General features: G+C 40.4%; 3 protein-coding genes across 12 annotated transcripts; 1 reads left to right on the plus strand and 2 right to left on the minus strand.

Annotated features, from left to right (window-relative positions):
- Nucleotides 1-21,492: 21,492 nt before the first annotated feature.
- On the minus strand, nt 21,493-37,609 carry strat (RAB interacting factor STRAT). Of its 10 annotated transcripts, none has more exons than XM_053794179.2 (5): nt 36,061-36,107; nt 32,033-32,109; nt 30,943-31,126; nt 26,937-27,115; nt 21,493-24,246 (listed from the first exon to the last, which is right to left on the minus strand). In XM_053794179.2, exons 3-5 carry the CDS (start codon nt 30,965-30,967, stop codon nt 24,070-24,072), a joined length of 381 nt encoding a protein of 126 aa, XP_053650154.1. In that variant the 5' UTR covers nt 30,968-31,126; nt 32,033-32,109; nt 36,061-36,107; the 3' UTR covers nt 21,493-24,069. The 10 variants fall into 10 exon arrangements, with proteins under 10 accessions (XP_053650154.1, XP_053650146.1, XP_053650148.1 ...); XM_053794171.2 differs by lacking the exon at nt 30,943-31,126 and adding an exon at nt 32,434-32,560 and having other exon boundaries at nt 36,061-36,078; XM_053794173.2 differs by lacking the exons at nt 30,943-31,126; nt 36,061-36,107 and adding an exon at nt 36,255-36,301.
- On the minus strand, nt 28,745-30,937 carry LOC138854356 (U11/U12 small nuclear ribonucleoprotein 35 kDa protein-like; the record flags this gene model as incomplete). Its single annotated transcript, XM_070096975.1, has 1 exon — nt 28,745-30,937. A coding segment is annotated over one exon (732 nt), but the record flags the coding sequence as incomplete, so codon positions are not given.
- Nucleotides 37,610-50,490: 12,881 nt separating the features above from the next.
- Nucleotides 50,491-58,741, plus strand: LOC138854362 (two pore calcium channel protein 1-like). Its single transcript, XM_070096981.1, has 3 exons — nt 50,491-50,675; nt 57,481-57,671; nt 58,539-58,741. Exons 1-3 carry the CDS (start codon nt 50,582-50,584, stop codon nt 58,710-58,712), a joined length of 459 nt encoding a protein of 152 aa, XP_069953082.1. The 5' UTR covers nt 50,491-50,581; the 3' UTR covers nt 58,713-58,741.
- Nucleotides 58,742-65,296: the final 6,555 nt, after the last annotated feature.

The raw sequence follows: 65,296 nt of genomic DNA on the forward strand, positions 1-65,296 counted from the left end.
AAAATCTACAATTCATATTTTTGTTAAAACATTTTAACAAATTATATTTTTGTCAATGCTTCTAAATGCCAATCCAGTCAATAAACTGGTTGACAGGAGAAACATTTAACCCAAGACTAAAGTGACTACATCAGATCTAGGTAGGTACAAATAAGTCTTGTGGGTCGCCTTAGCGAGGCTGCCCGCGTGCATTTTTAATGTTTAACCAATCCTATGAGTGGTCATACCGAGCCTGGGAGGTAATCAGGTCTGATTACGGGATCTGTAAATTTGTATCCAACTTATCAGTATATTTCTTTTAAGGAATGAGGCGGCTGGCATTACACCTGGGGAAAGGGAGGATAAAGCTAGTTCCATGGCAGAACTAAAGAAAAGGAGGATAAAGCCAGGTTCATGGGAGAACTAATGAAAAGGAGGATAAAGCCAGGTTCATGGCAGAGCTAAGGAAAGTTAGGATAAATCCAGGTTCATGGCAGAACTAAGGTAAAGGAGGATAAAGCCAGGTTCATGACAGAACTAATGAAAAGGAGGATAAAGCCAGGTTCATGGCAGAACTAAGGAAAGTTAGGATAAAGCCAGGTTCATGGCTCAAGAGTGCCACTCTGGCATAGAAAAACCTCCTTGGAGGGGTTCACCAGTATAAAAGCACCTGCCAAGGAGATAGCTTTAGCCTGTGCTACGAATTTGGATCTTCCAGCGAGGGAAGCCTTTATGCCGGTGAATTCTCTTAACAAAGGAGTTTGAGCTCTCCATTCCTTGGATGAAACTGATGACCTTCACTCTAAATTATTACACTGGGGAGCGCTAAACTCGTAGGGACGCCCCTTCATGCAATGCCTGGGAGGCAACTAGGTCCTATCCAAGGCAGGATAAGTCCAGTTACTTGGAGGAAGAGCTCGCCAGCATAAAGGGGCCCCCTCCCTAGAGGGGCCTCCAGCCCAAAGGCACGGCCCCTTCGGATGTTGCGCTTCCTCATGAATATGTAAATATTCATATCTTATGAATGCATGTGTGTTGCTCTCAGTAAGCTGGTGGGAACTGGTTATAACCCCACCAAGGACGAAATGCTAATGAGGCGGCGACCATCAGGCAGCCTAAACCGGCCATTGGTAGGGGGATGAGGAGGAAAGGGGAATGAAGACAAAGACTCCATAGAGGAAATTGGAACAACAATTAATAATTAGTCTCAGTTTAAATGTTAGTAAAATAAAAAAAAATAAGGTTTACAAATGTCATGTATCAATTAAAACAAATTTTGCGCACACAGTAACACTAGCCTAGAATGGATGCACAGACACAAAGTTCCCAGTTGTGTACACATCCCTGTGGACATGGTATTTTCTTTGTACAGTCTGGGTTAGCGGCGGGTGTGGCGCCACCATTTCCTCCACTGCTTATTGGTGCGGGTGTTCTGATGGGCAAGTGGCAGGGCCTTTTATCTTGGAGGAGCAGCATATGTCCCCCGCCACTGACATGGGGACGGAGCCAGGCCGACATATGGGCGTCTGACGGGAAATAATCTACTCATTGTTCTTGCTGTCTCGACGGTGTGACCTGCGGAAGAGAACACCCCTAAATTCACGTGATATAAACCAGGAACACTCACAATACACTTTACTGAAGGAGTTTGCACTCTAGTCTGTAAAAGTTAGTTATACAATACAGCCTCACATTAGGTGTGTAGATTTGAGATCTGCCAGGACTTGTCTAAGACACTTCCCAGAAGTGTCACGGCCTGTTTCTTAATGAGCATGTGGTTAACATTTTTTTTTTAAGTGACTAGAACTAGTTTTTCTCAGTGGCGAACTTCGTAAACTGGAAAAATAGTAAAACTACATTTTTCAACCTTTGCATTCTTATATATCCTAGTTCATTATTGGTCGCCTAAAAACACCATTTAATTTTAACGACTCTCAAGAAAAGAATCCTCAGTACCGGCGAGGGCGACCAAAAAATTGGGCTTAATCTGCTTGGATTTAATTAGAGTGCCTTACATTGTCCATTTCCTCCCACACCCCCTTGGATGCTGTAATTTCAACGAGTTTAGCGCGCCACCCTCGAGTAATGTGGCCTCCATGACGCATATAGAAATTAGTAAACCAAACATAAAAGGATGTAGCTTCGTGTCAGTCTTGTTGCACAGACTATAATTCAGTCCGGTCTCGAGCGATGAGCATACATGTTTGAACAGTCAGGTACTGTTCGCCCATATCAGTTTATATATTTTAAAACTGAATAAAGCAATTAGCAATATTCGTAAGATACCATGAAGCTTTCGAACATTTACGTTAAAGAGGGTAGGTAACTCAACAGCAGTAAGGTGAAGTGTAGTGGAGTGCTGAAGGTGGAGGTCAAGCGTAGGCTAGGTCATTCCCTCAACTGATTAACTCCCAGCTTTGAGGGTCCATTTTATAATTACACAGTAACAAACAGTGGGGGAGACCCATCCTCTTTACCCCTTCCATCCTTTCCTATATACATTCTTCCTCCTCCGTCTTCCCCTCCCATAAACCCGATCAAATTAATGGTAACTCGTGAATAAATAAATAAATAAAATTCTTTATTTCTCTGTTAATATTACAATGTGGGCTTTACATGTTATAGGTTATATTTACATATTATAAAATACTTATTACAAAGAAGGCCACTAGTATGTCTAGGTATGCCTAGGTATTTCGGGCAGACTAATATACTAGTTCTTACTCTACATTGTCTTTCTCATCCACCTTTTTTAAATTGAGGACACTACACCTCTGCTATATATTTAAACTGTTCCAACATACGTCGTCAGCAATTTTTCAACTATTTCACCTTCCGTATATAGAATCCGAAGGACATCTTAAGTTTGCCTGTGAAAGATATATATTGATCAGGTCCTGCATCCCTCACTTCATTCATTTAAATCTCTCTCTCTCTCTCTCTCTCTCTCTCTCTCTCTCTCTCTCTCTCTCTCTCTCTCTCTCTCTCTCTCTCTCTCTCTCTCTCTCTCTCTCTCTCTCTCTCTCTCTCTCTCTCTCTCTCTCTCTCTCTCTCTCTCTCTCTCTCTCTCTCTCTCTCTCCATTTGCTCAATATATGAGTTTTCTTGTGTTTTTGTTACTTTTCATAGTCTTTGCGTCACCCACAGACATGTAAATTATATTCCATCAAGCAAGTCATTTTTAAAAAGTCGAAATGTAAATATAAATGACTTGACATAAGAAATAAAAAAACTACGAATGTTTGCTGATGACGTCAACATGTTAAGCAGAATAAGTCTGTTAACTTGTGCTTGCAGGAGCAACTTAATAGCTCCTGGCCCCATAACTACTCTTAAAGTTGTGCATTGTGTTTGCCTTCAGCGCATAGTGTGTGCGCTCCGTACTTCTTAATGACCCATGGCCTGGTTGGCAACGCTCTCGCCTCACACACTGAGTATCCATAGTTCGATCCCCGACACGGGTGGAAATGCTGGGCGTGTTTCGCTACACCTGCTGTCCCCGTTTACTTAGCAGCAGGTAGGTACCTGGGTGTTAGTCGACTGGTGTGGGTCGCATCCTGGGGGACAAGATTGAAGGACCCCAATGGGAATAAGACAGACAGTCCTCGATGACTCACTGACTTTCTTGGGTTATCCAGGGTGGCTAACCCTCTGGGTTAAAAATTCGAACAAATCTTATAATTTACGTCTTTAGCTGTCGTTCAGTGCTCCCTGTCTCCCTTTTACATCTCATGTAGCCTCTCCATGTCTATTCTATTTAATCCCTTAAGTATTTTGTACGTCGTGATCATGTGTCCTCTAGAGTCTAGTCTATTTCTTTTCACACATGTGTATATGTATGCATTGTACAATACAAATAATAGTTTACCCCAATGGAAATAAGCCACTTTGACTTTTTTTTTTAGTTATCCTAGGTCGTAATGACACGATTGCAAACAAACCATACCCCCGGCCGGGATTGAACCCGCGGTCATAGAGTCTCAAAACTCCAGCCCGTCGCTGCATTTGTGGTCACAGAGGTGCCTGTGCTAACCTTCCTATGGTGTAGAAATATACCTAGTTGGATGAATCTTATTGTGGCTAGCTGGTCTAGTGGCTAACGCGACGGGCTGGAGTTTTGAGACTCTATGACCGCGGGTTCAATCCCGGCCGGGGGTATGGTTTATCCTAGGTAATTTACACATGTTACTATGTATGATAATTTGTGTAACTGTGTTTGTGTGTACCTGTACCTAAATATAATTACTTAGTTACCCCTACACTAGGCAAAACATGGTATCCCTCTGTGTAAACAAGGCATGTACGGTATTCCTCCCCCACTCAGGATATTCCAGCTCCCCCTCCACCTCCCCATGTACAAAGCCTGGACTTTCCATGGGGTATAATAGACCTATAGGGGGGATGAGGAGTGCCCGGATACCCAAACTGGATACGAACTGCTCCTCAGTAACCACATTCCTAAATCACCAAGCAGGGAGCCCTCACACGCCAGTGTTAATATAAGACATGGTTTTGTATAGACTACCAAGCAGCAGTGCAAGCAATATTTAACACATTCTGACAGGAAGTTGAGTTCAGGTCGTAGTTCCTGCCTAAGTTCTACGCTCAGTAATACGATTGCTAGCACTGATGTACTGTACTCTATCTACCGTTGATGTGCTATACACCATCGTTAATGTATTATACACCACCGTTGATGTACTATACACCACCGTTGATGTACTATACACCACCGTTGATGTACTATACACCACCGTTGATGTACTATATGTATATACCACCATTGACTCATTAATCCCCTAACGTTGACGTACTACACGTCACCGTTGACGCACTATACGCCTGCGTCATCTGTCTCCCTTGCACAGTGGACCCTGACCACAACTCGTTGTGCAACACGAGCACAATGCAGCTGCTATGCAATCTGCATTAATCTCCATATGACCTCTTTTTTTTGCGCGTACAAATACTAATGTTATTTGTTTGAATGCGTAAGTACGAGGGTCGACGTAGTGCTGAAGGCTACACTGCAGGTGTCGTAGCGTGACTTTGTCAAGGCAGTTATAATACATCAGTGACGTTATCTGTCCCCTTGTGCACACAAGGGCGGTTCCAGAATGTCTATGTTGGAAAGGGTTTAGAGGTAGCAATGCGTGCGGCCAGCAGTAACAGCCTGGTTGATCAGATCCTCAGCCACCGCGAGGCCTGGTCACAGACCGGGCCTCGGGGGCGTTGACCCCCAAAAACTCTCTCCAGTATAGCAAGTTGGATGGAAGGGGAGGCTAGAGGACATGTATTAAAGCTTCTCTGTTATTATCTTTATTTGGGGGGGCTTTGACTGCTAATGTAAATTATGGGGCTTCATCTTCCTTTGGCGCCGTAATAATAATAATAATAATAATAATAATAATAATAATAATAATAATAATAAATTTAGTTCTTTTCTGCAATGTACAGGTAATGTAAGGTTAGGTAAGGTTTGCCAGGAAACAGGACTAGTGTTTCCCGACGCGGATCTTAGTCATATGATGATCCACAGCTGGAGCTTTTGGTCATCTGAAACGTTTCGCCTACACAGTAGGCTTCTTCAGTCAAGTACAGAAAAGTTGATAGAAGCAGAAGATACTTGAAGACGATGTAATCAGTCCATCAGCCTTCCACTGGCTTACCACTCCACTCCTTTAAAAATTAAGGCATATACTACCTTCTGTTTTACAGGTAATGTGATTTACATGTAATAAAATATTGTCAGGAAGAAAGTCATTAGCATACGGTATGTAAGTTTATTCAGGTACAGATACACGTAAATAAAATTACACAAATTATCATACATAAGATGTGTAAATTACCTAGAATAACCCCAAAAAGTCACAGTGCATTTCGGGCCTTTATATACCTAGTAATTAAGATTTCTTTGAACATTCTCTCGGTGTTAAACTTATACCTGGTATACGTTAATTTGTTTTTAATGAATGAAATACCTCGTGCATCATCTTGTTTACCAAGAAGCAGCTGGTCTTGCAACCTTGATGATGTCACAGGCTATGGAAGCAGTGGGAAGTGACGTCACTGTGAACTGTGACGTCAGTGGGTCGTCAGGGCCATTCACTGCTCCCACCATCATTCAGTTATTGTTCCTACCTGGAAACGGATTTTCAAATTAGAGATGTGTTTCGGCCGCTGCACCACCCAAGAAAGATATCGCCGTGTCCCACAAGCCCAGCCTCTCTACCTCAGTATTCCCAGATAATCACATATCCCGTAAGCCCAGCCCCTGCCTCAGTAATCTCAGAAAGATATTCACATATCCCGTTAACCTAGCCCTCTCTATTTCAGTAATCCTGGAAAGATAGTCACACATCCCGTTAGCCTAACCCTCTCTGCATTAGTCATGAGTGTGACCAGCTCTACCTGGAGCTCATTACCTTTGTACTTGGCCACGATTGTGACCAGATCTAGTTCATTACATTTGTAACTTGTTCAGCTATCAAAACTTTGGAGTCCAGTCCCTGGACCAATTATGTACCTCTGTAATCTTTTGACTTCCGCCCACAGGATGGGTATGGGGTGCATAATAAACATGTTAAACTAACTAACTTCAGTAATCTCAGAAAGATAGTCACGTATCCTAACCTAGCCTTCTCTATTTCAGTAATCCCAGAAAGATAGTCACGTATCCTTTTAACATAGCCCTCTCTATTTCAGTAATCCCAGAAAGATAGTCACGTATCCTTTTAACATAGCCCTCTCTATTTCAGTAATCCCAGAAAGATAGTCACGTATCCTGTTAACATAACCCTCTCTATTTCAGTAATCCCAGAAAGATAGTCACGTATCCTGTTAACATAGCCCTCTCTATTTCAGTAATCCCAGAAAGATAGTCACGTATCCTGTTAACCTAGCCCTCTCTATTTCAGTAATCCCAGAAAGATAGTCATGTATCCTGTTAACCTAACACTCTCTACCTCAGTAATCCCAGAAAGATTGTCACGTATCCTGTTAGCCTAGCCCTCTACCTCAGTAATCCCAGAAAGATTGTCACTAGACCTCATCTTCACTAACAATGATGATCTGATACGAAATGTCACCATATCAAAAACTATACTCAAATCACAACATAACTGAGGTTCAGACATGTATGCGCGGAGCCCCAGACCGACATAATGAGACTAGTCACGAGGGAGCATTCACCAAATTCAACTTCAATAACAAAAACATAAAGTGGGACCAAGTAAACCAAGTCCTAACAGATATAAGCTGGGAAGATAGACTAAGCAACACAGACCCCAACTTATGCCTAGAACAGATTAACTCGGTGGCACTCGATGTATGCACAAGGCTTATTCCTCTAAGAAAAAGGAGGATTAGATGTAAAATAGAAAGAGACAGGCGCTCCCTTTACAGGCGACGGAAAAGAATAACAGAGCGCCTAAAAGAGGTCAATATATCTGAAATGCGTAGGGAGACACTGGTCAGAGAAATAGCAAGCATCGAACTTAAGCTAAAGGAATCTTATAGGAGTCAGGAATCGCGGGAAGAACTAAAAGCCATAAATGAAATCGAAAGAAACCCAAAGTATTTCTTCTCCTATGCCAAATCAAAGTCGAGAACAACGTCCAGTATTGGGCCCCTACTTAAACAAGATGGGTCCTACACAGATGACAGCAAGGAAATGAGTGAACTACTCAAGTCCCAATATGACTCAGTTTTTAGCAAGCCGCTAACCAGACTGAGAGTCGAAGATCAAAATGAATTTTTTATGAGAGAACCACAGAATTTGGTTAACACAAGCCTATCTGATGTTGTCCTGACGCCAAATGACTTCGAACAGGCGATGAATGACATGCCCATGCACTCTGCCCCAGGGCCAGACTCATGGAACTCCGTGTTCATCAAGAACTGCAAGAAGCCCCTATTACGAGCTTTTACCATCCTATGGAGAGGGAGCATGGACACGGGGGTCATCCCACAGTTACTAAAAACAACAGACATAGCCCCACTCCACAAAGGGGGCAGTAAAGCAATAACAAAGAACTACAGACCGATAGCACTAACATCCCATATCATAAAAATCTTTGAAAGGGTCCTAAGAAGCAAGATCACCACCCATCTAGAAACCCATCAATTACACAACCCAGGGCAACGTGGGTTTAGAACAGGTCGCTCCTGCCTGTCTCAACTATTGGATCACTACGACAAGGTCCTAGATGCACTAGAAGACAAAAAGAATGCAGATGTAATATATACAGACTTTGCAAAAGCCTTCGACAAGTGTGACCATGGCGTAATAGCGCACAAAATGCGTGCTGAAGGAATAACAAGAAAAGTTGGTCGATGGATCTATAATTTCCTCACTAACAGAACACAGAGAGTAGTAGTCAACAGAGTAAAGTCCGAGGCAGCTACGGTGAAAAACTCTGTTCCACAAGGCACAGTACTTGCTTCCATCTTGTTCCTCATCCTCATATCTGACATAGACAAGGATGTCAGCCACAGCACCGTGTCTTCCTTTGCAGACGACACCCGAATCTGCATGACAGTGTCTTCCATTGCAGACACTGAAAGGCTCCAGGCGGACATCAACCAAATCTTTCAGTGGGCCGCAGAAAACAATATGAAGTTCAACGATGAGAAATTTCAATTACTCAGATATGGTAAACACGAGGAAATTAAATCTTCATCAAAGTACAGAACAAATTCTGGCCACAAAATAGAGCGAAACACCAACGTCAAAGACCTGGGAGTGATCATGTCGGAGGATCTCACCTTCAAGGACCATAACATTGTATCAATCGCATCTGCTAGAAAAATGACAGGATGGATAATGAGAACCTTCAAAACTAGGGATGCCAAGCCCATGATGACACTCTTCAGGTCACTTGTTCTATCTAGGCTGAAATATTGCTGCACACTAACAGCACCTTTCAAGGCAGGTGAAATTGCCGACCTAGAAAATGTACAGAGAACCTTCACGGCGCGCATAACGGAGATAAAACACCTCAATTACTGGGAGCGCTTGAGGTTCCTGAACCTGTATTCCCTGGAACGCAGGCGGGAGAGATACATGATTATATACACCTGGAAAATCCTAGAGGGACTAGTACCGAACTTGCACACGAAAATCACTTACTACGAAAGCAAAAGACTTGGCAGACGAATCAAATTCCCCCAATGAAAAGCAGGGGTGTCACTAGCACGTTAAGAGACCATACAAAAAGTGTCAGGGGCCCGAGACTGTTCAACTGCCTCCCAGCATACATAAGGGGGATTACCAACATACCCCTGGCAGTCTTCAAGCTGGCACTGGACAAGCACCTAAAGTGGGTTCCTGACCAGCCGGGCTGTGGCTCGTACGTTGGTTTGCGTGCAGCCAGCAGTAACAGCCTGGTTGATCAGGCTCTGATCCACCAGGAGGCCTGGTCACAGACCGGGCCGCGGGGGCGTTGACCCCCGGAACTCTCTAGGTAAACTCCAGGTATCCTGTTAGCCTAGCCCTCTACCTCAGTAATCCCAGAAAGATTGTCACGTATCCTGTTAGCCTAGCCCTCTACCTCAGTAATCCCGGAAAGATGATTCAAATTCAAATTCAATTTCAAAGTTTATTCTCTATAAGGATTACAATGCTGAGTTTACAGAAATTTGGTTATTGTGTGGTTTACATGTAGTAAAATTGTGATTACAGAGTGTACCACTAGAACGCTTAGCATGGCTAGGCATTTCGGGCAGACTTAGTTTTATTCTTAATTGTAAAATATTACAAATTATGAGGTAAGTTGGTATTATGGCTAAGTGACTAAATACTAGTTTGTGAGTTTAGCAATGTGAATGCTTTTGTTTTGGCACAGTACATAGTTTCAGTATTGGAGTATCACAGGATTCATTATTTTAAGATTGAGATTAATATTTCTGTTTATGGTCAAATGAGTGAGTGAGTGTAAGTGTGAACCACCAGGTGGTATTCGTGTAGTTAGTTGACGGGGTGTATCAGGGAGATAAGATGTTTTCTAATGGTAGTTTTGAAGGTGATGAATGTGTCTGCAGTTCTAGAGTTCTCAGGTAGGGTATTCCAGATTTTAGGGCCTTTGACATACATTGAATTTTTGCAAAGGTTTAGTCGGACACGGGGAATGTCGTAGAGATGTTTGTGTATGGTGTTATGCCTGTGGGTTCTGTCACAACTATCAAGAAAGCGTTTTAGGTCAAGGTTGATATTAGAGTTTAAGGCCCTGTAGATGTAGATTGCACAGTAGTAAGTGTGGATGTACTGAACTGGGAGTAAGTTTAGGTCTATGAAGAGTGGGGGGGGGTGTTGCCAGGGATGGGATTTAGTGATTATTCTTACTGCAGCTTTTTGTTGGGTTATTATTGGCTTTAGGTGTGTTGCTGCAGTTGATCCCCAAGCACAAATAGCATAGGTGAGGTATGGATAAATAAGTGAGTGGTATAGTGTGAGAAGGACATTTTGCGGCACGTAGTATCGTATCTTGGAGAGGATCCCAACCGTTTTGGATACTTTTTTGGTTATATGCTGGATATGGGTGCTGAAATTCAGGTTGTTGTCAAGGTATAAGCCTAGGAATTTGCCCCCATTATTTCTGGTAATTAGAGTGTTGTCTGGTGGTCTGGTGGCTAAAGCTCCCGCTTCACACACGGAGGGCCCGGGTTCGATTCCCGGCGGGTGGAAATTCCGACACGTTTCCTTACACCTATTGTCCTGTTCACCTAGCAGCAAATAGGTACCTGGGTGTTAGTCGACTGGTGTGGGTCGCATCCTGGGGGACAAGATTAAGGACCCCAATGGAAATAAGTTAGACAGTCCTCGATGACGCACTGACTTTCTTGGGTTATCCTGGGTGGCTAACCCTCCGGGGTTAAAAATCCGAACAAAATCTTATCTTATCTTATCTTAATTTGTGCATCTCCTGCTCTGCTACCAAACATAATATAGTAGGTTTTGTCAGTGTTAAGCGTAAGTTTATTGGCTGTCATCCAAGTCGATATTTTAATCAGCTCCTCATTCACAATGGTGTTGCTGATGCTGTGTCTTTAATGGTGACGTACTGATACCTATTAGTAATGTAAGATTTGAAATAAGCAAGCGCATGGCCTCTTATACCGTAATGATCAAGTTTGTGGAGTAGGATGTCGTGGTCTACTGTGTCAAAAGCTTTTCTTAGGTCAATAAAAATCCCACAGGCTTAGCCTTCATTCTCTACCTCAGTATTCCTAGATGGTGACATATCCCGTAAGCCCAGCCCCTCTACCTCAGTAATCCCAGAAAGATATTTACATAGAGCGCAAGCCTAGCCCTCTCTACTTCAGTGCACGCAAGGAATAATACACAGTGCGGCAAAAGTTTATATTGCAGTTAAATATTAGCGTTGAAGATCTGAAAGCACTCAGAAGAGGAATTCACAAGTCACCTGGAAACTAATATCCCGACGTTATCAAGAAAAATAGCAAATTAGCATCTACGTAGCCCACAGCCTATTCGCACACATTAATATTAGCACATTTATCAATATTCGCACACTTATCAGTATTCACACACAATATTCACAAACTTATCAATATTCTCACACATCAATATTTGCACACATCAGTATTTGCACACTTACCAGTATTTGCACACTTATCAATATTTCAAGATACATCAGTACTTTAATAAGTTTGAAACTATATGTGGTTGCATTTTAAAATTAGTGGAGTTGAAAGTTTGAAGCCAGTTAGATGAGATATTCACAAATTATCGCTCCTACACAACCCTTTCTCCATGCAATATTCAAGTTCGATTTAGGTTTGAATCAGATTAAAAAAAAAAATATTCTCCAGTTATTGCGCAGAAATCAATTTGTTTAATAAAACTAGAAAATTAAAGGGTACGACAATTTCCCTGTTTTCTAATAATGTGTTATTTTTCCCCTATAATCTACCTTGTCCATAATTACTATCTCATGTTGCACAGGTCTGAGCTTTGCTCAGAGATCTGTTAAGTTATACCATGAACTAAAGAAAGATCCTAGACTTCACCTTACGAAAGCAGACAAAGCAAATGACAGTAATTATGGACAAGGTTGATTACAATGGAAAAATAAACGTGATATTAGGAGACAGGGAAACTTACGCGTCTCTTAAATCTTACACAGCGCAACATTAATATGAAGCCGACAAGAAGAATTAAACTAACTAGAATATACATTCTCCAGGATTCAAGAATTCTGGCTATATTAACTATGCCAGTAAATGGACCAGGATAAAGTGCAGAACTGGTCAGACAAGTGGTTACTGGAATTCTACCCAGGTAAATGCAAGGCTACGGAAGTTTGGGGAAGCGCGAGGTATAAACCGAGTCAGCATGATGGACAGAAGCTGCAAACCTCACTTAAGGAGGAAGACCTGGGGGTGAGTATAGTGCCGAGCATATCGACATTATTGTAATTATTATAATCATGGGGAGCGCTAAACCCATAGGGTTATACAGCGCATGTGGGGGGCAGGAAGATATTCCGGCTCAATTCAGGAAACCGGAGCACAGATCCAATTCCCTAGATCAAGAACCCCTCACCAGCGTCAAGGAACCTCCCTTGAGGGGAGCATATCGACGGATATACACTTCAACCGAATAACCTCCACAGCAAATGCTTGTTTGGCGAAGCTAAGATTAACTTTCAGGAATCTCAAAGAAGATTGAATCACGACATGTCAGGCCCATCTTGATTAAGCAGCATCAACCTGGGACCCAAACATAGTGTATCAAGAAACTGGAGACAGTGCATAGGTTTGCAACGGGACTATGCCAGAGCTCGGGGAATTGAACTATGAAGAGAGACTAAAGAAAATGAACCTGATAATATTAGAGGATAAAAGACCCAGGGGAGACATGATAACGAGATATAAATTATTCAGAAAACTTGAAAGAATAAGTAGGAATAAACTGTTCGAAAGGGGGGAAACAGATACAATAGGGCACAGCTGGAAGTTATAGACACAAGGAAATATTACTGTGTAGCCCTTGTGGCTTAGCGCTTCTTTTTGATTATAATAATAATAACAAGGAAATATTTCTTCAGCGTCAGCGTGATCAAAAAGTGAAAGACGAAGTAGTGGAGGAAGGTTTCGTACATAGACTAATTTAAGAGAAGATATGACTGGGTCCACGAGGTCAGGAAACAGCAAATCTGAGAAGCAGCAAGAGGTAGGGCCAGGAACTAAGTCTCGACCCCTCCAACCACGAATGAGTACACAAACACAGACAAGGAACCACACACACTCACAATGAACCATACGCATAAACATATAACACGTGTATAAGGAACCATTATCATTACAATAATGTATACAATGCCGACAGGATGATGAACTAAGACATTTCACGAAACAGGCGCCGCCAGAATTTTTGTGCTGGGGGCTTGGGAAAGGGGTGGCAATGTGATTGAAAGGGGGAACTAAGAGACTTGTTTTGAAGCAGTGTTATTATTATTGATGCTATCGTTGTTGCAAAGTGTCTAATTCATAACCAGGAACCATACACACACACAAAGAATCATACAAATATATAAGGAACCACAAAGAATCATGCATTCAAGGAACCATATGCACACAAAAAATCATATCCAAGCATAGAAGAAATAAACACAAACATAAGACAAATAAACAAAAATACGACAGAAATACATACAGGGAACCAAATAAACGTGAAAGAAACCTTCAAGACAACAGACATAGCAGACATATACATGGCGTGATCCTTGCACAACTGGCTGGGAGGACCATTGCATGTCTTGAATAACCCATATGGGTTTAGCACTTTTTATGAATATAGAAATTGTTAATTACATGTCAACTTTCCCTTGAGGGGAATGATGCTCTTCATCTAGTGCTTGTGGGGTGGGGGCAGGGGCTCTAGAAATGAAGAATTAGAGCTAACCCCACTTTCCTTCGTCAAACATAATCCTTTCCTATACCTCATGCTCTGTACGGCTCTTGCGAGCTTAGCGCTTCCCTGTGGATATACAGTACTAATATGAGAGGGAGTTTTAAGTGTAACAGTATTGCGACAGCTTAATAAACAGATATATTTGCAAGCTATGATTATTTATTTAAGCTACATTTCTTGAGTTTTATCAAACTTTTAAAGTAGCTCTGATAAAACTCCCGTTGAGAGAAGCGTAGCCTAATAAATATACAAACGTTTTAAATGCCCATGTTCCAAAAAAAAATTGAGAAAGCACATAGCCACAACACTGATGTTTTACTCCACTATTTCCTCTAGTCCACAACGCTGGTAGCCACCAGACTCTGGGGAATGCGTTACTTAACATCTCTCCTTAACAACAAAGCTGGTGACCCAGAGGCAAGAGTTCCATGACCTCCTTCCTGGAGTGATGGTTGTGCTCTGTATGCCTTATTATAATCATAACCAAGCGCTAAACCCGTAAGGGTCATACAGCGCTGCTCTGTATGCCTCAACACTTCTGCACCCACACCAAGATGCGTTTTGGAGTCTTTCGAAGATTATATCTTGATCCAAAGAACTAAAGTTACCCTCCTATTTCCTTGGATTCAATCATAATGCTTCTCATTCTCCAGATGTAATAATGATACCCCCTAGAATGGTTTGGGACAAGGCCATAATAAAACCATTACTGTAATCTCTTACTGTCTGTACATTCACTCTTCTTACACAGGATTCTACAAGGTTAGGTTAAGGTTCTTAACTTTAGTTACAAGCTAAGAGCTGTTACCTACATCAATTCATTTGAAAGCCTCGTTATTATTAAGTGATATATAGATAGGGAACAGGATGAAGTTGGAGCCATCTGTGGTCCAGCGATTTCATTTGGTCAACTGATTTTATTTCATTGATGTTATTATTCTCTTTTTTTTTACAAGCTGAGGTTAAAGTTCTTAACTTCATTTACAAGCTAAGAGCTGTTACCTACATCAGCCCATTCGAAAAAAATTTATATTATGAGACATACAAATATGAAACAAAATGAAGTTGGAGCCATCTGTGTGCCAGCAATTTCATTGGATCAACTGACTGTTTCATTGTATTATGTTGTACGAACATGTTCCAGCCTTGAATCATCCTGGGAATAATTGATCTCATATGAAGTGATGTTCTAGAGAAGAGTACAGTCAGAGGGAAGTTGCTGCTTGCTGTCTGTCTTGTGTAGAAACTCGCTTCTCACTGTCCTCGGAGCGGAGCCATGTGTGGTACTTTGACAATATTGGCCTTGTACATAACAGTAAGTCCACTCACATTCCTCCAGTGTTGAAGACTATTAAAATGACTGATCTATCCAGGCTGGGTCCTGGTGAGGGATGAGGCATCTTGCTCTGTTCTTTACTGTCAAGAAGTCACAGAGAAGGGGATGCAGGCAGTTCAAGAAAATGGAGCATATTCAAGGTGTGAGTATACATGTGGCTCGTACAGAATCTTACAACCTCTACTGTCGAGCAGATGCGAGATACGTCAAAGTGCTGCATGCTTCCTGGCTGCCTTGTTTGCAAGATCTACAACGTGGCTCTTCATGGTCAGCTTGGAGTCAGATTTCACCCCAGGGATATCACCTTTTCTCTCTCTCTCTCTCTCTCTCTCATCTGACAACAAATGAGTTGAATGGTAAGAAGTAAGACATAACTTAAGCACTTGCAGCAGTAGTTCAAAACAACACCTCCAGTGTTTGTGTGACACCATTGTTAGGTACTGCCATGACCTAGTGATGCTGTAGTACATCCCATTCCCACCTCATGTACGATTATACATAAACACGCTAAGATAACAGGGATATCTTGCTACTCCTACTTACACTTTGGTCACACTTCACAGACACGCACATGCATATATATATATACATACATCTAGGTTTTTCTCCTTTTTCTAAATAGCTCTTGTTCTTTTTTATTTCTTCTATTGTCCATGGGGAAGTGGAAAAGAATCTTTCCTCCGTAAGCCATGCGTGTCGTATGAGGCGACTAAAATGCCGGGAGCAATGGGCTAGTAACCCCTTCTCCTGTATACAATTACTAAAAAAGAGAAGAAGAAAAACTTTATAAAACTGGGTTGCTTAAATGTGCGTGGATGTAGTGCGGATGACAAGAAACAGATGATTGCTGATGTTATGAATGAAAAGAAGTTGGATGTCCTGGCCCTAAGCGAAACAAAGCTGAAGGGGGTAGGAGAGTTTCAGTGGGGGGAAATAAATGGGATTAAATCTGGAGTATCTGAGAGAGTTAGAGCAAAGGAAGGGGTAGCAGTAATGTTAAATGATCAGTTATGGAAGGAGAAAAGAGAATATGAATGTGTAAATTCAAGAATTATGTGGATTAAAGTAAAGGTTGGATGCGAGAAGTGGGTCATAAGCGTGTATGCACCTGGAGAAGAGAGGAATGCAGAGGAGAGAGAGAGATTTTGGGAGATGTTAAGTGAATGTATAGGAGCCTTTGAACCAAGTGAGAGAGTAATTGTGGTAGGGGACTTGAATGCTAAAGTAGGAGAAACTTTTAGAGAGGGTGTGGTAGGTAAGTTTGGGGTGCCAGGTGTAAATGATAATGGGAGCCCTTTGATTGAACTTTGTATAGAAAGGGGTTTAGTTATAGGTAATACATATTTTAAGAAAAAGAGGATAAATAAGTATACACGATATGATGTAGGGCGAAATGACAGTAGTTTGTTGGATTATGTATTGGTAGATAAAAGACTGTTGAGTAGACTTCAGGATGTACATGTTTATAGAGGGGCCACAGATATATCAGATCACTTTCTAGTTGTAGCTACACTGAGAGTAAAAGGTAGATGGGATACAAGGAGAATAGAAGCATCAGGGAAGAGAGAGGTGAAGGTTTATAAACTAAAAGAGGAGGCAGTTAGGGTAAGATATAAACAGCTATTGGAGGATAGATGGGCTAATGAGAGCATAGGCAATGGGGTCGAAGAGGTATGGGGTAGGTTTAAAAATGTAGTGTTAGAGTGTTCAGCAGAAGTTTGTGGTTACAGGAAAGTGGGTGCAGGAGGGAAGAGGAGCGATTGGTGGAATGATGATGTAAAGAGAGTAGTAAGGGAGAAAAAGTTAGCATATGAGAAGTTTTTACAAAGTAGAAGTGATGCAAGGAGGGAAGAGTATATGGAGAAAAAGAGAGAAGTTAAGAGAGTGGTGAAGCAATGTAAAAAGAGAGCAAATGAGAGAGTGGGTGAGATGTTATCAACAAATTTTGTTGAAAATAAGAAAAAGTTTTGGAGTGAGATTAACAAGTTAAGAAAGCCTAGAGAACAAATGGATTTGTCAGTTAAAAATAGGAGAGGAGAGTTATTAAATGGAGAGGTAGAGGTATTGGGAAGATGGAAGGAATATTTTGAGGAATTGTTAAATGTTGATGAAGATAGGGAAGCTGTGATTTCGTGTATAGGGCAAGGAGGAATAACATCTTGTAGGAGTGAGGAAGAGCCAGTTGTGAGTGTGGGGGAAGTTCGTGAGGCAGTAGGTAAAATGAAAGGGGGTAAGGCAGCCGGGATTGATGGGATAAAGATAGAAATGTTAAAAGCAGGTGGGGATATAGTTTTGGAGTGGTTGGTGCAATTATTTAATAAATGTATGGAAGAGGGTAAGGTACCTAGGGATTGGCAGAGAGCATGCATAGTTCCTTTGTATAAAGGCAAAGGGGATAAAAGAGAGTGCAAAAATTATAGGGGGATAAGTCTGTTGAGTGTACCTGGTAAAGTGTATGGTAGAGTTATAATTGAAAGAATTAAGAGTAAGACGGAGAATAGGATAGCAGATGAACAAGGAGGCTTTAGGAAAGGTAGGGGGTGTGTGGACCAGGTGTTTACAGTGAAACATATAAGTGAACAGTATTTAGATAAGGCTAAAGAGGTCTTTGTGGCATTTATGGATTTGGAAAAGGCGTATGACAGGGTGGATAGGGGGGCAATGTGGCAGATGTTGCAAGTGTATGGTGTAGGAGGTAGGTTACTGAAAGCAGTGAAGAGTTTTTACGAGGATAGTGAGGCTCAAGTTAGAGTATGTAGGAAAGAGGGAAATTTTTTCCCAGTAAAAGTAGGCCTTAGACAAGGATGTGTGATGTCACCGTGGTTGTTTAATATATTTATAGATGGGGTTGTAAGAGAAGTAAATGCGAGGGTCTTGGCAAGAGGCGTGGAGTTAAAAGATAAAGAATCACACACAAAGTGGGAGTTGTCACAGCTGCTCTTTGCCGATGACACTGTGCTCTTGGGAGATTCTGAAGAGAAGTTGCAGAGATTGGTGGATGAATTTGGTAGGGTGTGCAAAAGAAGAAAATTAAAGGTGAATACAGGAAAGAGTAAGGTTATGAGGATAACAAAAAGATTAGGTGATGAAAGATTGAATATCAGATTGGAGGGAGAGAGTATGGAGGAGGTGAACGTATTCAGATATTTGGGAGTGGACGTGTCAGCGGATGGGTCTATGAAAGATGAGGTGAATCATAGAATTGATGAGGGAAAAAGAGTGAGTGGTGCACTTAGGAGTCTGTGGAGACAAAGAACTTTGTCCTTGGAGGCAAAGAGGGGAATGTATGAGAGTATAGTTTTACCAACGCTCTTATATGGGTGTGAAGCGTGGGTGATGAATGTTGCAGCGAGGAGAAGGCTGGAGGCAGTGGAGATGTCATGTCTGAGGGCAATGTGTGGTGTGAATATAATGCAGAGAATTCGTAGTTTGGAAGTTAGGAGGAGGTGCGGGATTACCAAAACTGTTGTCCAGAGGGCTGAGGAAGGGTTGTTGAGGTGGTTCGGACATGTAGAGAGAATGGAGCGAAACAGAATGACTTCAAGAGTGTATCAGTCTGTAGTGGAAGGAAGGCGGGGTAGGGGTCGGCCTAGGAAGGGTTGGAGGGAGGGGGTAAAGGAGGTTTTGTGTGCGAGGGGCTTGGACTTCCAGCAGGCATGCGTGAGCGTGTTTGATAGGAGTGAATGGAGACAAATGGTTTTTAATACTTGACGTGCTGTTGGAGTGTGAGCAAAGTAACATTTATGAAGGGATTCAGGGAAACCGGCAGGCCGGACTTGAGTCCTGGAGATGGGAAGTACAGTGCCTGCACTCTGAAGGAGGGGTGTTAATGTTGCAGTTTAAAAACTGTAGTGTAAAGCACCCTTCTGGCAAGACAGTGATGGAGTGAATGATGGTGAAAGTTTTTCTTTTTCGGGCCACCCTGCCTTGGTGGGAATCGGCCGGTGTGATAATAAAAAAAAAATAATATACAGTATACTTTTTTGTAAATTTAAAAATGTGAGAATAAAGTCTTGTAGGGAAGGAGAAATGGGTAGAATAAGAGAATCGGTAAGTGTAGATGTACAAAGAGGAAAATGGGATTAAGAGAAAGATGGAGGGGAAAGTAGAAAAAAACAAGAAAATTAAAGGAAGGGAAAAAAGGAAGATAAAATGAAGGGAGGAGGAAAAGTAAAGTCAAATTCAAAGCAAATCATACTTCTACAAAGTGCAGGGTATCTCTTTGTACACTCTTTAGAAAATCGCCTCGTGCACAGCATATATGGCATTGAAGATAAAGGCCAAAAAAAAAAAAAAAAAAAAAAAAAGAGGAAGAGGTCATTGAGGTCCATGACAGCATTGTGTAACATATTATCGTTGTGTGTGTATGTACTCAGACTGTTGTGTGTGTGTGTGTGTGTGCTCATCTATTTGTAGTTGCAGGTATCAATTATCAGATCTTTGCCCTGCTTTTAAGTGTGGGGGGAACAGGATTCCAATTTATTGGATGAAGAGCTCTCACCAACATCAAGGAGCCTCCTTTGAAGGGTTTATTTGAAAATTTTACCAGACGAAGCATTCTTAAGTTATAAACGAAAACCTTGGAGAAAGAAGTTTTCTCAATCCTTTGAAGGTACTCCTTCAGGGATGTTTCCTTCATTGGATCAAACCTGATTACCTCCCATTTTCCAGGTGCTGTGTGGCATTTGGGTTTAGTGCATTCTTGAGAAGATATGACCATTGAAAAACCATAACCTGCTGAAAAGGCTTCAGTCTTTACTGAATGGTGCAGCTAGAACAATATTTGCACTCCCACCTGGGGTTTCCATCAGTCCCTGTCTGTATTAGTTGCATTAGTTTTATTATCAAGGAAGGAATTGAATTTGCAGTTTATTAACATGTAAAGCTGGAAGTTTTAAGACACAGATGAGCCACAGGGATGTCAGGGAGTATTTTACTGGTATCAGATTATTATTATTATTATTATGGGAAAGCTAAACCCGTAGGGATTATACAGTGCCTGTGGGGGATAGGATGGAAGGCATTCAGACTTAATTCATGGAATTGGGACACAGATCCAATTCCTTAGATTGACAGCCCCTCACCAGCATCAAGGAACCTCCCTTGAGAGGTTCAATATCAGAGTGATTGAGAAGTGGAATGATATTAGTGAGGAACTGTTGGAGGCAGGCTCCATACATAGTTTTAAGAGCAGATACAATAGGGCCCATGAGGCTAAGAGGGAGTGAATCTGAATGGTGGCAAGCCAATCAAATGTGATTGCCAGGTTTAACGCTTCTTGGTGTTAGTGTCTTGTAACCAGGGAAAGGTTCATGCTACTATTGGCATGGTCAAGTGCCCGCTGTTCATTGTTATTTAAGTAGGTAAGTTTATTTAGGCACAGGTACACATAAGTACAACAATTATCATAGTGCGCTTGCTCTCCCTCAGTGGGCACCTAGCTCTCTTGCAGTGCTCCCCTTCCTTTGTATTTGACTGGCTCGTCCTTATTTCCCACTTCTACCACTACCACTACTACTACCTCTTCTACTACTACTACCACTACAACTACTGATGAAATTAAAGACACATGTGCGACGTCTGGCTGTCTTTGTTGTGGACGTTTCGCCATCCAGTGGCTGGCTGGATGGCGAAATGTCTGCAATAGGGATGCCCGGGTGTTGCGCGTGTCTTAATTTCATCTTGTCGGTATTATATACCATTCTTGTACTACTACTACCACCACCTCTTCCTGCCTATATATAGCCGTCCTGCTCCACTTCTGGTTAGTGTGACTTTGTCAATGGTCCAAGTCAGACCGAAACGTCGTCGTAAGCTTCTCTCTTTTATGTGCGAGTTATTTGTGTATCGTTCCAGTCACGGTATTGTGCCTTTTTTAGTTATTTGTGAAATAACCTGGTATAACCACTTAGAAGATGGATGGAATTGTTCTTGGATTAGGTAATTACCAATTTGACAATTTTAGTTCTAATATTGTGCATTTTTTGTGCCAAAAATCTTGAGTGTTCTTCCGAATGATGTCACTCTTTAATAGCCTCTGCGTCTTACGTATAGGATGATACCCTATGTCTTTTAAACTAACATGACCCTGTGACCTCATTCCTCCCTGTCTGTCAGTGCCCTTTCCCTAACACCTCCACTTCTCAACCATCTCTTTTCACTTTTGCTGTGTAGCACTGAATGGCTCTTGTGAGTTTAGCATTTTTCATAAATATAATAAATAATGTTAGGAAAATAATAGCTTTTCATACTGGGTATTCTTTATTAAAGATGCATCACACTAAAAATTCTTGTACAATCTCTGGTATTTTTTAAGCCACTGAAACCAAGCCACCATAGATGGATATACAGAACCAGTGAAAACTTTTAACTCATTTCTAGTGTCTTTGACTGTATATAAGTATGCTTACATAATTATTTCCAAACAGAAGGCCCCTGATTTAGGAATGCCTGAGATACAATGAACCACTAATAAACAAGATCCAAAAATATAATGCTGAGAAAATAATTTTTTATGAATTATGATTTTTTGTTACAAATGTGTATGAGACATAACCATACTTTTGTCATTTGCTACAGGACAATCAATTCAGGGTTACAACCACATCATTAGTAAGTTGAAACTCAGGAACACAGCTCATCTGTAAGCTGGGAACCTCCTGTAATGAAATATTACCTCTAATTTTATATACATACTCTAGCACTGTTAATCCTAACCTTTATTTCTACTGACAGAATAGTAAAAAAAAAAAAAAAGCAGTAAAAAATTAGTTTAAACCTACAACACAACCTTTGGATACATGCAGTGTTCATCATAGGGAATATTACAGCTTATTTGCTGCTCTATTTTGACTTCACAGTGAGCTTATTTAAATAGCAGTTAATCTTTTTCAAATGTTAAAATGCTATTACATGATATTCAATTACATTTTCGAAAGCTTAAACATTTCTAAAAATAAAAGTCGGTAAAATTTTAAAAAATCATGACTGCTGCTGCACATTCTTGTGGATATATGGCCACTGCTGTATATTTTGAAATGCAATTGATTCAGAAATTTCAAGCAATTTATATAGTTATTACCCAGTAAGAATATATTTTTAAAGTATACAAACATTTCATTCCTTCACTCAGGTTACCAATATCAGTATATGTTTAATATACCAAATGATTGTTGGCATAATGACATCCACACTATGACATCAAGATGTGTACAGCAGATTACTTGAATGAAACTCCCTGACTGCCATGAATTTAAGTACAAAGAGCTCCCTAAGAACAACAACTGCAAGATAACAGTTGATACCAGCAATTAAATTATGATTTAATGCTGTATATCATAATTTTATTATTACTGTATAATCATAGTTTGGAAACCACAATGAAGCTATAAATTTATTGCTAATAATGTCTTGGGATACTTAACACAGTTAGAAGGCACAAAAAAGATCATATACTGTATATAATAAATATTGTACAGTACATGAGATGTACTGCATATAAACTAAGCATATGAACAGGGTCTTTTAAAGTTAAACATTTTAAGGTAACATTTCCATTAATAATCATTTATTTGAATAAATAGATAAAGCTGCAAAGGGTATTGAGATTTTTAGTGACTAATTATTTGAGTAGCTATTCGTATTTGAGCAATTATTAAAGATATTCCCCATCATGTGACTGGGTGAGTTATAGTCAAGGAATCTCCAGAGCAAATGGAGAAATGTTAGAGGAAAAAAAGCCAGCGCTAAGTAAAAACTTAGTATGTGGAAAATTTAGAGTGGCTATATTTTAATATTTCAGGCACTTGTGCATACCCAGCGAGTGTGTTGATACAACTGCATGTTAACTCATCCAGCCCTTCAAGGGGAGGCGCAGGGTCTTGATAATGAAGGGCTCTTGATCTAAGGATTTTGAAGTACATCTTTATCTTCCTTGGATGAAATCTGATTGCCTTCCATTCCCCAGGCACTCTATGACCCCTATAGTTTTAGCACCTCCCTACAAATATATTAACCTATCTAGCCAAGGATTACTAGTTTAGCTAGTTTTTATTTCTAGACCAACTACTGTATTTGTAAAAAAAAAAAATTCTTGAATAATTCCTTGATAATGTGTTTTAAATGCAGTGGAAACCTCATGGTTTATCAACCTGTGACTTTCATGTAGCCATAGGTGAGAGAGACGTCATGAAATGTTTTATGCATGTACATTTCATGCAACAGAAATATTACCATTCCAAACTGGCTTTCTTATTGCAAAAAAGTATTACAAAATGTTTTGTGACTGACCACAATCATCATTCCTGTAAAGTGACATCACAACCAAAATACTGAAACATCTTTATATCATACTCAGTATTTTCCCAACAGATAATCAGTGTGTGGAATGTGTGTAAATTTACATATAAAATTTCCTTTTACTAGTTTTGCTAAAAAACTTAGTAAGCAAACCTAAGCACATGAGCATTTGTGCAACCTAAAGCAATAATGTGAGCACTGCAACATCACGTGTAAAAATCATCGACTTTTCATCCAAAACACAGGAAAATGCAGACTGCCAGGTATCAACACAACTTTCAAGCAATACAGTACATATACCCAATATACCCAAGCTGCATGACAATCTGACAACTAAATGGTATCTGTTACTAATGACCAATGTAAAAATAGTAATATAAATAATAATAAAATCAAGATCTTCCTACTTTATCTTATGAACAGCTGTACTACTATTACAGACATTTTTCATATTTGTTGTTACTAACTTTTATGAATCAATATTTTTAACAAAAATATACAATTTCAAGAAAGCATTCAAACTATGCATGCTTCACTCTTGTCAATGCTACATAGCTTTTCCTAGTATTGTTGTCATGCCAACCCACAGGTCCTCGTTCACAGTCTGCACATACCAGGTATTTTGTGCTGCCAACCGAGTGTGAGAATCCAATGTTGTCAAATGTGAACATGTCGTCTACTACCCACCACTCGCTGAGCTATGGGGAAAGAATCAAATGAATATTTCTGAACAGCTTTCCTTGAAATATACTATTTTTCCCAATAATGAAAGTTAAATCTCTTAATAAAAGTTGTGATTAATATCAGATGGAATTAAAGAGCATATGACAGAGGAATTACAAGCAAATACAGCCTCTCCTCACTTAGTGACTTATTTGTTTACCGACGACTCGGGCTTGTGACAGACTCTCTGACCAGCATGCATACCAAAATAATGTATATCAGAGCTGATTTATTCTATTCTGTTTATTACAATATACAGTGCTACCTTGACTTACGAGTTTAATTCATTCTGTGACCGAGCTCGTAACTCAGTTTGCTCGTACAGTACATCGGATCAATTTTCCTCATTGAAATTAATTGAAATGCCATTAATCCGTTCCAGCCTCCAAAAAACCACCCCAATTTTTTTGGTTACGAATTTTTAAATAAGTAAAATGTATTTACGAATAATTATTTATAAATAAAGAAATACTATTGTATAAAAACATAATAAAAGAGAATGTAAAGAAATAAACTGGTTTTATAAAGTGTATTTACCTAGGAGATCAGATGACTTGGACTAACAGAAGATGCTGGCAGAGGTAGAAGGTCAGACTATGAGTCGACTACACTCACACCTCACTCGTGTTTTTCTATGATTTCATGCTTTAATTCAATGGACATCATCCTCTTCTTCTTCTCAGCACTGTCCTTTGCACTTACTTTCTTAGGATCCATAGTTAGAAAAAAGAAATTTGGCAAAATAACTTGAGTGGTGTTAGTGGGGACTGCCCCGGACTTACTATGACTGGGTGCCAGCCGCATATATACAAAACTTGGAAGGCCTCCATAAACACATCTACCTGCAGCATAGGCGCCATGCTTCATGTTAACTTAAAAATGAATACGTGTCAATGCATGGAATAATTAGAGGCATATGGTGTGGGAAGCAATGTGGCATTGAGAGTAACGAGGTTGGGACTAGTCAGTGCCTCTTCCCCCATGCCATGGCAGAAGGGAAAGAGGCAGGGTGTGTAGGTGAAGATGATGGGAACATACTGGTGTTAAGGAGTCAAATACCCTCATCTTTCATTATGTGCATGGGAAACAAATAAATATTGTTTATTGTAAGCAAGACAGTGTGAACAACAGTGCGCAATCCGTGTGTAGGGAAGTGCCCTCACCCCTCTCCATGGGCTTGCCCCGTGTGTAGTGTTACCTTCCCGGTAATATTATTGATAAAGTAACAGAAGGACCCCACTGGAAAAAAGTAATTCTGTCTGACTTATTTGGGTTATCCTAGGCTCTCTATACATACACTGCTGTGTATGATAATCTATGTAACTGTATTTGAGTATGCCTGAATAAACTTACTTCAGTTCTGTTGACTGAGTACAATAAACTGCCCATTCACCTATTTCTACCCAATAAACTGGTTAAAAATTGGCAATTTGGCCAATTTCACAAAAATTTCAAAAGATACCAGTTTCAAAATAGGGTTCAGAATAAACAATGCAGACATTCCTGGCACTAAAATAACATATTCCCTGTTCATTAGTCATGTCTCCAGGCCCATCTTATATTACTCTTACTTTCCATTTTTAATTTTTATTCACAAAAAAATTGAAAATTTACTGTTATACAGACTGCTGCATTACTGTAATAATTGTATAAATAATGTCAACCCATTCGTGACTGTGTATTAGATTGGCCAGTTGGACACGTATTGGATGGTGACGTCATTTGTTTACTCTTGAACACGGCAAACATCGAACATGTCTGCTAATTTGAGCTCAATTTCAAGGTCCTTTTTGTTGTGAAACCACTCAAAATCATATCTATTTCTGTAATATATCTCAGCCATTAGCTACTAAGGGGCGGCTAATGGCTGAGAAGTGAACTCCGTTATTTATCATCCGATTTCTTTCATTTTTGGTGTATGTTGAGAAGCATCTTTCCATCATACATTTCCCAAGTTTCAATAAGATAGGTCAAAAACAACTGAGAAAAAAAATATTTACCAAAAATAATATATGGTAAGCCCAAGCCATGTACTGGAAATAAGTCACTTTGACTTTTTTGGGTTATCCTAGGTTCTCTACATATATGCTGCTATGTATGATAATCTGTGTAACTGTATTTGTGTATACCTGAATAATCTTACTTATGATGCTGGGCTGATATTGTGGCATTCGCTGCGCCAACTAGTGGCGGTGTATCTGAAGCCTGTTCATAACTTGGATTTTGGCTCACAACTCAAAGCAAAAAATCGATCGAGTGACGGTTTGTAACTTGGAAAACTCATACGTTGGCACTCGTAAGTCAAGATGCCACTGTACAGTGCACTACTGCATAAACATTTAAAAAATATAACAGAAATGTTATAAATGGTACAAGGTGACATTAAAACAATATCAAAGATGGTTGACACAAACCCACTAACATTATAGTATGCCCTTCACTTAGTGACGAATTCCTTTACTGAGGAGGCCTTAGGAACGGAACTCTGTCGTTATGTGAGGAGTGGCTGTATTTGTTACAGAGTGCCACTTTTCCCTTTCCTTGGATTAAACCCAGGGGCAGTATGACACATTCAAGCTCAGTGCTTCCCTTTAAATATAATACAATGCAGTTAATAAGTATCTAGTAAAAATATGCATACAAATCTTTTAGAAATAGTGCTCACATCCTCTGTAAGTGTAGAAAGCTGATTTTTTGGTTGTGTTGGCATTGGCAGCGGATAAGATTTTTTGAGGAGGGTAGCAGACTGTGGGGAGAGGACTCGAGACTCACAATGTGTACACACCACAATATGGCTGTTCTGCCCTTCACTCACTAAACTACTCACATCTGCCATACTGCAAACTGAAAAAAAAAAAATTACAGCTTGTCACATATTTCAATAATTCTTTTTGCTGTTAGGTAAGACACATATGCAACAGTTAGTTATCTTTATTTCGAAACATTTCGCCTACACAGTAGGCTTCTTCAGTCGAGTACAGAAAAGTTGGTAGCAGTACTGCATGTGCTTTATTAAACAATTTCTTATCCTCTGATCTATAATTGTAGAAATACTGTACTAAAATACAACAAAGTATGTATCATCAAAGTAGGGCATCTAAAAAAGTGGAGGCATATATCAATAACTTCAAAAGGAGAGAAACAATGAAACAAACTCATGGATGATAGAAGATACTCTTGTATATCATTATAGTTTCTCTTAAAGATGTGTGTGTGAGTGTGTTTTCCAGTACATTGACTTTATAGTGAGAATTTTTTTTTTTAATAAATCAGCTGTATCCCACTGAGGTAGGGTGACCTAATAAGAAAAAGAAAAGATTTTTTTTTTTCAACAAACTGGCCCTATCCTACCGAGGCAGGGTGACCTAATAAAAAAAATGAAAGTTTTTCTTTTTAAATTTAGTACTAATTTATACAGGAGAAGGGGTTACAAGCCCCTTTGTTCCTGGCATTTTAGTCGCTTCTTATGACATGCATAGCTTATGGAGGAAGAATGGCGCTTCTTATTAAGCAAAATTAAATAAGAAGGCATCTAAAAAAGTGGAGGCATATATCAGTAACTTCAAAAGGAGGGAAACAATGAAACAAACTCATGGATGATAGTAGATACTCTTGCAACATCATCATCAGGAGCAAAATTTTTAACATTTTAGGCACATCCGAAAGTTAAACCTTACCTGTATTTTGTAATACTGTATTATGTTATAGACATGCAGGTACAGTAACTATGATACTGGCAAAATAATTAAAACATAAAATGAAGCCAAAAAATTCAAGAGGACTGTCATACTAGATTATTAAACATTCTGGGATAAAATGGGAAAAAGAGGTAAATATAGAAGCGTGCTTGCTGAGCTATGTAGTATATCAGACATTATTAAAACAATAAATAAAGAGCACTGAAGTGTATAATTTTGGATTTGTTGTTAAATGTGCCAATGAAGCCTTTCTCTAAGGACAACACAAGCTAAAATAATCCACTGATATACTCTGGAGAAATGGTATACACAGGCATTAATTAAAGTACAAATTTTACAACATGCATTTGTTATAGCCGCAAGAAAACAAATAGTTGTTTACATAATCAGACACTGTACTTCAAAATAAGTTCCATGGTTCCATGATCTTCACATGCTGTTTAGTCAATGAATACAGCTGAAGTAAAAACAAAATAACGTATCGTCCTCTAATAATGCCCATATATTATTATTAAAAGTATTAACATTAATGTACCAACATTATTAATTTGATCTAACTACTGATGGTAATGATAAAAGAAAAAAAAGTCACAAATAAATAGTAGAGTCTATTGCATTAAGAAAGTGTCCTTATAGTTTAAAAAGATATTTTCAGCCACCCAATGAACCTCACCTTTTTAGGCTAGGCCTGTATATATCTTGAGCATCAAATATTGGCTTCAAAATTTGTAATTATGAATCTTCCTGTATTCTCTGTAGGAGAGAGGCTATATACATACATTTATGACATTTCTTTTCATGATGATTCAACTTCCATTTTAATATGTATATAAATTATCAACATAACTTTAAATTTTTCTCATTTTCTAGTAATGTAGGTTAATTATACTGGTATAAACAGAAGGGAAACTCTGAATGTGGAATACCAGTAATTTCAAAATAACAAGAAATTGGAATCAATCTTTGAACATTATATCTGTAAAATGTTTGCCATAACAATTTTGTTGACATGAATTTGAATAATTTTCTAAATACTAACTACTTCATTATTAATTATTATTATTGTTACATTTATCAAGGAGCAATAAACTTGTAGGGAACCATATAGTGCCTGGGGAAATGGGAGGCATTCATGTTCAATTCTGGGAAGGGAAGGGCAGGTCCAATTTCTGGCATTAAGAACCCTCTCACTGGCATTAAGAAACCTTCCTGGAGGGGAGAACTACTGCATATTCATTGAGAATCATGCAGATCCTGACTCCCCTGTCACTTGTCATATACATTTTAGTTTTACTGTCCAGTCTTCTCATCCCATTACTTTGTCAGTAATCCTCAACTTGGTAGCCTACAAACACTGTCATATTGCTATGATGAGCAATCTCAAATGGTAGCAAATGAAGCTCAACTGCTCTGCATTATTATTACATATTAGGGAGAAACTCTTAATGCATAGGAGTCATATAGTGCCTAGGGAATGAGAGGCAATCATTTTTTATCCAAGGGAAGAAGATAAATTCCTTGGATCAAGAGCCCCCTCACTGTACTGTACAAACATTCTTCACACATAAGGTAATTTACCTTCAAGAAGTCTGGCATTATACTGCATCTTACTTTCTCATATTAATTATCTAATGTTCCAAATAGTAGCTCATCTGTTATCCAACCTCTTCAGTAGGAAGGGTGCACTGATAACCACATCATTTACTTATGGTCCCTTTATTTTGCACATTTCTTTTTTGCATTATCTCTCTATGTGCAAGATCAAACACCACCACCACCTGATAACTTTGCACGAAGGATAACCAATTGCTGGATAACTGATGATCTCTGCTGTATAATCAGTGTTTCTACTTGAATTTGCATTTATTCTGCTTTAGGAATTTGTCTACATTTTCAATCAATGTTTTCCTTAATTTATATGCAGACTATGAAGAGAGATATACAGAAGTAATACAGTAATAATATAATTATCATCATCATCAATTTCACTAAGCTGAAGGGGGACTGGAATATAAATCAAACTAAGCATAAGCTGCATTTTAGCTAAGTGAATTGCTGACAGTGATGTTTTGCTCCTGAAGTGGAAAGTACTAGTTAAGAATTCCTACGTGGAGCATAACTAAAATATAATATTTGCTTGGCTATGTCAATATTCTAATACAGTATAGGGTAAATCTATACAAAGAAATTATTTAAAAAAAAATTGCTTTATGATTGCAAAACTTTCTTAAACTTGTCATTCTTTTGAAGAGTGTTTTCCTTTGTGGCCATCTCTCTGTCGAGAGACATTATCCCTTCTGTCTCTGCTTCTGTCTCTTCTATGATCATAACATCTCTCTCTCTCCTGTATCCCTTCATCTTGATGTCGTTGTTGTTTACTACCTTGACCTCTGTCAACCGGTGTATCACTATACCTATGTCTTCGGCTGTCAATGAACCTGCTATTATCTCTATACCTTCCTCTAGATGCTGTGTTTCCTGAAGAATGCTTAGAATGTATGACAATAGGTTTCCTCCACAAGCGATCACGACACCCAAATCTAAGCTGCCCGGCCTCTTTCCGACCGCCCCACCCTCCCCCCAGTCTCCTTGGAATCCAGCCCTTCATTCTATGCCCAGCTTCCCAATTAACTATTATTGGATGCCCTTCAATCTCCAGACCATTACATTCTCTGAAAGCATGCAGTGCATCGCGCTCATGCCGAAATTCCACAAAACCGTAGCCTCGACTATGGCCAGTGACAATGTCTCTTATTAAATGAACACTCTGAAGTGCACCAAATCTAGAGAATTTCTCAGACAATTGATCTTCCCTAAAGTTACGAGGCAAACGCCCAACAAATAATGTGTATTCTGGTTTAGACCGAATATCAGGGGGTACATAATGAGCATTCATTGCCCTCCATACTGCTCGGTCATGGGGTTCTGTGTCCGTACCATCTATACTACCAGCAGCAAGAGGGTCATACTCACGAGCAATAGGAGACCAATCACTCATTATGTCACTTCACCTGTTTTATCAATTCATATAAACAAACAAATGATTTTTCTTTGCTTAGTGATAAATATTCTTCAATCTCCTTTGTTCTGATAATGTAACAAGTTGAAGTCTTTGTTTGTTATGGAAGTAGTCTTCATTCCTTTCCTGCATCAACCCCTGTAACAGTGAACATGAAATTTAGGGAATAGCTACAACATTACCAAAAATAATAAAAATAATTAGTCACTCAATCAGTATGCAGCTTCTTACTGCAGCAAGGCAACTTGGACTGAATACTCTCATCATGATTTATTTTTTAATGTGAAACCCCTCTCTGTATGCATTATCCACACTTTTACACTTATTACAGCTTAGCTAGTCAACTCCACATTATTTTCCAGTCACTATCTTTTTACGTGTTCATATCACTAAGATTTTCATTGTTACTCTATATGGTCATCAACTGTAGAACAGCATTCCAGTCAGTATAATTCTGCTAAGAAACAAAATAATACATTAGGGAGCAAAGTAACCAAGCATTTAACTCTTTCCTGTTAAGCAGCAAATGTCATAGTAGTCCTCCCTAGTCTACTATGCTCTCAGGATGAACAAAACATGCACAAAAGCTTGCTCAATATCTTTTTAACTGCATGGCAGAGTTGAAAAAGATATTAGGGGATGGAGAGGGGAAAGAAGTGTTGAGTGAAGGGCATCAACTGAAAGGATGCGAGTCACAGGTTATGGAGCATATCACTGTCAATTAAGAAATCAGATTGTCTGCAGCAGAGGTGGGACCATCAGAGAGAAGGTTGGAAAACTAAACAGAGCAGGGCATTAGAGAAGGCATATGAAATAGAAACTGGCATACCCTGATAAATGGAACAATTGATCAAGAGATGGTGTCCTGTCAGGACATATTAAAGTAACCCAGACAAGAAAATGAATTGACAAGAATTAAAATTTCACAATCAAGAGAGTAGGGATCATTGGTGAGGGCACACAGATAAAGAGAAACAAGAATACTTCTTTTAACAGACATTGTGTTGTAGAACATCAACAGTAAGGATAGGGGTCACAACTTACGTAGCAAATCACTGTCACTTAAGAAATCAAAGTGTCTGCAGCATAGGTGTGACCATTGGTAGTGGATGTACATGCCACTGTAGACAGATGGGAAAAAAGAAATGTCAGTCAAAAGGTGGTGGATGTTAAAATCATAATAGTATCTGATTACCATTCAATTTTTAAAGTTGATGGATGGAATAAGACTTAAGAGCAACAAGAAAAAGTCGAGAGAGACTTAACGTAAGGGGTCCCTAACCTGCACCCCAGGGACTGCATGTAGCCCTTCTAAGAAATGGATGGGTCCCTCACATGAAATTATGAATTCACTTTTATGCAAGTTCCACACTGCATAATGTCAACAATTACAAAATATTTAAAGCTTTTTACACCAAAACTTTATTGTTACCTCTAACACCCACCTTTCACTTCTGATATGCATGATTTATGTAGATATAACTGGCAACTGTAGCCCTCCTTCAAATCTGGCTTTTCAAATTGGCCTTTTCATACTAAAACGTTGGGGACTATTGGACTAAAGTCATATACCTAGAAAGCAAAGGCTTCATTTACATAGCAACATAAGAGAAGACCCAACACCAATAGCTGAAGTAGCATGGATTAAATTGCTCCATATAAATGTTAGCAAATCCAGGAGAAAATTCATTTGCAAAACAAAAACGTGAGATCTGAAAGAGCTTGCAACTTTGCAGGAATGAGGAAAATATTCATTCAGTTATCATATGCCACGTGTAACTGCCTATTCCATGAAAAAAAATTATAAAAATGAATCTGATAAATTTTCTTGTTGTGAAATTAGGTACTATGGGGGTGTCGAGAGCTGAGGCTCAGTAAAAATAGACGTCAATTCACTAATGTAAACTCAATAGGATAAAACAAGCATTAGGTTATCTTGGTTATGTTTCTTATCATTTGCCACAAAAATAATGCTATCTCCAATGTACAATTTTTTGTAGCACTGTATGACCCATGTGAGTTTAGTGTTTAGTTTCAATTGTTATTGTAATGTAATAATTAATAATAATATATATTAATAATACCTCGTCATGTCTGAGGGCAATGTGTGGTGTGAATATAATGCAGAGAATTCGTAGTTTGGAAATTAGGAGAAGGTGTGGGATTACCAAAACTATTATCCAGAGGGCTGAGGAGAGGTTGAGGTGGTTCGGACATGTAGAGAGAAAGGAACAAAACAGAATGACTTCGAGAGCATATAAATCTGTAGTGGAGGGAAGGCGGAGTAGGGGTCAGCCTAGGAAGGGTTGGAGGGAGGGGGTAAAGGAGGTTTTGTGTGCGAGGGGCTTGGACTTCCAGCAAGCATGCGTGAGCATATTTGATAGGAGTGAATGGAGACAAATGGTTTTTAATACTTGACATGCTGTTGGAATGTGAGCAAAGTATCATTTATGAAGGGATTCAGGGAAACCACCAGGCCAGACTTGAGTCCTGGAGATGGGAAGTACAGTGCCTGCACTCTGAAGGAGGGGTGTTAATGTTGCAGTTTTATAACTGTAGTGTATTATTATTATTATTATTATTATAATCAAAAAGAAGCGCTAAGCCAAACTGTAGTGTAAAGCACCCGTCTGGCAAGACAGTGATGGAGTGAATGATGATGAAAGTTTTTCTTTTTCGGGCCACCCTGCTTTGGTGGGAATCGGCCGATGTGTTAAAAAAAATTAATAATAATAATAATAATGTTGTGCAATTTCAAGTATATTTTTATTTTTTTATTATCACACTGGCCGATTCCCACCAAGGCAGGGTGGCCCGAAAAAGAAAAACTTTCACCATCATTCACTCCATCACTGTCTTGCCAGAAGGGCACTTTACACTATAGTTTTTAAACTGCAACATTAACACCCCTCCTTCAGAGTGCAGGCACTGTACTTCCCATCTCCAGGACTCAAGTCCGGCCTGCCAGTTTCCCTGAACCCTTCATAAATGTTACTTTGCTCACACTCCAACAGCATGTCAAGTATTAAAAACCATTTGTCTCCATTCACTCCTATCAAACACGCTCACGCATGCCTGCTGGAAGTCCAAGCCCCTCGCACACAAAACCTCCTTTACCCCCTCCCTCCAACCTTTCCTAGGCCGACCCCTACCCCGCCTTCCTTCCACTACAGACTGATACACTCTTGAAGTCACTCTGTTTCGCTCCATTCTCTCTACATGTCCGAACCACCTCAACAACCCTTCCTCAGCCCTCTGGACAACAGTTTTGGTAATCCCGCACCTCCTCCTAACTTCCAAACTACGAATTCTCTGCATTATATTCACACCACACATTGCCCTCAGACATGACATCTCCACTGCCTCCAGCCTTCTCCTCGCTGCAACATTCATCACGCATGCTTCACACCCATATAAGAGCGTTGGTAAAACTATACTCTCATACATTCCCCTCTTTGCCTCCAAGGACAAAGTTCTTTGTCTCCACAGACTCCTAAGTGTACCACTCACCCTTTTCCCCTCATCAATTCTATGATTCACCTCATCTTTCATAGACCCATCCGCTGACACGTCCACTCCAATATCTGAATACATTCACCTCCTCCATACTCTCTCCCTCCAATCTGATATCCAATCTTTCATCACCTAATCTTTTTGTTATCCTCATAACCTTACTCTTTCCTGTATTCACTTTTAATTTTCTTCTTTTGCACACCCTACCAAATTCATCCACCAACCTCTGCAACTTCTCTTCAGAATCTCCCAAGAGCACAGTGTCATCAGCAAAGAGCAACTGTGACAACTCCCACTTTATGTGTGATTCTTTATCTTTTAACTCTACGCCTCTTGCCAAGACCCTCGCATTTACTTCTCTTACAACCCCATCTATAAATATATTAAACAACCATGGTGACATCACACATCCTTGTCTAAGGCCTACTTTTACTGGGAAATAATTTCCCTTTCCTACATACTCTAACTTGAGCCTCACTATCCTCATAAAAACTCTTCACTGCTTTCAGTAACCTACCTCCTACACCATACACCTGCAACATCTGCCACATTGCCCCCCTATCCACCCTGTCATACGCCTTTTCCAAATCCATAAATGCCACAAAGACCTCTTTAGCCTTATCTAAATAGGGCTAAAGAGGTCTTTGTGGCATTTATGGATTCGGAAAAGGCGTATGACAGGGTGGATAGGGGGGCAATGTGGCAGATGTATGGTGTAGGAGGTAGGTTACTGACAGCAGTGAAGAGTTATGAGGATAGTGAGGCTCAAGTTAGAGTATGTAGAAAAGAGGAAAATTATTTCCCAGTAAAAGTAGGCCTTAGACAAGGATGTGTGATGTCACCATGGTTGTTTAATATATTTATAGATGGGGTTATATATTTTCTCGCCGAAATCCACCGAGAAGCAACACTCAATTACCCACAATAATAATAATAATGTAATATCTTTATTTCTACAAGTACATGTACAAGGTATACAGGCCTAACTGACATCAATGACATACTACTGTATAGAAAGCCGCTTGTTATGCTGACCACTTCAGGCAAATTAGGTCAGTTTTATCCTAGGATGCGACCCACACCAGTCAACTAACACCCAGGTACCCATTTTACTGATGGGTGAACAGGGACAGCAGGTGTCTTATGGAAACACGTCCTTAATGTTTTCCAGCTGTACCAGAGTTTCAAACTCTGGACCTCAGTGTGTGAGCTGAGTGTGCCAGCTATTCAAGCTATGGGACACCTTAATTAATGATATTTGATAAATTTATTATAATCATGGGGGAGCACTAAATCCGTAGATTATACAGCGCCTGTGGGGGGACGGGATGGAAGGTATTGAGACTTAATTCAGGGAACTGGAGCACAGATCCAATTCCCTAGATCAAGAGCCCCTCACCAGCGTCAAGGAACCTCCCTTGAGGGGTTTGATAAATTAGTTTCAGCATTATCAAGCGCTACGAGACAGCATCAACATTTTCTTAGGTGAGAGAGAGAGAGAGAGAGACAATGCATCACTCTTCTATGAGCAGTAACAAGGAGGCAGTAAGATGATGAACCTTGAACACAGCGGAACACAGCAGTCAGTCACTCACAGACCCACCATAACGTGACCCCGAGGCCGCTATGCTGCACATGGACCACCACATCTACCAATCACAACACACCTTCCTCTTAACCACCAGTCACAGTCTACCATCTTCCGCCAACCACCAATCACAGCACACCTCACCATAAACCACCAAACAGTCACCTAATCATCAGCCAATGAGAGCTCTAGGATGTATGATCAACATTAAAATACCCTGACTATAAATGTTTACTCCAGGCACAGTGATCCAGAGTATAAATCTATCTATTTATCTATATCTATCTATCTATCTCCCCTCAAGGAAGGTTCCTTGATGTTGGTGAGGGGCTCTTGATTTAGGAAATTGGATCTGTGCTCCAGTTCCCCGAATTAAGCCTGAATGCCTTCCACATCCCCCCCCCCAGGCGCTGTATAATCCTCCGGGTTTAGCGCTTCCCCTTGATTATAATAATAATAATATCTATCTATCTATCTATCTATATATATAATGACTCAAAGAAAAAAACCTTGTAAGTTTATTAAGGCTTATTATTTTTATATTTTTAATAATTGTCTTACGTAGTAATATACTGGATGTATAACTAAATCACCCAGGATACCCCAACACATGTAATGTAAAAGTAAGTAACCTATTTACATTAGAGTCATTTTTAAAATGTGCGTAATTAAATTATCGGTTTGATATGTATATTTTTTTGTAAAATTGGCATGTAAGTCAACAGGGACCCAGTGGAAATAAATCACATTGTATATCTACATGCTGTACTTTTAATGTTCCCAAAGTTATTTTGGAAAGGGTTTTCCTAGGTAATTTACACTATGTATGATAATTGTACTTGTGTATTCGTGCCTAAATAAACTTACTAACGTCACTGGTACAAAGAAATGTGCTCTTCTAATGCAGTGTGGATTACTGTTGTTAAAATAACCAGACTGAAGTGCTAGACCTATGTGGGATAAGTAAAGTATTTAGGTACAGTTACGCATAACTACAATTAAACAAGCTTTGAGTGATTACAATTGTCTTACATAGTAACATGTGCAAATTACTTAAGAAAATCCCAAATAAGCTAAAGTGACATTTCTGTTGGGGAATGGAGGAAGTCAGGTTGAATCCAAGGAAGGGGAGGATAGGTTCACTTACTTAGATCAAAAAACCCTCACCGGTATCAAGGAATATACCTTGAAAGGTTAACTATGAAAGCAAAAGACTGGGCAGGCAGTGCAACATCTCCCAGTGAAAAGCAGGGGAGCCGTGATTACGATAAGAGACAACATAATAAGTGTCAGGGGCCCAAGACTGTTCAACTGCCTCCCAGCATACATAAGGGGAAATACCCCTGGCTGTCTTCAAAAGGGAGCTCGACAGACACCTAAGTCAGTACCTGACCAGCCGGGCTGTGGTTCATGCGTCGGTTTACGTGCTGCCAGCAGTAACATCCTGGTTGATCAGGTCCTGATCCACCTTGAGGCCTGGTCATGGATCAGGCAGCGGGGGTGTTGACCCCCAAAACTCCTTCCAGGAATACTCCAGGTAACTGTATCAACTTTTCTTACAATATAGTGTTGCTACATTCATGGTTGCCTCGCTGGGTTGGTAACATTGAGTTTTCCCCAGTGGGCGTTAACTATGAAAGATAATATTGTTCTCTTGTGAAATACATCGCTATTAGTATGGAAAGTTTATATGTTCATGTAAAAAATTAATGTCCCACATAACTAAACTTCCATGTATACATCTGTAACTGACGTTATAATTCAGAATTTAGTGGCGAATCAAATTTAAGCACAGTTTTGTTCTCCGAGCATCATACACCTTCATGGAGGTATCTTAAATTACTTATTATTGCGTTCAGGGAAGGGGAAGAAAACACGTTTGGATCATACAGTACCATGAGGATTGGGAAGCAGTCAGGTTTAACTCAAGGGAGGCGAGATCAGGTTGAAATCCTTGGATCAAAAGCCCCCTCAACGTGCGTTGAGGAACCTGCCTTCAAGGTACTTAATGAAGTCCCTTAGCCTTGAAGTTGAAGGGCAATTAAAACTGAAATTATATTATTTCTCATGAACCATACAAAAATTACAGTAGTTATAAATAATTTAATTCAGAAGTAGACAAGATTTTTTTTATTTATTATCACACCGGCCGATTCCCACCAAGGCAGGGTGGCCCGAAAAAGAAAAACTTTCACCATCATTCACTCCATCACTGTCTTGCCAGAAGGGTGCTTTACACTACAGTTTTTAAACTGCAACATTAACACCCCTCCTTCAGAGTGCAGGCACTGTACTTCCCATCTCCAGGACTCAAGTCCGGCCTGCCGGTTTCCCTGAATCCCTTCATAAATGTTACTTTGCTCACACTCCAACAGCACGTCAAGTATTAAAAACCATTTGTCTCCATTCACTCCTATCAAACACGCTCACGCATGCCTGCTGGAAGTCCAAGCCCCTCGCACACAAAACCTCCTTTAACCCCTCCCTCCAACCCTTCCTAGGCCGACCCCTACCCCGCCTTCCTTCCACTACAGACTGATACACTCTTGAAGTCATTCTGTTTCGCTCCATTCTCTCTACATGTCCGAACCACCTCAACAACCCTTCCTCAGCCCTCTGGACAACAGTTTTGGTAATCCCGCACCTCCTCCTAACTTCCAAACTACGAATTCTCTGCATTATATTCACACCACACATTGCCCTCAGACATGACATCTCCACTGCCTCCAGCCTTCTCCTCGCTGCAACATTCATCACCCACGCTTCACACCCATATAAGAGCGTTGGTAAAACTATACTCTCATACATTCCCCTCTTTGCCTCCAAGGACAAAGTTCTTTGTCTCCACAGACTCCTAAGTGCACCACTCACTCTTTTTCCCTCATCAATTCTATGATTCACCTCATCTTTCATAGACCCATCCGCTGACACGTCCACTCCCAAATATCTGAATACGTTCACCTCCTCCATACTCTCTCCCTCCAATCTGATATTCAATCTTTCATCACCTAATCTTTTTGTTATCCTCATAACCTTACTCTTTCCTGTATTCACCTTTAATTTTCTTCTTTTGCACACCCTACCAAATTCATCCACCAATCTCTGCAACTTCTCTTCAGAATCTCCCAAGAGCACAGTGTCATCAGCAAAGAGCAGCTGTGACAACTCCCACTTTGTGTGTGATTCTTTATCTTTTAACTCCACGCCTCTTGCCAAAAGCCTCGCATTTACTTCTCTTACAACCCCATCTATAAATATATTAAACAACCACGGTGACATCACACATCCTTGTCTAAGGCCTACTTTTACTGGGAAAAAATTTCCCTCTTTCCTACATACTCTAACTTGAGCCTCACTATCCTCGTAAAAACTCTTCACTGCTTTCAGTAACCTACCTCCTACACCATACACTTGCAACATCTGCCACATTGCCCCCCTATCCACCCTGTCATACGCCTTTTCCAAATCCATAAATGCCACAAAGACCTCTTTAGCCTTATCTAAATACTGTTCACTTATATGTTTCACTGTAAACACCTGGTCCACACACCCCCTACCTTTCCTAAAGCCAAGTAGACAAGATAAAGCCACTAATTATGCAATGCATTTCGGGCAAACTAATCATAAGGCTTACATAATACTTAAATCTAGGCCCAGTATATTATTTAAGACAACATGTGTAGTTCATTACAATCACAGGTGCTCTGTCTTCTATGGGTTTAGTACTCCTCACGAATATAATAATGCCCTCATTATATACTAATTTGTCCTCATTTGTCATTACCCTTAGCAAAATCGTTGTCATCTTGTTCTGTCGCCATTATTTCTAAATTATACTATTATATAATTCATTAAGGTTTAGTTAACAGAGCACATACGCCAGCCCCTCAGACTAGTGTATATATTTGTAGCATAATAAGCATTATTGTAATGTTTGTGCTACATTAATATTTGAGTAGCCACATCACTGCTGCTGTATTTAAATCCATTCGCTGCCTGACCACGGTCGAGTGAGGTTGTGCGCTGATTAGGGAGACCTAAGGAATCCAGGACGATGAGGTGTATGGTGTAGCCCTGAATGGGGCTTATAGAATCTTCGTCAAACTGAATTCCACGTCCGTGTATGAGTCTTTGGTGACGAGGTTCCAAGACGTGAGTCTTGACGCTACTCCAGCTGTGAAGGTGCGTTTGATCGACGTATCTCGCCACTTTACGTGGGTTAAGATACGTAATGTCCCATTTGAGGCAGATGAGGCTGACATAAGGAGTGTTTTTGAGACATATGGAACCGTACATCTGGCACAAAAGGGCAAGTGGACGGCAGGTGCTTACATGGGACGTCCGGAGGGTACCTTTTCCCTGAAGATGACTCTGAGACATCCCATACCGTCTTACGTCGTGTTGGAGGACTTCAGGACGCAAGTTATGGTATCGTATGCCGGACAGAGACGTACGTGCAGAATATGTGGGGCATACGACCATATGGCGGCAGAGTGCGTGAAGCTGAGGAGGGCGCCAGCGCAAACTGGTGAAGCACCAGTTACCAGCGTGATAGCTGTTGAGAGCCCAGTGCGCAAGCAAGGGCCTGGGCGCTTGTGGAGTGAAGAGGTGGAGGATTCCAAAGAGGAGAATGGCATGTGTGAGGTAAGCTGTGATGTAAAAGGATCTGTTACTACACAAAGGACAAGTACAGAAGTGCAAGTGCAGGAGGAGGTGCAGGCTCTAGAGGAAGAGCTTCAGGAGGTGTTAAGGACATTGACACCGCCTGCAGAGGATGTTGTTCCTGAGCTGGTGAGAGACACGGCGGTGCCTGTAGAGGAATGTAAGGATAAAAAACATAGCAGGGTTGACGGGCCAACTAGTAAGAGAGAGTTGTCGCCGTGTGCTGTGGAACGGGGCGTGGTGGAGGTTGAGGTTCATCGTGAGGGAACCTCAGAAGATAACATGGATGTAGAGGGCATCACGAGGAAGAGAGCGGCGGCGTCAGACTCAGATGATGTCCTGACGCCGGCGCAGAGGTCTGGGAGGAAGGAAGAGCAATGTCGAAGCAGTCACGATAAGAGGCATCGCAAAAAAGGGGGAGGGGTTGATGGTGTGAAGCCTTGTGCTGGCTCTGGGGCAGGAGGCCCTGGGATGAATGAAGAGAGGAGGAAGGGTTGGAAACTATAAAGAGGCCTTAGGTGTATGACTGTGAACGTAAATGGACTGTGTAATAGTGTGAAGAAGGAATGGTTTCGAATGTTTCTGTATAAATATAGGGTGGATGTAGTGTTCCTGCAAGAACACAATTTCAAGGAGGGAAGAGTGCTCGAGGTGGAGGGGTTTCAGGTCATGACTCTGCCATCTGCACGTCTGAAAGGTGGTGTGGGTATATTGATCAGGGAGGCAAGCCCGTTTGTGTTGCTAAGAAGTGAGGGGGGAGGAGGGGGAAGAGTATTGCGCGTGGATGGGTGGTGGATGGGACAGCGGGTATCTTTTGTATGTGTGTATGCACCAGCGGAAAATGATGTGAGGGTAAAAAGGGATTTTGTATGTGAAGAACTAGTTTTCTTCTTACGTGGTTTACCTGCAGTGGCCATCGTTGGTGGCGACTGGAACTGCGTTATTAGGAGGGCTGACGTGGAACCAAAAGGGGCGGGGCACGTGTCGGCGGCCTTGCGAGATCTTTTGAGGGATATTCAGTTGCGGGATGCGGTTGGAGGAGGGGCGTGGGAGGTAGAGCACACTTTTGTAAGACGGGGTTACGCTGCTAGGTTGGATAGGCTGTATATATCTCAAGGGGTTGGGTTGACATTTTTCCGTACAATAGAAGTAGCTTATTCGGATCATCGGGCGGTAGTAGCAGAGGTGGCGTGGGAGTCACTAGCAGGTATATCTAGGGGATATTGGAAATTAAATACAAGTGTGTTAGGTGATGAGGAGGGGATAGAGGGATTTGCAACGCTGTGGGAGGGGTTACGTGCAGAGATAAAAGGGGTAGAGGATGTGGTGATGTGGTGGGATGGTGTGGCTAAAGAACGGATTAAGCAATATTACGTAAAGGAAGGGAAACGTATCAATTCTTTAAAATATGGGCTTGCTAACTATTTGGAGGATAGATTACGGGGTTGTTATGCGAGGGGGGCGGTGGCGGGCACTTATCCAATGGATGAAATTATGGCAATTAAAGGGAGGCTGCGTGAGGTACAGGATGAGAGGTTCCAAGCGGTGCGGGTACAGGCGGGGGTGGAAGAGGTGTTATGGGGCGATAGACCTTCATCGTGCGTATTGCGTAGGCAGAAACAAAGACAGCAGGCAATGACTATTCCATGGTTGGAGGTTCATGAATCGATAGGAGGGTACAGGGAGGGGCAGGTCATACAAGCTACGGAAGGAATGGGGGCGTTTGCTGACAAGTGGTATGAGAAGTACTGGCAACGAGAAGGGGTAGAGGATGGGGTTTTAGAACAGGTGTGTGGGAGTGTGGTATGTCAGTTGCGTAACAGTGATAGGGAAGCACTGGGTGGCGAAATAACTGAGGGGGAAATATGGAGGGCTTTAAGTGGAATGCGAAAGGGCAAAGCACCGGGAATTGATGGACTCCCGGTAGAGTTTTATCAGCAGCATTGGGAATTATTGAGGCATTTTCTGGTTAGGTTATTAAATTGCATGAAGGAGAGAGGTGAGCTGGGTGAGAAGCAGGCAACGGCTGTCGTTGTATTGGTACCGAAGGGTAAGGGGCAGCATACGCTTCGGGATTACCGGGCGATCTCGTTGTTATGCGCAGATTATAAATTGTTTGCGAAGATTTTGGGAAATCGGGTCAAGTGTGTGGTAGGGCGGGTAGTATCAAAAACTCAGTTTGGTTTGCCAGGGAGGTCTATGGTGGAGGGGCATGGGTTACTTAGGGATTTCGTGGAGGCAAAAGGGGGGGGGGGAGGGAGGGAGGTTTGGTGGCGCTCGATTGGCAAGGGGCATACGATAGAGTGGATCGGAAAGCATTGAAAGCCATCCTCAGGGGTCAGGGGTTTGGGGAAGAAATAGTGGGCTGGGTTGAGGCGTTGTATGGAGGTGCAATGGCGAGGGTACAGATTAATGGTCGATTGGGTGGGAAGATTGTAATGGGTAGGGGACTTAGGCAGGGGTGTCCTATGTCACAATTATTGTTTGCATGCGTACAGGACCCCTTTTATAGATTGATGGAGCAGCGTATGTGTCACGTAGAGGGACCAGGGTGTGAGGTTGCGAGGGTTTGGCCAGTTTTAATTGGGTATGTGGATGATACAACTGTTCTGATCAGGGAGGGGATGTCAATGGACACATTAGACGGGGTAGTACAAATGTTCGCAGGGGCAACTGGTATGAGGGTAAATTCAGATAAATCCATGGTCATGGGGTTAGGAGCTTGGGCGGGTAGGGTTGATTGGGGTAGTGCAGTTGTGAGGAAGCAGGTGAATTCGTTAAAAATCTGTGGTCTTATTTATGCAGACGATCTACCTGTGGCACGCATGGAAAACTCGCTTAGGATGGTAGAAAGGATTCAGGGACGCTTGGGTGCATTGCGACCTTATCATTTGACCCTTGTGCAGCGTGCCATTGTTGTTAATATCTTACTGTATAGCAAAGTATGGCACGTGGCAGCCGTGTTCCCATTAACTGGGCCAGCAATAACGAACATACTTAGGAAGGTTTTTAAATTCTTGTGGGGTTCGAGCTGTGATTGGATTAAGAGAGATGTGGTAATGTTACCTGTAAGTAAGGGGGGGCTGGGATTGCTGGACTTAAAGCGGAGGGTCAAATGTGTCTTCATTAAAAGGGAGGTGATGAGGGAAAGTGTGGGTGGGGGGGGGGGGGTTGGCCAGGATCCATAACAGATTGCAACGGATGTATACAGGAGTTGAGTTGCATGAGTGTGAAACTGTGTTGAGGGCTCTGGCGTGGGATCGAGAGCCAGCAAAGGTTAAAATAGGTAGGTTGTGTAGATTGTTAGCCGGGAGGGTTGTAGCGCCTGTAGAGGGAATTTTCCCCATGTATGCATGGGGAAGTATATGGAATAGGTTGAGTAGGATGAGGTTGCAACCTCGTGTTCGGGATGTAATGTATCGTTTTCTGCACGGCATTTTACCGTCGGGTGTGGTTCTACGGGATAGACGAGTCGTTGACGGGGGGGAGTGTGGGATATGTGGTGGGGAGGAGTCGGCTTTTCATGTAGTATATTTTTGTGATGGACTGAGGAGTGTCAAGGGGTGGTTAAATAGGGTGATAAATAGGATAGGAGGTAAAGGAATTTCTGTATTGAGAGCATTAAGTCTCGACGTGGGGGGTTGGGAGGAACGTGTAATCAGAGCTGTGGGATACATTATGGCAGATTATATCTATATAGTGTGGGGATTGCGGGGCAAACAGGTTACTGAGGTGAAGAGGAGGGTGTTAGCGTTAACGTTCTATAAAACGGTATGTAGAAATAAGGAAATTTATGGGAGGAGGTGGGTGAAGGATTTTTCAGAGGGATATAGGCAACTTACGTTACAGGTTTTATTAGACTTGTAATATACGAGGGAGGGGAGGGTATGATTGGAAAGTGTTGCTGGGGTAGGGAAGTCAGGGGTGAAAACAGGGTTGCCTCCCTGGTAATGGATAACAAAAGTTTTGCGAGAGTGTTGGATGAGTGATGCATGAGTGAATAATATGTGGACCACGGGTGCTAGCACCTGTGGAGCTGGCCAGTTTTTGTGTGACAGGACTTTATACTTATTATACATATTGTGTGTGGTAATATTGATTTACGGTAATGACATTGTAATTTGGAGATTTGCTATAATAATTGCATGTGTTTGCTCCAACTTGTTTTCTAGGTGCCTTGCACTGCATAGTGTTGATGCTGTGATCATGCACGGTGTCCAGAGATATGATGTGATATGTTTGTATTAATGTCTGTGCATTATTGTTCGTCACTGGTGTTCTGCAATTTTCAGTTTTGTTTTGAGAGTAAAGAGGTTAATGCACGTCAGATAGTGTAAATAAAGTTGGGCAACAGTGGTGTTATAGGTTTTTGTGGTTAGGTGCGTGCTAGGCACAGTCTTTATGTGTTACTTGTGTCATGGTTATATTTTATGTTGTATTGTACTGTTGTCAATAGCACTATGTAATGTCCATATAAGCTGTATAGAGCTTGAATGTCATAGTTGAAGCTGTGTTATTGTTTTAACACTGGAATTGCATGTTTAAATGTGTAAAGGCTTACATGTGTTGGATTTTGAGACTAAGTTTATTCTTATGGTTTTGTAGTAATTTTGTATGTCCTTGTGACTTTTCTATATCACCATTGTTGTGTAATACATATTGTTATGTAACTGAACCATTAGGACAATTACATAAATTAATGTTTGGATCATTGCTGTGTGACTTTAGATTAGGCAACATTCATTGTTTATAGTATGTTAGGTTGTAAATAGTGGGGTGGTTGGATAACCACGGGGGGGGGGGGGGGGTAATATGTCTGTATAATATGTTCAGTGCAATGCATTGCATGGTCTGTAGTCGATCATTAAGTACCATTTCGAGGGATGTGTATATAAAAGTGTTGTTCATATCATGTAATTCTGTTGAGTAGCTCCAACAGGTTTGGGTTAAGTGATAGGATGAGGGAGCAGGGAGGGGGGGGGGGTGTACCCACACGGAGTTGTAAGTGTGGTGTGTAACATTAGCTGTAGGGAGGATTGTGTTAATTTATAGACTTAAATGAGTTTTACATATTATATTTTGTAATGTCATGTTTAAAATAAAATATAAAAAAAAAAAAAATGTTGATAGGTGGTAATTGATAACGTAATGAAACTGGTAATTGCTAATATAATTACTAAATCAGTGATAATATTGTAATTATTCAGCAAAGTGGTAATTACTAATATAATAACTATACAAACGGTAGTCGTCAATGTAATAAATAATTTACGCGCTGGTAATTTCTAATCTGATTATTAATTATTGTTAATTGCTATAATAACTTTAAATTTTCCTTTAAATACGTTACGTAGTTATAAATGGAAATGTTGAAAAGTTCTCGATTATATTTACTTACATGCTTCAAAAAATCACTTGTCTGACAGTACTAATTGTTTCTGATGAGATTCCCATAGAGTTAGAATGCCATGAAGCTGGTGACGGGCTCTTGGTTCAGGGAATTGGAGCTGGGCAAACCTGGTTCCCCCCCTCCCCCAGGCGTTGTATGACCTTTGCGGGTATATAGAAATAAACTATCCTAAAAATAAAGACGTTAACTTAGAGAAATAAATGAACAATTGCGGAGATTAAAATCCATTAAGTCACCAGGAACACTATCACGTTATCATCCCAGATACATATACCTCAGTGTATATACGCACCTCTCGGTGTATATACACATCTCGGTGTGTATATACACCTCTCGGTGTATATACGCACATCTCTGTGTATATACGCACCTCAGTGTATATACGCACCTCTCGGTGTATATACGCACCTCAGTGTATATACGCACCCCTCGGTGTATATACGCACCTCAGTGTATATACGCACCTCTCGGTGTATATACGCACCCCTCGGTGTATATACGCACCTCAGTGTATATACGCACCCCTCGGTGTATATACGCACCTCAGTGTATATACTCACCTCTCGGTGTATATACGCACCTCTCGGTGTATATACGCACCTCTCGGTGTATATACGCACCCCTCGGTGTATATACGCACCTCAGTGTATATACGCACCCCTCGGTGTATATACGCACCTGTTTGCAATGGCTGTCTGCCTAGGAGAGACAGGCACCTAGCAACATCTGTTGTTGGGGCAATGGATGAATTCCCTGCTATGTTTGTTAACTGCTCATTACTCTGTAATTTGTCTATGATTGTAATCATGTGATAATGTGTTTATCATTCATTACTTTTGAAACTTGTCATGATTTTGACCAGCTCTACCTGGAGCTTTGTAAATTCTCATGATTAATGTGTTTATGATTCATTACCCTTGCAATTATTCATGAGTGTGACCAGCTCTACCTGGAGCTCATTACCTTTGTAACTTGGTCATGATTATGACCAGCTCTAGTTCATTACCTTTGTAACTTGCTCAGCTATCAAAACTTTGGAGTCCAGTCCCTGGACCGATTATGTACCTCTGTAATCTTTTGACTACCGCCCACAGGATGGGTATGGGGTGCATAATAAACATATTAAACTAAAAAAAGTGTATATACGCACCTCTCGGTGTATATACGCACCTCTCGGTGTATATACGCACCTCTCGGTGTATATACGCACCTCTCGGTGTATATACACAGCTCTCGGTGTATACCTGGAGTTTACCTGGAGAGAGTTCCGGGGATCAGCGCCCCCGCGGCCCGGTCTGTGACCAGGCCTCCTGGTGGATCAGAGCCTGATCAACCAGGCTGTTACTGCTGGCTGCACGCAAACCAACGTACGAGCCACAGCCCAGCTGGTCAGGTACCGACTTTAGGTGCTTGTCCAGTGCCAGCTTGAAGACTGCCAGGGGTCTGTTGGTAATCCCCCTTATGTATGCTGGGAGGCAGTTGAACAGTCTCGGGCCCCTGACACTTATTGTATGGTCTCTTAACGTGCTAGTGACACCCCTGCTTTTCATTGGGGGGATGTTGCATCGTCTGCCAAGTCTTTTGCTTTCGTTGTTTACCTGGAGTTTACCTGGAGAGAGTTCCGGGAGTCAACGCCCCCGCGGCCCGGTCTGTGACCAGGCCTCCTGGTGGATCAAAGCCTGATCAACCAGGCTGTTGCTGCTGGCTGCACGCAAACCAACGTACGAGCCACAGCCCGGCTGGTCAGGAACCGACTTTAGGTGCTTGTCCAGTGCCAGCTTGAAGACTGCCAGGGGTCTGTTGGTAATCCCCCTTATGTATGCTGGGAGGCAGTTGAACAGTCTTGGGCCCCTGACACTTATTGTATGGTCTCTTAACGTGCTAGTGACACCCCTGCTTTTCATTGGGGGGATGTTGCATCATCTGCCAAGTCTTTTGCTTTCGTAGTGAGTGATTTTCGTGTGCAAGTTCGGTACTAGTCCCTCTAGGATTTTCCAGGTGTATATAATCATGTATCTCTCCTGCCTGCATTCCAGGGAATACAGGTTTAGGAACCTCAAGCGTTCCCAGTAATTGAGGTGTTTTATCTCCATTATGCGCGCCGTGAAGGTTCTCTGTACATTTTCTAGGTCAGCAATTTCACCTGCCTTGAAAGGTGCTGTTAGTGTGCAGCAATATTCCATCCTAGATAGAACAAGTGACCTGAAGAGTGTCATCATGGGCTTGGCCTCCCTAGTTTTGAAGGTTCTCATTATCCATCCTGTCATTTTTCTAGCAGATGCGATTGATACAATGTTATGGTCCTTGAAGGTGAGATAATCCAACATGATCACTCCCAGGTCTTTGACGTTGGTGTTTCGCTCTATTTTGTGGCCAGAATTTGTTTTGTACTCTGATGAAGATTTAATTTCCTCGTGTTTACCATATCTGAGTAATTGAAATTTCTCATCGTTGAACTTCATATTGTTTTCTGCAGCCCACTGAAAGATTTGGTTGATGTCCACCTGGAGCCTTGCAGTGTCTGCAATGGAAGACACTGTCATGCAGATTCAGGTGTCATCTGCAAAGGAAGACACAGTGCTGTGGCTGACATCCTTGTCTATGTCGGATATGAGGATGAGGAACAAGATGGGAGCGAGTACTGTGCCTTGTGGAACAGAGCTTTTCACCGTAGCTGCAATATATATACACAGCTCTCGGTGTATATACGCACCTCTCGGTGTATATACGCACCTCTCGGTGTATATACACAGCTCTAGGCGTAAATACACTCCTCTCGGTGTATGTACATCGCAATCACGTGGCTGTAATTGTTGATACAGTTATACAGTAACAGCTGTAATTTCTTATGTAATTATACATTTAGTCGGTGGTAATTGCTGAACAATCGCGTAAGGGCATTATTATTCTTATAATCATAACCAAACGCTAAACCCGTAAGGGTCATGCAGCTCTGCATCACGTAGGGGACAATTATCAAGCAATCACGATGCAGTAATTGCTAAGCAACCACACATCCGTAATTGCTAAACAATCGTACAGCTCTAGCTATTAAATAATCATGTGGCAGTGATGGCTTAATCACGTAGCGGTAACTGCCAAGAACAATCGCGTTGTGGTAATGGCTAAAACAGTCAAGTAGCTGTAACTGCTAAAAACAACCCAGTTGTGGTAATAAGAAAGGACCCCCAATGAAAATACGTCGAAAGAGCCCAGTGGAAATAAGTCACTCTGACTGACTTTATTAGGTTATTCTAGGCAATCTGCATATATGTTGCTATGTATGTTAATTTATGTAACTGTATTTATGTGTACCTATACCTGAATAAACTTATTATGGCTTGATCGGTAGCGCACTCTGCTCACACATTGAAGCACCTTCTAGGGGAGGTTCCTAGATGCTGGTGAAGGGGCTTTTGATCTAAGGAATTAGATCTGTGCTCCAGTTCCCTGAATTGAGTCTGAATACCTTCCATTCACCCCCCCTCCCACAGGCGCTGTAAAATCCCTATGGGTTTAGCGCGCCCCCAATTATAATAATAAATCACACCTTGAGGTCCGTGGTTCCATCCCCGGTACAGGTGGAAACATTAGAACGTATTTTCTTAAAACACCTGCTGTCCATGTACACCTAGTAGTAAAATAGGTATCTGGGTGTTAGTCGACTGGTGTGGGTCGCATCCTGGGACAAAATTGACCTAATTTGACCGAATTGCTCTTCATAACAAGCGGCTTTCTTTATAGTAGTATGTCACTGATGTCAGCTAGGACTATACCTTGTACATGTACTTGTAGTAAATAAATATTATTATTATTGTTGTTGTTAATGGCTAATAATGTACTTCTTATAAACTACTTGTATATCAAAACTGTAATTATTATATGCTGAACTACTGTACTAGACTATTACAGCATTACCTAATAGAATACTCAATTCTCTTGTACTCATTGTAACTTCATCTCGTGATCAGATGAACTGTTATTGCCTTATTAATCTTAAGTTAATTTTAAGTTTGCCCGAAATGCTCTGCATACAAAGGGGTTTTTGTCATGTATACCCAACTATTATATTCCTTTGTGCAACCCTGTATCATGTCAAAATAAAAAATAATTATTATTATTATTACTATTGCAATATTTAAACTGTTGTAATTTGAATAAAATTACTGTGTATTATAAATAAACAAGATGTACAACTTAAACTGTGTTCAATTACTTTAGTATTAAGTAGTCTGTAAGCCCTTAAATTAAGTCTGCCTATAATGTCTAGCCATGATAGTGGCTCTTTGCACTGTAACTCATTTTTGTAATTTCATAATTTCAGTGTAATCTTGCAAGGAAATAAAAATTGATTGATTGTAATTGCTAAGCTAGCAGAGTTTGTGTTGAGTGAGCTGGAGTTGGCAACAGTGTGTAGTTGATGTTGACAAACATGTCTGAGGAAGAGAGAAGAGGAGGAAGGGAAAGTTTCGCCAGCCTTTTCCAGTCCTCGGATGATACTCAGTCCAATCATGGTATGACTGTGCGGCCGAGGAAGGCTTTAATACTGCTTTATTATGTCGAAAAATAATGTTACAGAGCACATTATTAGTCTTTTTCTCAAGGTTGCCTCGGTCAGGGTCATCTTTAGTAAACAAACCTCTTTAACGGGGGCTCCTTGGCGTGGTGAAGAGGCTCTTGGTCTGAGGAATTAGACCTGTCGGTCTCCTTCCTCAGACCGAACCTAATTACCCCCCAATCCCCCGTTCCCTATCCCACCCTCCCCTTTTTCCTTTTCTCCTCCTCCTCCCCACCCCTCCCTTTTTCCCTTCCATTTTGGCTTTTTTTTTTTTTTTTTATTTTTTTTCCACAGGCACGCTAGTTCCTAGGTAGGGGAAAGGGTACCGGGGTCCATCCCATTCCATTGAGGTTCTTGGCGGTGGCGTAGTTTGCCGTGGAATCTGGATTGCCTGGGGATGTCCTGATCCCTCTCCGGTATCCCGGAGGGTGGCTTTGGGTGTCTCTCGGGCGACGGGTGTATCCCTGGAAGCCACCTTTCGGATTCCGGGGGTGGTGGCCGAAGGAGGTATGCTTTGTGGCGGATTTCCGGCCGCCCTCTTTTTTGTCCACCGAGGTAGCTCGGCAGATGTGAGGTTGCTATCCCGGATTGCCGGTTTACTGGCATGATGGGTAGGGTATGGCACGGGTTCCATGCTGCATCTGCGCTACTTGCGGTGCTGAGGTCCTCTTGGGCGTGGAGGGAGATTTCTGGCCCTTTCATTCCTCATAGGAACTATCCCTCCCTGGTCCCCCCCTGTTTTTATTCTTTTTTTTATTTTTATTTTCTTTTCTTCTTTCTTTTTTTTTCTTAAAAACAAAAAGAAAGAAGTAACCTAACCATGGCAGCCCTAGTCCATGAACCTGCTACCCCCGGGCCCCTTCTTGATACCGCACCCCGTTCTGACCCCGCCTCGTCTTTGGACCACTCTTCGGACACTCCTCATGCCTCTGTACCTCTTGCCAGTGCTGTTTCCTCACCCGCTTCAGGTACTGAGGCCTCGACTGACTCCTTCGATTTATCTGACCTTCGCTCTCCTCTGACTATGCTTCCGGCCTCTCCCTCTACGGTGCGGCAATTTTCGAATCGCTGGCCCGTTTCACGTCGGACCAACTCTGGTCCCATGCCTAAACGCCAACGACAATTACCTGCTGATGATACTTCTCCACCTTCTCGTTCTTCTCAGAAAAGATCGACATGTCCTTCACTACCTTTCCACGCTCAGTTTCAGGCTGTACAATGGACTAAATTCTTCACTTTATGACCAACTTCCTCTACTGCCTATCTTTCTGACCACAGTATTGGCAAGGCACTCCTACGCCATGTTGGTAAAGATATTTCTTTTCATGCTCTTAAGAGCGGTACACATCATCACCGTACAGAATGCTACCCAGGCTCATGAGCTTTCTCGTCTTTCCCATATCGATACTGTTCCTGTCACTATTGAAAAACATCATTCTCTCAATTCTTGTAGTGGTACCGTCATTCTGCCCCATACCATAGTTCAACAAAAATTTCCAGACATGTGACACTGACATTCTTGAACAGCTGGAACTCCAAGATCTCCCAATCCTCAAGGTAGACACTTACGTTCTCCCTGCCTGCGGGCGGAGACAATACCCTAGCAGTGTGGCTCGTTTAACTTTTGACAGCCGTGAACTCCCATCCTCGGTTTATGTAGCAGGACATCGGTTACAAGTTCGAAAGGTGATCCCTACACTGCAACTGTAGAAATTGCTGGCGATTTGGCCATCCAGCGAAATATTGCAGATCCATAGCCGAATGCCCAGTCTTTGGTGCCGATGACCATTCTAATACGTCTTGCATTCGACCTCCCTCCTGCCTTAATTGTCATGAGGCTCACCCTTTGTACTCTCGCCGTTGTCAAGTCTACTTAAATGAGCGGGAAATCCGTTACCTCAAAGAGGCAGAAGGTCTCTCTTATGCCATGGCAGTTTCTCATCTCCGCCTCCAAGGGAGACTACCTTGTGTTTCTTATTCCCATGTTTCAAAACGTCCCCCCACTTCTGTGATCCCATCTTCTGCAACCACCTCTGTGGTTACCTCTCCCATAGTCACTCCTGTATCTAATTCTTTTGCTGTCCTAGGCTCAGACGTCCCTACTTCAACGCCTCAGTCTGATCTCGCTTCTTCGTGTTCTCCCTCACAAGCCTCAGTAGCGACGAGATCTCGTATGACACCTCCTCCTAATCGTCCCTCTAGTTCTCAAAAGTCAAAAAAAAGGTCCGTTAACACCTACCCATCTTCCACCTCCTCATTTTACCTTCCCTGTCTCTGTACCTGGTTCTTCCCCTCTCACTGGCTCTGTTACAAGTGTAGATAGAGGTTCACCCTCCTCCTCGTACTGTACCTTCCTCCCCTGTTCCCTCCCAAGTTTCTTCCTCTTCTGCCACCTCCCAGGTTTCTGCCTCTTCTGTCCCCTTTCACACTTCTCCAGTTCCCTCCACCCTTCCCCTTCCCCCCTACCTTGGTACAGTCCATTACAGTTCCAATCTTTACTCATCCTCCCCCTACCATTTCCAATATTGTCTCCCATACGACGTCTCTGAATTCCGAAACACTTGAAGCAATCTCTGAATATATTGCAGAGACCAAACCATCAATGGACACTGATCCACCCTCCGTTCCTTCTCTCTCCTCTCCTCCATCTGCATCTTCAGATCCTTTTCCTGATGGGACCTTTAATGAAAGTGCCCTTCTTCTACGCACTGATATTCCGTACCATCAGCTATTTATTCGTACTTCGCTGCATTACACAGCAGCCCGTATCCACTTGCATAGGTGGTATACGCTCTGTTCTTTATATCTCTCTCCTTCTTGGGCATTATCTATTCCGGATATTGCCTTTCTTGTTTCGTCATTACCGCCACTGATTCTGTTACTTGGCGATTTTAATGCCCACCATTTCCTCTGGGGGGGGGGGGTCTCACTGTGATTCCCGTGGCATTCAGTTAGAGGCTTTTCTTGCCACCCACCCCCTCCATGTTTTAAATACAAGTACTCGCACCCATTTTGATCCTCGGAGTCACACTCTCTCTTGCATCGATCTCTCAGTCTGCTCTTCCTTCACCGCATTAGACTTCACTTGGTCTGTTCTCCCAGACTTACATGACAGCGATCATTTTTCAATCATTCTTACTTCCCCTTCATATTCACCACCTCTTCGCATCCCACGCTGGCAATTTGATCAGGCAAATTGGAACCTTTACTCACACCTAACTGTTTTTAGAGAGGTTCCTTCTTCGTCCTCCATCGATGAGCTTTTACACCTATTCTTGTCCTCCGTTTTAACCGCAGCTTCTAATTGTATACCCCAAACTTCGGGCAGGCATTCTCAGAAATGCGTGCCTTGGTGGTCTCCTGCTTGTGCTCGTGCAGTACGTTTGAAACGTGCTGCATGGGGCAGGTACCGGTACAATAGAACCACAGTGAGACTTCTTGATTTTAAGCAGAAGCGTGCAATCGCTCGCCGTGTTATCCGTGATGCTAAACACACTTGCTGGCGAGATTATGTCTCCACCATCACCTCTGCTTCCTCTATGAGTGCAGTCTGGAAAAAAGTACGAAAACTGAGTGGTAAATATTCTCCTGACCCGGCTCCTGTTCTGCGGGTTGCCGGTGTTGATAATGCAAACCCACTAGATGTTGCCAATGAAATTGACAATCATCTGGTCCGTATTTCTCAGGGACTCCATCTATGCCCCTCATTTCTTTCCTCAAAGTCTGCCAGAGAGTTAGCACCCTTGGACTTTTCTTCTCTCAGAGAAGAACAGTATAATGTGCCTTTTACACTTCAAGAACTGGAGGCAACACTCTCAGCTTGCCGATCATCGGCAGCTGGGCCCGACGACATTCATATTCGTATGCTACAACATTTACATCAGTCAGCCCTTGCAGTCCTATTATGCCTTTACAATCTTATTTGGTCACAAGGAGTTCTTCCACAGCTGTGGAAATCTGCCATTGTTCCCCCTTTCTGCAAACCAGGCACTACGGGACATGAAGCCTCCCACTATCGTCCCATTGCTCTTACCAGTGCAGTTTGCAAAGTGATGGAACGCCTAGTAAATAGACGTTTAGTGTGGTATTTAGAGAGAACAGTCTCTCCACTCATCAATATGGCTTTCATAAGGGACGTTTTACCATAGACCTCTTACTATGCTTGTATACGTATGTTCGTAATGCCTTTGCGAATAACCACTCAGTTATTGCCATATTTTTTGACCTTGAGAAGGCATATGACACAACTTGGAGGTATAATATTTTAGCCCAAGCCCACTCCTTAGGCCTTCGAGGCAATCTACCATCCTTCCTTAAGAACTTTTTAACTGACAGGCATTTCCGTGTTCGGGTTAATAATGTGCTCTCCCCGGACTTTATCCAAGCTGAAGGTGTCCCCCAGGGATGTGTTCTGAGCACAACACTTTTTCTCCTTGCTATTAATGATTTGGCCTCTAGTCTTCCATCAAATATTTGATCATCACTATGTTGATGACTTCGCTATTGCCTGTGCAGGCGCTGACTGTCACCTCATTACAGTTTCTCTCCATCATGTGGTTGACCGTGTTTCCAATTGGGCCACCACACATGGGTTTAAATTTTCCAGCACTAAAACTCTCTAAATTACTTTCACTAGACGCTCTGTCATCTCCGATCATCCTTTGTACCTCTATGGCTCCCGTATCCCTGAACGTGATACAGTCAAGTTTCTGGGCCTCCTCTTTGACTGTAGGTTATCCTGGAAACCTCACATTACCTCTCTGAAGGCAACTTGTCACAGCCGGCTGAACCTTCTTAAAACCCTTGCTCATCTTTCATGGGGAGCTGATCGTCGAACCCTCCTTCGCCTACATTCCACCCTCATTTTATCGAAACTTGATTATGGTGAACAGATCTATTCAGCGGCATCTCCTGCTACTCTCTCTAGCCTTAACCCCATTCATCACCAAGGATTACGTTTATGCCTTGGTGCTTTTCGCTCTTCCCCTGTCGAGAGCCTCTATGCAGAAGCGAACGTTCCATCCTTATCCGATCGCCGTGATGCCCATTGCCTTCGCTACTATGTACGCTCTCATGATCTCCGCAATCCTTCCATTTATAGAATGGTCACTGATATTAGTAGACATTCTTTATTTGTTCGCCGCCCCTGTTTACTCCATCCCTTCTCTCTTCGCCTTCATTCGCTCGTCTTCTCTTCAATTACCACCTTTCTATGTTCATGTAGCATCTCACTTTTCCCTACTTCCCTGGGAAGTTCCAGCTGTTCAAGTCTGTTCTTTCTCTCTCCCTTGCTCGAAAGCCCAACTGTCTATGGTCGCTTCCCGCTCTCTTTTTCTTGACCACTTCCACTCTCATTCTCATGCCATTGCTGTGTACACAGATGGCTCTAAGTCTTCTGACGGCGTAGGATTCGCAGCAGTGTTTCCGGACAGCGTCGTACGCGGGCATTTACTATCTTCGGCTAGTATTTTTACTGCTGAATTGTATGCCATCCTTGCAGCACTTATCCATATTGCATCTATGCCTGTGTCATCATTTGTGGTTGTCTCAGACTCCCTTAGTGCTTTACAGGCTATACAGAAATTTGATACACCTCACCCCTTAGTCCTCCGTATCCAACTTTGGCTACGCCGCATCTTTACCAAGCATAAAGATATTGTTTTTTGTTGGGTCCCTGGTCATGTTGACATACAGGGCAATGAACAGGCAGACACTGCTGCGTGGTCAGCAGTACATGACCTACCAGTTTCATATAGAGGTATTCCATTTATGGACTATTTTGCTGCAATATCTTCCCACCTTCACACTCGTTGGCAACAACGTTGGTTTACTATGCTCGGCAACAAACTTCAATCTATTAAACCGAGTATAGGTTACTGGCCGTCTTCTTATCACCAGTGTCGAGGTTGGGAGACTACTCTCTCCCGTCTTCGCATTGGCCATACTCGTCTTACTCATGGATATCTCATGGAGAGGCGCCCTGCTCCTCTCTGTGAGAATTGCCAAGCTCCATTATCAGTCAGCCACATTCTGTTGGACTGCCCACTTTATCAACGAGCACGCAGAATTTACCTCCATCGTCGTCTTCGCTCCGCTGCTCTCTCTTTACCTTCCCTTCTCGCTGATGGACCTACCTTTCATCCGGACTCTCTCATTGACTTTTTGACAACAACTGACTTACTTCACAAATTCTGATACCTTCAGCCCTTTCTACCTCAATCTCTTGCTACCCTCTACCCCCGTACTATCCCCTGCCCCGCTGTTTTCTGTAACCTACTGATCATCCCTCCTCCCTTCTGCCATCCAATACCCTCGCTTCCTTCCCTGCCCTGCAGCGCTGTATAGCCCTTGTGGCTTAGCGCTTCTTTTTGATTACAATAATAATAATAATAATTAGGAAACAAAGTATGATGTTTATTTAGGCTACAATCATCAGTATAAATGTTAGAAAAAGTATGATGTTTATTTAGGCTATAATAATCAGTTAGAAAACAAACTACGATGTTTATTTTTGGCTACAGTCATCAGTATACATGCTAGAAAAAAGTTTGATGTTTATTTAGGCTATAATCCTCAGTATTAATGTTTTTATGTATTAAATTATGTTTTGAATCATAGACATAACATAGGCATGCAGGTAGGACACATAGAGCCTACTTACTTAATCTAGGATTACTTAGTTTAAATCCATTATTTATATTACTGCATAAGGGCTTGAATGTAGGTTCTTAATTACTTCAAATTTAAAAATTTTCCTTCAGTCTCAGTATCAGCTGATAGTGCGAATGGTCAAGAAAAGCATTTGGATGCCCCTAATGAGCTTGGCAATACTAGTGTGGACTCTGACACTAGTGAGTACCAAGAACTACAAGAAAATGTTAGTTATTCACCTCCCAATTTTGTTGCGAGCAGTTGGGAGATGAATTACCATGAAGCTGCAATATTCTTAGAGGTATGAATATCCACATTTATGTCAGTAGAAGTATGACTTGTAAATCTTAGCATTAAAATAGTAGAGAGTGAATGTGAATTATTATTATATTGTATAATGAATGATGTGAATTATTATTATATTGTACTGTATAATGAATGATTGTCTTATTAAAGTTTATCATAGACTACATTAATTGGAAATAAATTGATCAATCAAGTACATAAGTATAAAATAAAGTTGGAAAATTCTCGTACCATCTGTGGTGCTGTTACAGAGGGACAGACGTAAATCTCAGGACTCCTCATCTTTGCCTCTTTCTGATCTTGTGTGTCACTCGGTCAGCCAGGTTGAGCATGGTTTGATCTGGTCAGTAACGATGAATGAACGTGTAGATATATATATATAATATATATATATATATATATATATATATATATATATATATGCAGTAATATATATATATATATATAATATATAGATATATATATATATATAGAGTAATATATATATAATATATATATATATATAAAGTAATATATATAATATATATATATATATATATATATATATATATATATATATATATATGCAGTAATATATATATATATATATATATATATATATATATATATATATATATATATATATATATATGCAGTAATATATATATATATATATATATATATATATACTATATATATATATATATATATATATATATATATATATATATATATATATATATATATATATATATATATATATATGCAGTAATATATATATATATATATATATATATATATATATATATATATATATATATATATGCATCATGCGGTAATGAGTGCATGTGTTGTGTTATTAATATGTGACATTAATTTTTAGGAAGGTGAAAATAATGACAAATTCAACAGTCATCCAAGAGATCGAAATGCTCTTCCTGCATATCTTGTTACGCATAAACCGTTGGTTTTATTCTCTGGACCTCTTTGCTGCTCTGCTCCTCATGTCGCTCGCAACTATAGAGCCTCCAGCGGTCTTCGTGGTGAGAACAGATGACTGATTATTCTTACTATTGGGGCATACTATTTCTTATCAGTATTAGAAAGAGTTTACTATTAAAAATTTTTCCCAATTAAAATTTGTTTTAGAACTGATTTGATCCAAATATTTTATTTTGGTTACAGTGGACCCCGTTAACGATATTTTTTTCTTTTCCAGAAGTATGTTCGGGTGCCAGTACTGACCAAATTTGTTCCCATAAGGAATATTGTAATAGATTACCCATTTGCCCCCCAAACATACACGGAAAACCATTTTACATAAACACACTTAAAATTGGTCGCTTTGGGAGGTGATCTCCCGGGGTCCACTGTATTTATGTATTAGTAAGATTCAGTATGTATGTACAGTATGTATGTATGTGATAAGTTGCCCTTTTGTTTTGAGGCGAATCTGTTGGGCCATATTTGCACTATAGGTTGATCCATTTCCCATGTTTCACTGGTTTTGAAAAATCCCCTTGACAAATAATTTTTCATTCTATATTTGTTATGTAAACTATAGTCTAGATTTTATTATAATTTTCATTCTTCGTTTTAAATTAGTTTAACCAGCCCTTAGAAATGTTTAAAAACTCCTTTCCCGAAAGCCTAATCAGCAAACCTGCTTGAAATTGTTGTTCAGTTTTTTCAGCTGGCAAAATGAACAATACTTCTTATTTTGGGGTTTATTAAAAAAACGCATTTTTCTTTAAAAAAAGGTGAAAATAAAAAAAACTGGTATTCAATTTTAGTACAACATGTAGCATCACTAGGCTCCGCCCTTCACTTTTCCATCACCTTATTTTAACATCTGCCATGTTCACCAGTTTATATATTCAACATATTAACAACTCCAGTTTTGATAGTTTTTTTTTTAACCCAAATGTCCAAAAGATCAGCTTTTTTAAATTTTAAAAATGTAAAAAAATAGATCTTTTTTTTTTCATTTGAAAACGAAAAAAAATTTTATTTACTTTTTTTTTTTTATTTGAAAATATGTAAAAACCAAAGATTACTTTGGGAGCACACATTTAACGTAAATTGTTTGGACAGTTTAAAGGGGTTAAAGTATAATATCCCAGATTTTAAAAAAAAGTTTTTGTGTATTTTGAACAAAAATTTTTGGGTTTTCAATATTTTAAAGTAGTTTTTTAAAAGTTTTAATTTTTGGGAGCAGATACATACATATATTTGTAAAGTGAGGGAAAGTGTTGAATGATGATAAAAGATTTTTTTGGGGATTTTCTTTTTTTTGGGGTCCCCCTCCCCGGGGGAGAAGCCATTGAAAAAAAAAATACATAAATATCTTTCAATTTTATCCAAAAAATTACCTTCAGGAGTTCCGTGGGGGTTCACGGTTCCATCAATTTTTGGCCTCTTTTTCTTGGGATATCCATAGTTTGCAGCCCGGGGTAGGTTTTGATCAAAAAGAAAACGCCCATGGTTAAAGCAGTTTAAAAATTCCATTTGTTTTTGCACGAATTATTCACACGCCCATCTTTAAAAATGTACACCTACCATCCGATTTACGACGAGTTCGTTCCGAAAGGGGGAAGTTAAATGGTCGTAAGTCAACTTACTACTGAATATAAAAAAAATTTTTTTGTAATGACTTTATTTTATTGTTTCATTTTGGTATTTCGTTTTTTATTTACTTTTATGTGTTATGCTGTTTTTATACTGTGGTTTAGGATGAAACTGAAACAAAAGTTGTTTTTTTCCCCGAATTTTGGCATAAAAACACGGTCGAAGCAGCGGGTCGTAAGTTGATGGGGTGTTTTGCGTACAATAAACCTCGTAACCATGCAAAAATTTTTCCCCGTAACTTTTCTTTTTTTTCCGAAACATACGGTCTAATTTAAAAAACATGTTCTCTTCTTTTTTGCTCATTTATGTTTTTCCTAAACTTGACTTATTGGGATATCCAGCAGATAAAAGAAACGACTTTTAAACAGGCATCATTAGGTGAGGTTTCGCTTTGAAGTTTTATATTATATTTATAACTTGTTAAAACTCAACGAAAAAAAAATGTGATATCAAAAAAACTTGTTGGAAGATGTATATTTTTTTCTAAAATTTGTCCAACATATATTTTGTTTTTTTTTGCTCATGTACTTGTAATTTACATAAACCACCCTTTTTATGTTCTTTGTGTGTTTTTTTACTTGTTATTTAGAGAGTTAACATTATTTATTGAATATTGACCTAGTCTCAAAACATTTTAAAATAAAAAAAGGTTTTAGTAAGGGGAGAATAGGGCTCTGATGGGGGGGGTTTAAGAGGTTTGAGTTTTTTTACAGAAAATCTTTACCTACTTTTTTTTGACAGTTTGGGTGGGGAAAGATATCGAGGCTAGTTGTGACGGAAAACACCCAGTACGACCGTGCCCTGGGCCCCATCTTCTTATGAAAAGATATTTAGGGGGGTTCAGAGGGTTTTATTTTAAAAGGAAAATGCCGTTTTTTTCTGAGAAATTTAGATGTTTTTGTAAGTTTTTTCCTTTTGTTTAATTTTTGTCTGTTTAATATAAAAGTTTTTAGTTTTACAGTAATAAATAGATTGACCTCAGTTGGCTGTAAAAGCAAGTACGCAAAGGTAAGAAACCCCCCAAAGCTGTTAGACATTAATAAATAAAATTAATTTTTTTCACTTTCCCTTACCCTTTTAAAAATGTTTCCCTTTATTTTTTTTACTTGAGGCCTCTATCTTTACTTTTCTTTTATTCTTTTCTCATGCATGGGCTTGTTGAGGCCAGGCCCTTTCTCTTTGTCCAAATCTTGTTTTCATTTTATGCTAGTGGTTTAGCCCCTTTGCATTAGCCTAACCAGATGTAGAGCTCCTTTCATATTTTTCAGGCCCCTGTCTTTTTAACATTTAAAGGTATCTGATGTGTATTCCATGGTCACCTTTAAAGGATGGTTCCTCTGGTGATTTTCCCAGAGGACAAGGCCTCAAAGATGAGAATTTTGGTTTGTACTTACTCCTTCCAGAGAACTTTGTAATATGTATATCCCAGCTTCCAGTTTTCTTGTTACTGCTTCACCAGCTAGTTGGATTGATTTTTTTTTTTTTTTTTTAGTTGCTTAGTTTTTGTTAACATATTAAACTCACTACGTAAACATCTGTTGATTAATGTCTTGCTGCCATCCTTTTTTAAAGGGGCCTCTGTTAGATGAGTATAATTTTTTTTTGGACAATCTCCTAGGAGGATCACAGTATCCCAAAGACTTCCTGTCCCAGACATATGTTTACTGGGGACATGCTTCTAATGTTTTCTAGGTATAAATTTTATCAGCATTATTCGGGAAATATGTGTCACTATATTTAAACAGAGTGACTGGAGTATCTGTTTTTTAAGTATGTTTGATTGTATATGTTCTTGAAAACCGCTCTTCACTTTCCTTTTTTTATTAATCCTTCACACTAATGAGACTATATCTATTCAGTATTAGTATTAGAATCATTGTATAGACATGCTTTTTTTCTGTATATTGCTTGAAGGTTTCATATAATTTACTAATTGAAATCTGTGAGCACAGGCTGCTGCAGATGTCAGTAACTCTTCAACACTGACTACCTTGAAATCTACTGCCACTCAGTAAAAACATGAGCACTATTTTCTGTGTGGTGGCTGTCACTGTTTGGAAAGATTAATAGAACTAGTGGTGTAATATGTTAATAAAAAATTTTCATATGTCTGACAACTGCACTTATACTATACCAGGGGTCGCAAACCCGCCCACGGGCAATGTCGTCAGCAATCCCAAACATTTATAAATAGTAAAACAAATGAACCTCATTGTAAGTCACTTCAGTCACTTATTCATTCATTTAAATTTTATTCATTCATTATATTTATTTATTTATTTTCCTACTATATCTATATATATTATGAAGGATTCAGAACCAATTAACGATTTGAATCCTGGAGGTGAGGGGCAGTTGAGATGTCGTATCGGGAGGGCAATGTGTGGCGGAATATTATGCGAAAATTCGTAGTTTGGGAGATTAGATGGTGGGGTTACTAAAACTATTACCCGGAGGGCTGAAGATGGATTGTTGAAGTGCTTTGGACATTTAGAAAGGATAGAATGACTTGTAGGATGTATAAATCTGTAATGGAGGAAGGCAAGGAGATGTCGCTTAGGAAAGGCTGAAAGAGGAGTAGAGGAGGGTTTTTGTGAGGACTTAAACATCCAGCAAGTGTGTGAGCGTGTTAGGTAGGAGTGAATGAAAGCAAGTGGTTTTATGACTTGACGGGTGTTGGAGGTGAGCAAGGTAACATTTAATAATGTAATAATAATAAAATTTTATTTCTACAAGTACATGTACAAGGTATGCAGGCCTAGCTGACATCAGTGACATACAACTATATAGAAAGCCACTTGTTATGCAGAGCATTTCAGGCAAATTAGGCCCGTTTTGTCCCAGGATGCAACCCAAACCAATTGACTAGACCCAGGTACATTTACTAATGGGGAACATGAACAACGGGGTAAAGAAACCCACCAATGTTTCTATCCTGCTAGAATTGAACCTTTAACCCCCACCAGTGAAGGAGAGCTTAACCAGGTCACAGGGCATTCAGAACAAACCATTAGCCAGTCTTCCTGCTTTTGTTTAGTTTAAGCATATGTATTGTGCTTTTATAGAGATTTCTTGCCTGGTTGTGTGTTTTGTATTATCTTGCATAATCTTGATTTGTATATGCTTTAGACATGTATGGGTTTAGTGTCATTTTAATGTAATAATAATAGATAATTTGGATACGGTATTGGCTTAATTAATATTAAATATAAGCAAATGCTTGTGCTGTTTGGTTGATCTTTTTAAACCCCTCTCATTGTCCAGCCCCCTGAAATTAATATAATATTGCCCCGATGTCCATATCCCCCCCACCCCAAAAAAAAAAAAAGTTTTTCTTCTGAAATGGTATAAGACTTTTCTGAAGGTAATGACACCAAAAGTAAAAAATTTAATGCAAAACTCATGGAATTACGTAGTCACAGAGTTAGCGGCCCGGGCAATTACATGTCGGTGATTTCACTTACTAAGTCCTATTTTTAAACCAATGCCATTGCTCCATTCAACCAAATTCTTAGCTATTTTGCTAGTAGGCTTTCCAGTCTATCAGTTGGTCACAAGAAACCACCCATTCAACTATCAGAACCATCTATAAAAGTGCACAAAAGTTGATTATTTAACTACTTTTTCATAAAATTAAAAATTCCAATTAAAAAAATTCAAAATAAACAATGTAGATATTCTAAGTGATAAAACATTTCTTTATTCATTTATCATGTCCCAGGCCTCCTATATTACACTTGCCTTCCATTTTGAATTCACAATCACAAAAGATTGAAGATTTAGACTATTTCTGATAATAAAATATAACGAGGAATGTTTGGGTTGAGGTTTATGGCATCCCAGAATTGGAACAACCTTTAAAACCTAAAACACACCTGGGGTGTGGAGGCTTTGCCCATCATCGGGAAAAAATCGCAAAATTAATATTTGTTACTTGAGCCCCATTTCAGCTCAGATCATGAAACCAACCAAAATCATCTCTGTTTTGGTATATTTTCCTTTCTGAAAATGAAAAACCAAGAAACAGCCAAAAAAAATCATTCTAGAAAACACCTCACTGGCATTTTAAACCAAACACAAGGTCAGATTTTTGCTTTTTCCATCGAAACCGTAGAAAGTTTTTTTTAAACCTGTATTGGAAACAAGACCATTTTTTCCCTGTCAGTAAAAAAGATCTACATGAAGCCAAAGGGTTAATAATGCTAGTGATTGTTTATCTATTTTTTCAATGCAATGTCCATGACCTACTTAGGTGGGGGCCCCAAAAAAGAGGCAAAAATTCCCGTCTTTTATTCAGTAGCTGTCTTTTAGAAGTGTGTGGATGAAATTTGACCTTGAACTGGGATCCAAACCCCCTATACTTCCCACCTCCAGGACCCAGTCCAGCTAACGGTTTCCCCAAACCTTTTTTCTAATTTTCCTTTCCCCTGCTCCAACAGCTGTCAAATTTTTATACTTTTTTTTTCACATGACAGAAAAATATAAAAACCCGTTAATTGCATTTCCCCTTCCAGAAAACCTAAAATTTAGACAGCACTTTTAAAACCTTACCATAATTTGAGATGAAGATATAGTGTCATTTTTCCACAGAACCATTATAGGATACATGTAATTTATCCATGTTACAAAGGATTTTAGTATGTAAACAGTTGAAATTTGTACAGCATGTATGTCTTTCTTTTGCTTTAAAATTTGCATGTTACATTTGTAAATGCCCAAAAAAATGGTTTGTTTTTTTTAGAGTATTATAAAGCAGCACAAGCAGACACCCCAGATAATTTTTTTTATAATTTTTTTATGCAGACACCCTCACTTTTTGACCACCCGTTTAATGACCCCTGGATTTAAAATACTCTCCAAGTATAGACCTAAAAAAATTGTGATTTTCTATTCTGTTTATTTGCATACACTAATTACTATAAACATTTAAAAAAAATAAAATGTTGAAAATAAAAGTGATATTAAAACAATAAGATGGTTGAAAAAACCTCTACTATTAAGTATGCCCGATTA

Source organism: Cherax quadricarinatus, chromosome 56 (assembly GCF_038502225.1).
Source record: "Cherax quadricarinatus isolate ZL_2023a chromosome 56, ASM3850222v1, whole genome shotgun sequence".
Classification (NCBI taxonomy): domain Eukaryota; kingdom Metazoa; phylum Arthropoda; class Malacostraca; order Decapoda; family Parastacidae; genus Cherax; species Cherax quadricarinatus.

Bases quoted from the DNA above. Each gene is read 5' to 3' on its own strand.
- strat (XM_053794170.2), bottom strand. From the start codon at position 36,236: ATGGTGAGGTGTGCTGTGATTGGTGGTTGGCGGAAGATGGTAGACTGT. The intron at 32,110-36,168 runs GTGTGTTGTGAT...ATCTGTCTACAG, and splicing joins GACTGGTGGTTAAGAGGAAG to TGGCATGTACATCCACTACC. The intron at 27,116-32,032 runs GTAAGTTGTGAC...TTTTTTTTTCAG, and splicing joins AAGTGACAGTGATTTGCTAC to TTTGCAGTATGGCAGATGTG.
- LOC138854362 (XM_070096981.1), top strand. From the start codon at position 50,582: ATGTTGACAAACATGTCTGAGGAAGAGAGAAGAGGAGGAAGGGAAAGT. The intron at 50,676-57,480 runs GTATGACTGTGC...ATTTTCCTTCAG, and splicing joins TGATACTCAGTCCAATCATG to TCTCAGTATCAGCTGATAGT. The intron at 57,672-58,538 runs GTATGAATATCC...ATTAATTTTTAG, and splicing joins AAGCTGCAATATTCTTAGAG to GAAGGTGAAAATAATGACAA.